This window comes from Lepus europaeus, chromosome 21 (genome assembly GCF_033115175.1).
Source record: "Lepus europaeus isolate LE1 chromosome 21, mLepTim1.pri, whole genome shotgun sequence".
NCBI classification, from domain to species: Eukaryota; Metazoa; Chordata; class Mammalia; order Lagomorpha; family Leporidae; genus Lepus; species Lepus europaeus.
The window spans coordinates 12,311,721-12,372,321 of NC_084847.1; the positions used below are offsets into that span (position 1 = coordinate 12,311,721).

A 60,601-nucleotide genomic window follows, 5' to 3' on the forward strand; every position below is an offset into this window, starting at 1 on the left:
GCTTTGCCCGGGGAGCTTGGCCACCATCTGTTTCCTCCGTATGCTTCCGCTCTTCCTTTGATCTCGGCTCACAGGGACTTGTCACACAGCCTCTTCTCCACTGCCTGTTTCCCCCGTACCCCCCCATCTTTGTTTCCTTCATGGCCTTTATCAGAGGTGTGCATGTATTTCCATTATTCTGGGATGAATAACATCCACCCCGTGTGAGTAAAGTCCACAAGGGCATGGTTTTGGGCTCACCTGTGCTTCCCAAATCCATAGGTCATCCCTGAGGACAGCACAACGTGATGGTGTTTGGAAACAGGGTCTTTAAAGAGTTGGCTGAGTTAAGGCGAGGTCTCACAAGGGTGGGCCCCTGTTCAGTAGCACATAGCCAGTGTTTCTCTAAGAAAAGTAGACAGGCACACATGCAGAGAGCATGTGGAGACCCCGGGAGGAGATGGCACCCACATACCGAGGAGGAGGCCTCAGATTAGACCTAACCTGCTGATCCTGGATCTGAGACCCCCAGCTCCAGAACCATGGGGGTATAAATGCACCCCAGGCTGTGGTGCTTTGTTGCACAGCCCCAGCAAACTCGTGCGGACTGGGTTGGCCTTGCTTATCCTACTGTTCCCAGCTGCCAGCACTGAGTAGGTGTTCAACCAAGACTTGTTCCTGTGTGAATGGAGGTGCAGGGTGTTGAGGGTGGAGCATGAGGATTGCGTCCTGTGTCCATCAGCTTCCCGTCCACAAGCCTGGGCTCCGCCATCCAGAGCCACACCTGCCAGCATCAGGGCTTGGGACATGGCTTCATTCGGGTTCTTGTGTCCTTTCTGGATGGAACCTAACTCACTAGCATCGCAGGGTGGTGTGGCGAATGTGGACGGAGACCCAGACAAGAAGCAGAGTGTGGTTTTGCAAGATCATTTCTCTAGAATGATGTTTTATTAAAATCGTTGTATCTACCTAGTAAGAATGCTTGGAAAATGCAGAGATACAGAGTGCAAAGGAAACAAGTGACCACCCATCACTCTCCCTCCCTTCTCAGTCCCCAGGAAAATACTCTTCACATTTTAGCGTATTCCCTCCTAATCTTTCCAACTATAATTTTCCCTTTGTTCTTTTGAGTTGTGATTCTCCAGGATGCATTTATTATTTTTATTCTGCTTTGTAAAATTAAAACAGCTTACATTTTCCCCAAGACCTGATAGATGGTCCCCTTAAGTATTTTTACTGGCCAGGCCATTGTTTTATCAGGTTAATCTACTACAATTTAGTTAATCATTTCCCTGTTATTTGGACATTGATGTTTTTAGTTTTCATTTACACAGCAAATGTTTTCCGCATGTTGAGTCCTTTCTTTTAAGTGATTCCCAATGATGGAATTTCTGGGTTAAGGGACATGGCATTTTTTATTGCTCTGAGTGCTGTTATCAAATGGTGTCATTCAGAGGGTTAAAGCTAAGCCGTCAGGCTCCCACTGGCAGAGAGGGAGACTGGAGGTGCCCGTGGCTGTGGTGACCTGTCCCTTCCAGGGTCGGCTCAGTGAGACCAGCAGGCAGGTGCTAAGATGCCCCATAGCAGAAGACTTGGAGCCCCTGAGCACTTGCTAGACTGGGCAGCGGCCGTGAACGCTGGGTCAGCGTTGTTCTTCACCTTCCAGGGTCCTGGGTGACCCTGCAGATGGCCATCTGGAAGCTGAGCAGCCCTGGTATCTGTGGAACTAAGGGGTTGATGCTGTATGCCAGGGCTGACCAGTGACTTCACCAGCTCCTCGTGAGAACGTCTGAGAAGTTTCTGGGGTTGCTCCTCATCTCCCCCATTCTTGGTTTCTCAGTTTACTCCTTTGGATCTTTCCAGAAACTGTCTTCGGCAGTTCTGAAACAAAGGCCACCTAGTGACCAAAACAACAAAAATCACTTAGATCATTGCCCTTGAAAGGGTAAGTCTTTTCCCTCCTCCCACTGAGTTGCAAAGTTTCCATGAGTCAGGGTTTTCTGCAGGTGGCAACAATCGAGAGAGTGAAAGACTAGAGCAGCAGATCTTTCAGCATTTTAGTGCCAGGCCCCACCTCCATTTCACAGGTCACTTCTTTTATAGTTAATTAATTAATTAGAAAGGAGGAAGGAGAGAAAGGGGGAGACTCCTGTCTGCTCGTTCACTCCCCCAGTGCCCGCAACAGCCGGGGCTGGGTCTGCCTAGGTCTCCCGCATGGGTGGTATTAGCAGGAACCTGGAGTCTGCCGCCAGAGCTGGGTATCACATGCAGGTACTCTAACGTGGCCCCAAACTGATGGGCCAAATGCCTCCCTCATCCAGGTCACTGCTTAGAGTAACACAGTGAGCTTTGGGAAGGGCTCAGGGAAGAAACCCTGCACTGAAGCAGCACCTGGAGTTTAACGAGTCCTCTCTGCCGCTGTGCCAGGCCCTAAACGTGGGAGCCCAGGGAGCATGTGCCCATCTGATTTCCCAACTGTCACGTTTTAGAACTCCCGGTGTTTACCTTCCTGGGGTATTTGTACGGAGCAGTCACCCTTTTCACGTGGTCCTGGAGCTCCCGGGTCAGGGCCTCTGGGTCGTGAGAGGAGTACTCTGGGGAAAGGACTATGAATGCCTTCACCACCTGGAGGGGAGAAGCAAACGCCAGCCATCAAGCCTTGCACAACAGCTCTTTCCCCTTTGAGCTAGCCTTGGAGACCACGCTCAGTTCTACCAGTTCACTGGCTGCAGCTAGCATCTTTCCTGTTGCTCACCTTTTCAAGCCAATTGCTGGGGGACCCCTCTCTACTTCCCAGACCACTGCCCATACAACATGAACCAACACGGCTTCTCTTAAGATGCAAATACTTTGCAGAAAGGAGCTTCAAGTCCCTGTGGCCCTTTGCTTCCAGGTTTCCCTAACTAGGCAGGAGTTCCTGGCCAGGACTGAGGAAAGCACAGCCATTTCCACGGGCTGTTGAGTCTTCTGGAGACCGAGTGGATGAGCGTTTGCAGCCAGCACACACTGAGTGGCAGCACTTCTATTCTAGGCATCCTGGTGGGACATTCTGCATCTTGGCTCTCTGCCCAGATCTTTCCCACAGGCTGCTCTTGCCAAGGAGGATGGGGGTCCCCAAGCTCAGGCAGAACGGAACAGGAATGGAAGGGCTTACAAGGCCACTTTGTTGCTTATCGAAACCAGCATTAAATTCTGTCAACCAAATTCTGTTAAAGGGAATTCATTGTCCTTGAACACCTTCATCCCATTCACTCATGCAGGTAGATCTGGCTTTTCAGAAGAGCATTCTCTCCCTTTGATAACTATGAAACTGTTATCGATCACTTTCTGTGTGCCAGGCCTGCAGTAACTGAGCACCCAGCCTCAGTGATTCACAACAGGTGAAACGAGACACACTTTTCCAGGTGTACTTTCTCCAGCATGTGGATAAGACTCTCACCTGCCTCATTCTGTATTGGTGGCCACAAACTTTAGTGGGGAGTCACTTGGCAAGGGCCAAAGTGCAGATTCCCTGGGCTGCATCTCTAGTCACTCTGGATCAGCAAGTAGACTTGAGGTCTACACGTCTGTTTTAAACAAGAGCCCCAGATGATACAGCTGCTGACAGTCCAGGGGCCAGACTTTGAGAGTCATTCCTGTAGTGCTGATGGTTCTGAGGACGCGGGCTGAGGTTGCACTAACTTCCCTAAGACATAACACTGGAGGATTTTGTGGGATTTACAGCCCTGCAAGCGGATCATTCCCATTCATCTATCTCTTTAGGGTTCATAGGAAGGAGTTTGCATTTCTCCTGCAAAAGCCCAGGTTATTAAATCTGGCCCTCTTTTCTGGTGTATCAAGTTCATTTTGGACATATATTCTGTCATTCTTCATGTTGGTGCTCCCTCCCAGACTAGAGCCACCAGCAGGCAGGTCTGGTGTGCTTGTGATAGCCTCACCTGCAAACAGAAAAGGGCTTTTGTTGGGTAGGATGGATATCCTGCACCTGCCACCAAGATCTGTCCCCTAGTCAGTCTCCTTGGGATCTAGTTCTCTGTCCCATTAAAACCAGTGCTAATATTTGCCCATTGTGTCCCTCTAGCAGGGGTGGGGAATCTTTTTTTTCTGCCAAAGGCCATTGGATATTGATAACATTATTCACAGGCATTACGGAACTATCAGCTTGAAAACCAGCCTGCTATAGATGTATTAAACTTTGGGTCTCGCCTGCAGTTGCCTTGGCAGGCCCCACCCATGTGATTTCACAGGCCTTATGCGGCTCACGGGTCAAACTACCTCTCCCCCACCCCCGGCTCCAGAGGCAAAGGCAAGGGCACTGCTGGACCAGAGAGAAAGTGTGCCTGGTGCCGCCATCTCAGCTTTGTGGTACCTGGATGGCGGCAAGCTGTGTGGGGGAATCTGGGCCATCCTGCTAGTTTTGTTGGGTGCTATGGGTACAGAAACAGGAGGCCATTTCGTGGCTGGACACTTACCTCACCCCTGATGGGGTCTGGGCTGCTGACCACAGCAGACTCAATGACAGCTGGATGCTCAGCCAGGGCACTCTCCACTTCCACGGGCCCGATTCGGTAGCTGGAAGAGAAAGACAGACGCTCAGCAGTGGGCTCCTCCCCTCCGTGGTACATCCTAGGGAGTGCAGAGAGCAGACAGCGGGACCTTGAGGAGTTGATCACGTCGTCATTCCTCCCCATGAACCAGAAGTAGCCGTCCTCGTCCATGTAGGCTCGGTCCCCTGTGATGTAAAAGTCCCCTTTCTCTGTTGCCGCTGTCTTCTCAGGATTGTCCTGAAAGACAGAGTCTGTCATAGAAGGAAAACATACTGAGTTGACTAAAAGAAACAACAACTTCTGCTCGATAAAAAGACCTTAAAGAAAGTGAAAATACAGGCTACAGTCTAGGAAAGGATGCTTGCTACTCGTACAGCAAAGGATCAAGAATAGGTAAATAAATCACTTAGAAAAGACAGTTCAGTACCTGTTGGCAGCAAGCATGTACAAGCATTTCCAAAATTCAACTTCACTAGTAATTAAGGAAATGCAAATTAAGAATACTGGCACATACCACTGTACACCCACCAGACTGTCGATCTACTACAATTCACTGAACCACTTCTTGAGTTTCAAATCCCAAATCTTTCCTGCTTTTTTAGTTATAAACAGTGCTTGCAGTGAACATCTTTGAGAGTCAAGTGTTTTACTTATTGATTGATTGCATGTTGAGTTCTTTTCTGTGTAGTGATTTCCAAACCTGGAATCCTTGAACCAAATGGTATGACCATTATCATAGCCCTGGCTACCTATTCTCAAACTAATTTCTCAGAAGGTCCAAGCCATTATACTCAGACTGGCAGGGAGTGGGACTACAAGCATCTGGAAACATGGTGTTTTACCTTCAGGATTCTTGTGCAAGTATAAATTGATACAGCCACTGTTGGGGAATGGCCAAGAATTTGAACTGTGAGTGCTTTTGTTGGGGAGGGTGGATCTAACTTGTCAGCCCAGCTGCCCACCCATCACTCACAGAGCAACTCTAGTCTGGCATCTCTGTTACTTTTCTTAGGTGTCACGATTTTCTTAAAGAGATTTAATATTCTTCTTTATGAGTTCTTTTTATTTATTTGAGAGGCAGAGAGAGAGCTTTTCCATCCACTAGTTCACTCCCCCAAATGCCTGCAAAAGCTGGTTCTAGGCCAGGCTGAATCCAGGAGCCTGGAACTCAATCTGGGTCTCCTACGTAAGTGGCAAGGAACAAAGCACTTGGGCCATCACCTGCTGTGATGTGGAGTCGGAAGCAGAGCCGGGCCTTGAACTGGGCACATTAATATAGGATATGGGCATCTGAAACAGGGTCTTAAAACTCTGCCCACAACCCCCTCTTTCTCTTAGTCAAAAGTGAGCTGGAAAGAAAACTACTTGCTGGTTCTGGCAGTGGAAAGAAAAAGTTGAAGAAAGGAAAGTTTCTTTTCTAGTAGACAACCTTACAGTTTACACTGGTACTCTGTGAAGTGACGTGGCGCAGTGAGGCTGTGTATGTGAGCCCCACGAGTGGCGCTGCCATCCCAGAGGCATGGAGCAGGCCGTCAAGAAACCATGATTGCATCAGTTTCCTAGGAAGGTCAAGGATTCGCTATTGTTTACAAAAATGATTTGAAGGAAACACACAGGAATTTTAACATGATCTCTGCTTGGCATGATTACAAAGCTGTCGGGGTATCTTGGAGATAAGTTTCTATGATTTTTCAGTGAAACACAGGTAAAGATGATTTCTCTTGTAGTCACAGAAAAAACACTAAACCACAACATCCCAAAACAAAAAAAAATTTTTTTTTTTTTTGACAGGCAGAGTGGACAGTGAGAGAGAGAGAAAAAGGTCTTCCTTTTTGCCATTGGTTCACCCTCCAATGGCCGCTGTATCATGTTGATCCGAAGCCAGGAGCCAGGTGCTTCTCCCCGTGCGGGTGCAGGGCCCAAGGACTTGGGCCATCCTCCACTGCCTTCCCGGGCCATAGCAGAGAGCTGGCCTGGAAGAGGGGCAACCGGGATAGAATCTGGCGCCCCAACCGGGACTAGAACCCAGTGTGCCGGCGCCGCAAGGCAGAGGATTAGCCTGTTAAGCCACAGCGCCGGCCAACAAATGGTTTTCTATCTGCTTCTTCCAGTTCTGTGCTTGACCGAGAGGCTAGTGTCTGGAATGTCTGTAGTGAGCAGCTCTCAGTCTTGGCTGCACGTATGAGTCACCTGGGAGCCGATCCCCACCACTGGCCGAGATGGGGCTCTCTAGGTGCTGCTTATGCACAGCCTGGTTTCAGAGTTTATAGAGGAGAGTTGGGAGGAGGAAAGCCCATGGTGAATATTGTCTGAGGTGCATACAAAGGAGAAGTGATTACAGCCATTAACGACAGGCATCTGCTCCGCTCCACTCCGGGGAGGTGTGCTGTGGAGCAACTTCATCATACAAACATCAGAGGCTGAACTTAAACAAACCTCGACAGAACAGGCCAATCACCTAGCATGGCCTCCCCCAGCCAAGAGATCCAGTAAACACAGATAAGACGTTGCATTATGATGTCACTGAGCCATAGGAATTTGGGGTGCAGGGTGCACTGTCATACATGTAGTCCTTGACTGAAGTGTTGGCAACACATGACCATACTGATCATCTCAGAAACTTGGACTGAAATCCTAGGGCACAGGCCCTGCCGGGAAACCACAGGAAAGAATCTTGAAAACTCAGCTCAGACACGAGATTGAAGTGTGGCCTTTGCTAAATCCCTTCCCTTCCCTGAACCTCCATTTTCTCATTATTATAATGAAGGGGCTTGGCCTTGTCCCATGTTTGCACTCTCAGACACACCTCATTTCAATTCCACCATCTGCAAGCCCATTGGGTGAGTTGCTCCACCCTCTTAGTTTTCTTATCAATGACTGGTGTGCTTATCATTTATAGTACCTCGTTAATTACAGTACTCCTTTCAAGGGTGAAGTAAATAGCCAGGTCTAAAGATCAGTGCTTCGTCCTTGGTACGCAGCAGTTGCTAGGAGAATGGTCACTCCCTGCCTCTTACCAGATAGTGATTGAAGAAGCAGAAGGGTCTGATGGGTCTGACGCGGACGCCAATGTTCCCCTCCTCTCCTCGAGGCAGGATGTTGCCCTCATCATCCACAATCTGGCAGAGAGATCACAGGAGGGGGTCTGAACACCCGAACAAAGCCTGGGCTAACCCGGCACGTGCATCTTACTCATCTTCCAGGCACTAGGGTGGGTTGGGAGAGCGTCCTACCTGCACATCGTAAGGTGGGACTGCTTTCCCCATGGATCCAGACTTGATGGGTGTGCCTATTAGATTGGCACAGATTAACACCTGCAGAGAAGACAGTACCAATGAGAAGCCCTAGCGCCTTAGCTTTAGTGTCTTAGCTTCTCTTCTGGTCCACACCTTTCTCCCATTCTGCCTTCTAACTCTTTCTCCCTCCCTCCTCCTCCTCCTTCACTTTCTTCTCTTTCCTCTCTTCCCTTCTCTCTTTTTTTGCCTCCTTTCCCCTTCCTTCTCTTCCCTCCCTTGCCTCTTTCTTTCCTTCCTCTCTTCTTTTCCTCATCACCTTTCTTCTCTCTCCTCTGTTTTTTGTAGTCAACAAACGTTCCTGGAGCCCTCCAATGGGCACTCACACATAAAGGCCTTAACAAGTCACTAAGCCAAAACAGAGTTGATGGGCAAATCTTTACCCTGTTGGCTGTAGGGACACTGCTTAAGATCCTGGGCTCTGAACAGGCAGATGTAGGCTGTCCTGGTGGAGACTCACACCACCCTTGACCATGAGAGTTGCTTTGTTGGTCATGGTATAATTGTGAAGTTCACTTTAAATTGCCTTTAACCCCAAAGGGAAGGAAAAGTGATAGGAGTTATGTCACCAGCTTCTCCCGCGGGAGACCAGGCAGTCCCTGACAGAGAGAGAACAGCTGGAAGGGCAGAAGACTGCCGGGCTGAGAGTTCAGGTGGAGGTGGCCCAGGGCAGGGGGCTGGCCCCACAGCACTCACCGTTTCTGACTGTCCATAGCCTTCCAGCAGTTCCAGGCCAGTCTGGAGCTTCCACTTCTCCCTCACATCAGGGTTGAGGGCCTCGCCTCCGGATGAACAGTGCCTCAGGCTCTGAAACTTGTACCTTTCTCAGGTGAAGACAAGGCCACAGGTGTCAGCACGTCATTCCCACACACCGTCCAGACCCCAAAAGGAACTAGAGGCTGAACTCCCCTCATTTCTGATCTATTCCAAGTGCTCCCATCCTCTGGCTTTGCAGGCACCTGGCGTAGGTGTTTGGTGCAGCAGTTAAGCTGCCACTTGGGATGCCCATATCTAATATATCCCGTATCAGAGTATCTGGATCCAGAGACCTGGTTCTGCTATCTACTGCAGCTTCCTACTGATGTGTACCCTGGAAGGCAGCAGGAGATGACTCAAGTACTTGGGTCTCTGCTACCTGTGTGGGGAACCTGAGTTCTAGGCTCCTGAATTGGCTTAGCCTAGCCTTGGCTATTGTAGGCATTTGGGCAGTGAACCATTGGTAGGAGATATTTCTCCTGTGTCTGTCTCTCTGACTTTCAAATAATAAGTCATCAATCCTATCCTAGTTTGAGATAAAATCAGAACTTCATAGAGCAGGCTTGGCAGAACTTGCTAAGTTTCACGTAATAAATTGTGACAACCATATGATTCAAAACAATGAATCAATCAAAAATTGAGAAGATAAAAAGTCACACTCTAAGAACCACAACATTCTGACTGATTGGCCAAAAATTCCCAAAGACATTAAATGCGTTGTAAAACTACCTCTCAGTTCAACAAATTATTTAAAGTATTTAAAAAAAAACCCAGTGATTTCAAATATATTTCCAATCAACTTTTCCTTTGGGTCTCATTGGTTTCATTCAACCAAACTTTGTGAACAGATGAGTGCTTTCAGCCAAAACCTAAATGGAGTAGATTCTGACATTATGGAAGACACCTTGAGAGGTGAGGAAGAACACCCTCTTTCAGACACTTCATGGCCAGATATATGTGATTAGAATCGATGGAGAGAAGGCAAGGACAACATCTCAGGACTTGAGAGAGGATGTCAAAGGAGCAAGAGATCATATCTCCACTAAGCTCAGCCCCTGGCCCTGTCCTGCCAGCAGATGTCGCTGTGCATTCACCGGAGAGGAGCTATCCACAGAGAATGTTGGAATGAGAGGGTGGCTGTGCACATGGGTTCCTGTGCTGTCAATTCACATATTTTGGCCCTCAAAGCACAAAGTGGGTGGGCTGTACCTGGTCAGATCCTCCTGTACAAGCAGCCGGTAGACGGTGGCAACACAGCAGAGGTTGGTGATCGGGAACGTGGAGAGAGTCTAGACAAGAACAGAAGGTGGAAGAAGCTCTCAGTTGTAGGGCAGGACTTTGTGCAAGTGGCATGGATAAACTGGGTCTTTCTATTTTTGTTACCAAAACAGAGAAGTTGGAAACCGTGTGTGATATGCAGCCTGCAGAATGGTTCCAGTGACTGTAACATCATGTTTATGTCCTCAGGGGATCCCCTCCCACATTGTACCATGGTTGGTTTGAATGGTCAGTAGCACACCACGAGGGAGCAGGTATCACTTTGGGGATTAGGATATACAAAGACTATGGCTTCTGTCTTGGATGCTTTCCCACTCTCTCCCTTTCTTGGCTAGCTCACTCCGGTGGGGGGTGGGGGTGAGGCACTACGTTGTGAGCTCACCCAAGTCATTCAGTGTGTACAGTGAGAGACGGAGCTTCTGACCAATAGCCTATGAGAAACTGAGTCTGCAGAAAGCCACCAGTGACTTGCATCAGACTCCCCAACCTCACACCCCCAAAAGTGCCTCCAGTCCTAGCTGATATTTATTATTATGATTACTGGGGCAGGAGGCATGCAATACAGAATTGACCCACTTTGACCATTTGAAAGTATGCACAGTCTAGGGTCACCGAGTCTGTTCACACTGAAATCACAAGTCTACAGAATTATTTTTATTTTTCTGAGCTGAATCATGCATTAAAGCTCCCAAACATGTCATTACCATCTCCCTAACCCTGGTAACCACAATTCTACTTCCTGTCTCTATGGATTTGACTATTCTAGCTATCTCGTGTAAATGGCATTGACAGCATTTGTCCTTTTGTGTCTGGCTTATTTAACCTAGCATAATGTTGTCAAGGCATACCCATATTAAAGCCTTTGTCAGCTTTTGCAGGCCGAATAATATTCCTTACATGGATATTCCACATTTTTTTCATCCATTCATGAATACTTGTGTTATTCCTACCTTTCAGCTATTATGAATAATGCTACTAGGGACATGGGTGTACCTAACTGACATCATGACCTTGATCTCGTGAGAGACAGTGCTATTTAAGTTGATTCCAGATTCTTCACAGTAAAAAACTATGAGATAATAACTAAGTTTAAAGCTGCTAAGTTTGGGGGATAATTCAGCACACTGCAGTAAATAATGAAAACACTATGCCAGAGCTGGAAGCAGTGGAGGAAAAGGCACATGTGTGGGCCAATCAATCCCTACGTGAATAATGATGATGAGTTTGACCATAATGATCAGTATGTGTTAAGAGCCTCCTATGTGCCAGCCCCTATGCCTCGTACCATTCATTCTCACATCTGCTCCATGGAACTATGTTATCCCTTTGTCACAGATGAGGAAACAGGCTCTGGGAGGTTAAGCGACCTTCTCACAACACTTCTTGCACAAGGAAGATGTAGGAGCAGAGGGCAGGTCTAACTGGTGATAGGGCCTTGCTGTTAGCCACATGTGACACAGCTTGCCCCAGAGCAAAGAGCAGCTGGCCCGGATGTGGGGGCATAGGACGAGTGGCTCATATCTTCTCTGGCAGTGCCTGTTCTCCTATGAACTCCTCCGAGAGAGTAGCAGGAGTCAGTAGGATTCTGTAGTTGGGCAAAATACTCAAGTGAAGCACACTTGATGTTGAAGATTTTATCCAAGATTTTGACAAACAAATGTATTTATGGTGGTGGAGAGAGACAGGCACCTAGTACAGAAGAAATAGGATTTGCAGTGGTGTGGAGATAGGACAGGGTCTTATGTCTAGGGCACTGATTAGAACGTAGGCAGTGATGGAAGGTGGCGAAGTGGGCAGAAACCAGATGGCAGAGGGTCATAGGAGTGTTTTTGGTCAACATCAGCATCAAAGAAGCCTTGTAGTCACTGGTTCATGCCTTTTCTCCCACAGCCTCCATACCTATATCCCACCCATTTCATTTACTTTCAACATATAAGAAGTGTTTTTGTTTCTCACATTCAAAATAACTTTGGCATCTACTCGGGGCAGTTCATGCACAAAAATGCAAGCTCCATTGGACCAGGCAGAGAAAAGAGCCCAGGCTGCTTTCACCCATCCAGTGTCGGTCGTATTCCAGAAGATGTCTGATTCAGTCAAGGCCACCCATTGCCTGCCAAAAAATTAGAGAAAGTCAGCATCTTCCATAATGCCTCTACCTTTAAAAAGGACTACTTAATGCACATCAACTTATTTGGAGTCCTGTCCAGAATGGATCCACAGTTGCACTTGTCTAAACTACTCAAGAGCAATCAAGTCAACCACTATTTGAGTATTTACTGAGCATCTTCTGTGTAGCTAGGCCCTAAGCTAGGGGTATAGAATTTAAAAGACCTCACATTTTCAAGGAGTTAACAGTATAGTAGAAATGATATATAAGGAGTAAATAATCTCAATAAAATTTGATAAGGGAACTTTATTCAGCCAAATTTATTCAGTGTTTAGTCTGGATTTAGCCTTAGAGAAACAGAAATGAATGATTACTTTTGCTTGGAGGAGCTTATAGTTTAGTAAATATAAATATCTGGGACGCCTCTGGAGAGAACGGTTGAATAGAGTTAAACAGAAACTGTCCTGAGGACTGGCACTATGGCTCACTTGGCTAATCCTCCGCCTGCAGTGCCGGCATCCCATATGGGCACTGGGTTCTAGTCCCAGCTGCTCCTCTTCCAGTCCAGCTCTCTGCTGTGGCCCGGGAAGGCAGTGGAGGATGGCCCAAGTGCTTGGGCACCTGCACCTACATGGGAGACCAGGAGGAAGCTCCTGGCTCCTGGCTTCAGATCAGTGTAGCTCCAGCTGTAGCGGCCATTTGGGGGGTGAACCAATGGAAGGAAGACCTTTCTCTCTGTCTCTCTCTCTCACTGTCTGTGACTCTACCTGTCAAATAAAAAAAAAAAACCTTGTGAAATGACAGCGAATAGAGACTGAGTCTAGAGCAAGGGTGGAGACGGGGTTTGGGGCATGTTTCTGCAGAGGAGTTGACACTTGAATTAGAAATGATGGGTTGGTGTTGGAGAGATGAGGCAGAAAAGGAGGTGCATCCTAGGAAGAGCAAACAGTGCTTGCAAACACGGAAGATAGAAAAGCAGTTGTGCTCTGCACTAGGACTCCAGGACACATGCACTCCTGGTTCTCTCCTCCTCTCCACTGGTTGCTACTCCTTTCTCACCTCTGCTGAGTCCTCCTGGCCTCCCCTTCCATGCAGAAAAGATTCAGACACTCTGTCCTGAGACCTCTTCTCTTGTCTTTGTCTTACTCTTCTTATTAAACCATCTTTCTCATAACTCTTAACACCACACATATCCAAGTGGCTTCTCAACATTTCCACTTCTAACTGGTGGTGTGATGTCTAATAAGCCTTTTGAATTTGCCGTGCACAGAATGAACTCTTTATATCCCCACCCACAGACAGCTCATTGCACAGTCTTCCCCTGTCATTTAATTCTCTGGCCATCCTTGACTTATCATTGAGTCCACTCTCTCTCATTCCACATTGAAACTTAGGAAATCTTACTAGGTTTATGTTCAAAATACATTCAGAATTCCCATGCCTACCCTTTCCTTAGCACTCCTTCCCATGAACTTGTTGAAGCCAAGTTGTGTACGTGGATTTCAAGCATTTTGCACAAAATCAACTTATTTTTTAACTCTGTCTTTCCACAGATTTTTTTTTTGAAGTGCTCTCCTATCCAATGTTTCTCAAAATATTAAGCATAGAATCACCATAGGATCCTACAATTTCATTTCTGAGTATATCCCCAAAGAATTAAAAGCAGGGACTTGAACGGCCATATGTGCATTAGTGTTCATAGCAGCCTCATTGATCATAGCCAAAATGTGGAAGCAGCCTAAATGTCCATCAACAGATCAATGATTTTTTTTTCTTTCTTTTTTTTTTTGACAGGCAGAGTGGATAGTGAGAGAGAGAGACAGAGAGAAAGGTCTTCATTTTTGCCACTGGTTCACCCTCCAATGGCTGCTGCGGCCAGCGCATCTCGCTGATCCGAAGCCAGGAGCCAGGTGCTTCTCCTGGTCTCCCATGCAGGTGCAGGGCCCAAGGACTTGGGCCATCCTCCACTGCCTTCCCGGGCCACAGCAGAGAGCTGGCCTGGAAGAGGGGCAACCGGGATAGAATCCGGCGCCCCGACCGGGACTAGAACCCGGTGTGCCGGCGCCGCAAGGCAGAGGATTAGCCTGTTAAGCCACGGCGCCGGCCCCAGATCCATGATTTAACAAAAGTAATATGCACACACAATAGTATTAAGTGTTCCCTTAAAAAAGAAGGAAATTCTGACACACATTACAGGATGGAGGAGCCCTGGGGACATGATGCTAAGTAAAAGAAAACAGATAGACAAATATTGTATAAGACTATATTCAGGGCACCCAGAGCCATCAGATTCAGAGATAGGCAGTAAAAGAGAGGTTCCCCAGAGCCAGAGGAGAGGGAGACGAGGAGCTGTTGTGTGTGGGGGGTGTGGTTCCTGCTAGGAAAGAACAAAAGCAAGTTCTGGAGATGATGGTCACACAGCAGTGAGGATGCATCTAATGACTTTGGACTGACTGCTTTATAAATGGTTAAAATGGTACATTTTGTGTTATCCTTTTCCCAGACATGATTTAAAAAACCCTTCATTGGTTTTCACCCCCACTCATAGCAAAGCCTAAAGCCTTCAAAGTCCTCCTGATTTGCTTCTTTTTTTTCTTTTCTTCTTTTTTTTTTTTTTGACAGGCAGAGTGGACAGTGAGAGAGAGAGACAGAGAGAAAGGTCTTCCTTTTGCCGTTGGTTCACCCTCCAATGGCCGCCGCGGCTGGTGCGCTGCGGCCAGCACACCGCGCTGATCCGAAGCCAGGAGCCAGGTGCTTCTCCTGGTCTCCCATGGGGTACAGGGCCCAAGCACTTGGGCCGTCCTCCACTGCATTCCCAGGCCACAGCAGAGAGCTGGCCTGGAAGAGGGGCAACCGGGACAGAATCTGGTGCCTCGACCGGGACTAGAACCTGGTGTGCCGGCTCCATAGGCGGAGGATTAGCCTGTTGAGCTGCGGCGCTGGCCCTGATTTGCTTCTTGTTGATCTCTGACCTCTGCTTCTATCACTCCCCCAGCACTCACCTTGGCCCACAAACCCTCCCAGACAAGCTGTCCCCGTACCTTCCACAGGTCACAAAACCCAATCCATAGCTGCACTGAGAGTGCTCGACCATCTTGGGGGCTCCTGTAGTGCCGCTGGTGAAGTAGATGGCCAGTGAGTCTCGGCTCTGGGTCCTCAGGCAGGAATGCTCTGCCGATGCCTCTCTGGATAAGATAAAGGCACCAGGTGGTACCAAGAGCAGTAGGAAGGAATAATGGTAGAACAATATCCCTAGCCAACATTTCAATAAGTGCCATGTATGAGAGGCTGTGCTGAGAGCTTCAGCTTGCACTGCCTACAGCCACCTCACAGGGTGGGGTCTGTCATTATAACTATTTGGGAAGCAAGGAAACCAAGGCTTAAAATGGCTAAGTGACAAAGGAGCCCATGCTTTCCTACCAGAACATGATGACTCTGTGGTGAGCACACACACATCCATGTTTCTGTGCTTTTAAGAACTACACACACACACACACACACACACAATTCCTAAGGAGAACTGTTTTCTAAAGGGTTCCCTAATTCAGGGCTTTGAGATGATCTGGGTAACAGTTCTGAGAACTCACTGGCACCTTGGGATCCCCTGGTAGGTTTCTAAAAGAAATATCATCGTTAGACCCTACCCCGGGCAAAATCAAATCAGAAAATTAAGTATTTTGAGCTTGGGTAATTCTAGTGACAGCCAAAAAATGGAAAACTGCTGATCCAGGACAACCTTGCAGCTTATCAAAATCACTGGGCTGAGTTTGTGAAAAACAAATTCGTAGAGCCCTCACTCAGAGCTGCTGGTTAAGTCGGTCAGGTGTAGAGTTTTGGGACCTGAATTTGAAGCAGCAGCCAGATGAACCTGTGGAATGGGCACTTCTGACTCAGTGGGGAAGGTCTCCAAGGGGAGCGCCTTCTAGTTTCTGGCTTCAGAGCAGGACATGTCTCAAATTCCTAAATAGGCTTCCAGCAGGTTCTTGTTCCAAGGCAAATGTGGCTTTGGCTCCCTCCGACCCTTATTTGACTCCTTTTTAGCTTCTTGAGCAAGCCTCAGTTTCCATACCAGGAAAATGGAGTTAAGGTGTCCTTTATAAAGGAGATGGTGTCTCATTCACTACAGTGTTCTGAACAGCAAACATGATGCTTGTCACAAAACAGGTGTTCATTATTCATTGCATGAATAAATGCAGGTGAATGGCTACCCAGTGCAGTGTAAGGCATACAAAGCACTCAATACATGGCAGCTGTTTTATCATCAATTGACTACTATGTACCAAATGTATTTTATAGGTCATTTCATATTTTCTGGCTAGTTGCTCTTTAAACTACTTGTATCAGTATACAGGCAAATTAAAAGCTAGTGACAAACCCAGTACTGATTGAGTGCATGACCTTGAATATTAAGGGGGTCAGTCTGGCTTCCAAAGTGAGCATTCCTCTCCAATTCCTTCTCTTCGTGTGCAATCAGCAATGCATTTCATCTCTTGTGGCTTAAAGCAGAAACACATTGACTTCATTATTTAGTGATGTCCTCATGGAGGGCCCCAACTCACTGGAGGAGTGCCCTGAAGTTCATCCAGCCTGGCCGGCTACTGTCTGACACCAGCAGCTTGGTCTGGAGGGAGGGGCAGTCAGTGCTGATGGCATCCACCCGTGGAGCTAGAGAATCGTCGGTGATAATGCACTTGGCCCTGGATGCCTGCAGCCGGTACTTGAGGTCCTTCTCCGTCAGCTGAGAGACACCCGGAATCACGACGACCCCTGACATCACACAGAGAGCACATGGTGACACAATAACGGGCAAGGACCTTTGGGTAAGAGTCAGAGATGGGGGCAGAAAGAGCTGGAGAGGGTTGGAAAGATGATGATAATGAAATCCAGAAGGAGTTTGTTTTGTTATGGCAGCAGTGCTGTGTGTGTCTTTCCTTTGGCTAGAGTTGGTGTGGCGGTGCTGCTCTTAAGTGCTCCAACATGGGAAAGATACCCCCCTCTCAGAAGACCACACAGATTACTAAACATAATGAATCTGTGAGTGATAAGAGCTTGTCACTCCAGGCCTCTGCCTCACAAGTAACAGTTGATGACTTAGCAAGAGAGATCTGACAATGAAAATGACATGACAGCAGACAATGCAGCAATGCTGAGTCAGCTACCCCTCAAATATCCGTGGGATGAACTTAGACAACCCATGCAAGGTAATCCCATCCATACCCAGTGAAGATCTCCACATTTGTGGCAGTCCCTGGGCACCCCAGACTCTCAGGGCAGCCGCTAGACTCTATCCCACCCACAGGTTTGCCGTTAATGTAGGAGTGGACGAAAAATTTAGGCCCTGGATTCCAATGCCTGTAAAAAGGCTTCTGCTAACCAAGGGCCAAGGATATGCTTGTGTCTTTCCAGAGAATGCAGGACAGCCCATTTGGGTACCAGCCAGAAACATCAAGCCTGCAACTGACAGTCAACCAGAATCAACTGAACAAGACAGAGTCCTCATTGTTAGCAAACGCACCTGCCCTATCAGCCTACCCTGAGGAACTGCCCATAGCCACATCCGCTACTGTTTTGTACCCCACTAGCTCTGGTCAGCCACTCAAACAGCCCACAGCCTGTGTGCGGTCACGCCATTCCTGATTACCACTGTTCCTTATACCTACCCCCATCTGAGCAAGCACTCCTGTGGTCTCCCGTTTTGAGCGCTGGTTAGTCAATGACGGGTAAGATCCCCTGGGGGACAACCTAAGACAGGCACAGCCACGTACGGAGACCACATGGAAATGGGGTCAACAATGGTATGGCCAGGAATCATGCCTTCCGTTGCTCAAAAATAAACAAAAAGGGGGGAATGTGGTGGAATGAGAAGGCCATGCCAAGATGGCTGCTGACAACAGAGCCTGCCTGGCAACAGGCTGTGACTGGTTAGGGCATAAAGCTCCCCTGGACCAGATTGGCTGCCTCAGCTATATAAGTTGCTGTACCAGCTGAAATAAATTGAGTCTGCGGGCTGCTCATCTTTGGCCTACTTTCACCCAACTCCTGGGGTCTGTGTAGTGACTCTGCACCTCTTGCCCCCACCGTGCTTCTCTTCTCAGAACGAATCCACAGCAACAATTGCCAAGAGAAGTTTTGATCATGTGAATTGCTTAACACAGTACCCAGCACATAGTAGGTGCTCCAAAAAAAAGTATAGGAGCTCCTTACATGTTGACCTTCATTAAGTGGGCCTGCTTTGATCAATGGCATTGCTGTCTGGTGCCTGTGCACAATCAAGTTTGCGATCACTGGGTGAAGAGGAAGTAAACAAAACCACACACGGTTCATTTTGCTCCATCTCCTAGACCTGTGGGTGCTGCAAAGCTCTGGTGTGTCGTGCACCCCAGTTGGGAGCCCCAGCCCTGCTACTGACCTGTCCGCATAGAAGCCACACTGATCAGCCACCACTCCGGGAGCCGTGGGAGCACCAGCATCATCCTGTCCCCAGGCTGCAGCCCACAAGCGTCACCTAGAACGTTGGCTGCCTTCCTGGACTGCTTGCCCAGTTCCTCGAAGCTCCACTTGACTTCTGCTCCTGTAGCACCTACCCACCAGAAGGCAGGATTTGGGGGCCGATGCCCAGCCTAGACAGAGATGCAGGCAGAAAAGAAAGTAGAAGCCAGGACTTCTGTTTGCATTTAAAAATATTTATCCTATTTCTTACAATAGTTGATACATGGAGCATATTCAGAGTTCAAAAATCACAACAGTGTGGAGAGATACCCTTCAGAAGGCTATCTACTCTATGCCTATCTAGTCTATGCCCACCTCACCTGCCTCAATGAGCAACCAATTTTATTGTATCTTTGGTAGTATTTCAGCATTTCTTTAGGTAAATATATTTTTCTCAGGCTACCTTTTAAAAACTAATAGAATTTTATTGTTCAACATTTTATTATTTATTTATTTGAGAGAGAAAGAGAGAGAGATCTCCTATCCACTATTTCATTCCCCCAAATACCCATAGTAGCCGGGGCATGGCCAGGCCACAGCCAGGAGCTGGGAGTTGAATTCAGATCTCCCAGGTGGGTAGCAGGGACCCAACAACTTGAGCCATTGCCTACTGTCTCCTAGGGTACCCAATTCCGGGAAGCTGGAATTGAGAGCAGAGCCAGGAATTGAACTCAGATACTCTAGTATGGGATACTAGCGTCCCAAGAGACATCTTTTTTTTTTTTTTTTTTGAGTTCCAGTGGGCTTTTATTGAGATAAAGGAACAAAAATCCAGATTTTACCACTCATCTTTTCTGAACCTTGTAACCTCAGTAGACTCTGGTCCATAAATATGTACATACAACATAACACATCCCAACAGAAACAGAGACCCACTGTAACATTTGCCAATTAACAGCCAATTTTCCCTTTCCCCAAATATTTTCAAAGTTTTGAGTTCCCACTGCTCATTTCTCAGTGGAAGTGGTCCCTTGTGGCTAGGGACGTTAGAATTTTCTCCCATTTTACCAAACAAAAATAATAATTTCAAGTTTCAAAACAGGGAAGTCACTTAGTTTTCTCCAGGCACCCCTCCCCAAACCATTGGTTAAAATACAGCAGCCTGCATCTTAATAACCCAGCCCTCCCCCCGCCCTTGCCTTACCCAGTGCTATCTACTGGAGAATTTAAATACACTTCTGTTGGAATCTGTCAGTGGAGGGGCAGAGTCCAGGTGCCAGGCTAGCTCCCTCTGACCTCATGAACTGTTGTAACCTTTGGACACTTAACTCTTCACCCCAAAGATGAGTTATTAGATCAGAGGAGAGATTTTTCTTTGGGAGTTTTAAAAAACTATCTTTAGGGATATAAAGAACTATAAGCTCACCAAAGTCCACTTAAGTTTACCAAAAAGCTGACTCACTTCAGCTCCCACCAGGCCAGTAATTTTGTTTGACAAAAGTATTTGGCAAGAAAATGATTCCACAATAACAATTTTAAAGATACATAGAACGTTGAAAAAAAATAGCAAATTAAAATAACATGGCTTAATTCCCAAGAACTTATTTCATCTTTTTGTTACTCATCTAGCAGGTCAGGAGTGTGGCTAAAGGCAGTTTCTGATGAGACTATGAGCTCCCAAAGTGTTTCTAAATCCTTAGTGCAGACACCCTCCCTGTAGGGGCACAGAACCCTCCCTCCCACCCCTATAAAAAAAAAAAAAAGGAAAAGAAAAAAACTGAGGTGATCAGAATGAGATGTTTTGAATCCAACAATTTATACTAAAGGCTTTGTGCTAAGTTGTCTTGTTCTAACCACGCCTGATGGTATCAAACACAAAGCAAGAGTCCAAGGAAAGATGCTCCCATCTCATTCTGAAAACATAAACTGGTGACCACCCCACCCCCCACCCCCAACTTTTTGGGCCGACCCATGTTATGATGCTGGGACCAGACTGAAAATAAGCTATATTTAGGTTTTCCTTTCCCTTACTTCCAAGAGACATCTTAACTGCTATGCCCAATGTCCACCCTCCATACTACCTATTAAACTCAAAAGATAGCATATAATTTACACTATCCTCTGTATTCTTCCCTTTTTTATTGAAATAGTATTTGCACACTATAAAATCATTTTAAAGTACACAGTTCACTGTTTTAGCTTATAGTCAATAAGTTGGAACCATCGCTACTATCTAGTTTAAGAATATTTTTGTCACCCTAAAAAAATACTTCAGAAATTAGCAGTCAATTTCCTGATCCCTCTGCCTGGCAGCCCCTTATCTACTTTCTGCCTCCATGGATTTGCTCATTCCAGACATTTAGTAGGAATGGAATCTCATAATGTGTTACCTTTTAGGTCTAATTTCTTTTACCTAGTATAGTATTTCCAAGGTTTATCTATACTGTGACATGTGTTGATACTACATTCCTCTTAATGGCTGAATAATCTGTTGTTTATATAGACCACATTAAAATACTTATGCGTTTATTACCCTTTTCTTGAAAGGCAGACGATGTGGAGGGTGGGGAGAGTGAGCGAGGGAGCTAGCTTCCATCTACTGGTTCCCTTCCCAAATGCCTGCAATGGCCAGGGCTGGGCCAACGTGGAGCCAGGGGCTAGGAACTCCATCTGGGTCTCACATGAGTGGCAAGGACCCAATTACTTGATCCATCATCTGCTGCCTCCCCGGGTATGCATTAGCTGGGAGCTGGGTCAGAAGCAGAGGCAGGATGCAACAGTAGGCACTTTAACAGGGAGTGTGTACATGGAGTATCACAGTGCCCACCCCAACATTCTGTGTATCAGCTGATTGACATTAGGACCGGCTCCATTTTTTGGTTATTACAAATGAGGTTGCTATGGGTATTTGTGTACAAGATTTTGGAAGCACATGTTTTCTATCCTCTTGTACATACAACTAGGAGTGAAATTGCCAGGTCATATTATATCTCTGCCTTTTTGGGGGACTCCAAAGTGCTGCACCATTTTACACTTCTACCCTTCAAAGTCAAGGGTTCTAATTCTTCTACATCTTCATCCACTCTGGTTATTGTATCTTTTTTGTTTTCTCCCCTTCTGCAGGCTGTCTTCTTACTTTGATATACAAACTTCATGAAATGCAACTAATTCTTTGTTTTGATTCTTGTGCTTTTGAAACCACTGCCTTATCCAAGGTCTCAGAGGTGTATCTATGTTTCTTCTATAAATTATGTAATTTCTGATCCTTCATTTAAGTCTTTGACCCATTTAGGGTTAACTTTGATATGGAATATGACTTAGGGGATCAGATGCTTTCTTTTGTCTGTGAGTACCCATTCGTCCCAGCAACATTAGTTGGGAAGACAATTCTCTCCCCATCAGATTGTCTTGGCATCTTTGTTGAAAACTAACTCACCATAGATGTACACATTTATTTCTAGACTTCCTACATCCCATTCCTCCTCTTCTGTCTTCATACCTCTGCCACACTGGCTTGATTACTGTGAATTTGTACTGGGCTTTGAAATAGGGAAATGGGGCTCCTCCAACTTTATTTTGCTTTTTACAGATTATTTTGGGCACTGTTGGGTCCTATGCATTTCCAGATGAGTTTTTGGATAAGATCGTCAGTTTCTATAAGGAAGTCTCCAGGGATTTCATAAAGATTGCATTGAATAGGTAGGACAATTTTGGGGTATATTGTTGTTGTAGAGATCCTGGCTCTATCTCTTACATATACCTCTTATTGAATTCTAACAACTTCAAGGCACTTATGATAGGACTCCCATTATGTGGATGAGAAAACTGAGACCCAGAAAGCTTAGGGCACTTGTCTGATTTCACATTTCAAGTATGTGGGTGAACTGCATCTGTCAGTAAGGCCTGCTTTTAAATCTTGGGTACTTTCCTAAGTTTTGCCATATCTGCTAACTGCCAGGGATATAATATGACTATCTTTAAGAACAGTATTATTTACTTCATTCAAAAAATATTTGAGAGAGAGCAAGCGAGAGCCAGTTCCCATCTGCTGGTTCACCCCCAAAATGCCTGCAGCAGCTGGGCCAGGCCAAAGCCTGGGAACTCAACCCAGTCTCTCATGTGACTGGCGGGGACCCACTTTACTTGAGCCATCACCTGCTGCTTCCCAGAGTTCAGTTCAGCCAGAAGCTGGAATCAGGAGCTGGAACAGAAGCTTGAATGCTAGCACTATGATATGGGATGTGGGCATCTTAACAACCATTAGGCCAAACACTTGCCCTGTATTTACCTGATTTTTTTCTTTAAACAAGGTTCTTAAAAATCAGGGTGGCTGGGCATTTGGTTCAGCAGTTATGTCAGCCCTTGGGATGCCCCCATCCCTTATCAGAGAGTCTGGTTCATGTCGTGGGTCCTCTACTTCCAGTTCAACTTCCTGTAATGTGCATCTTGGGAGGCAGCAGGTGGGCCCCTGCTACTCATGTAGGAGACCCACATGGAGTTCCAGGGTCAGGGGTTCAGCCTGGCCCAGCCTTGGCTATTGCAGACATTTGGGAAAGGGAACCAGTGGATGGAGAATCTCTTTCTCTGCCTTTCAAATAAAAATGAAAAAATGAATAAATTTAGAATTTTTAAAAATTAAGATAAATAAATGTCTTTGGAAGAAAATTTTATATTCCCCTACTACAAAAGAAAATCAGGATCATTGACATAAATAAAATGTAATTATAAAATTCAGAGAGAGATGCAACAGACACGTATAGAAGGGAAAATAAGAAAGAAAGCTTATGCTGAGACATACAGAGAATTCAGCCTGTTCCACCATGTGTTCCTCCTGTGACCTTGAGCTTGGCATGGGCAAGGCCATGTACGGCTCCCATCACTTGGTCACAATTTCCCCCTAGGACTTAAATGCTAACAGATAACGGTTTAAGTCTTACAAACTCCCAAACCAACAGGTCTTCTAGCTGTAAGTCTCACTGGGGAAGCTGAGGGCAGCCTGGGGTATCCGAGATGGACATGGGACAGGGCGGGCCTCACCTTTTCTATCTGACTCCACGTGTCCAACACATCATGGGCAAAGTTGAAGTACTCAGGCACCGGCTGCGTCCCCTGGTTAATGGCTTCCCAGGTGGACACCACTTTCTGAGGGACAAGTGGAGGTGGCAGCCGCCCGTGAGACGCGCAGAATCCCCGGGAGCTCCTGAGTGCCCGCAGGACCACGCCTCTTAGCCACAGCCCCATGTTGTCTTGTCCCGTCTGTCACCTAAGAGAGAAGAGAGGGCATTGTGCTGAATTCTGGCTGTGGGAAGAGCTGGAGGTCGGTCTCAGGGGTAATCGTTGCCCACAACCGACGTGAAGGGCACACTTTGGACTTCAGTCTCAGTTCGGCTGTGTCACTGTTCTTGGAATCTGAGATCCACCATTTCTGCCTCTCCTTGCCTGTGGCTCTCCAGCAGCCTGCAGTCAGGAGCTCAGAGCCCACTCTCCACCGCTCAGCCCTTCCCAGGGATCCCTCCTACAACCTTTGCCAGTCCTGACCTGGCCAGACAGCCAGAGAAAGCTGGGGCCCTGCCCTGTCCAGCAGCAGCATGAATGAAGTAACAATTGTCATAGTGAAAATCTTATTTTGGTACAAATAGAAAATCGAAATCATGCCCTTTTTTTCCATAAATACATTTTTCATGAACTTTTGGAAGTGCCCTTGGAGAATATGAGCCACACATAAAATTTGTAATTTTCTAGCATTTTTATGAAGAAAAGCAAAAAGCAACAGGTGAAATGAATTAGTCATATACACCTGAGTTAACGATACAGGAAAAGTATCATTTCAACATGGACTCAAGATGGAAAGGAATTACTGGATATTTTTCATGGTTGTTTTCTACTAAGTCCTCAAGATCCAGAGTGTATTTTATACCCATGAGTGAGCACCTCTGAGCTGCAATTCAGGTGCCCCACAGTCCTAGCATCCCATGGTCCTCTATTGCGTGGTGCAGCTTCAGGGTCTTGCTGCTCCAAGTGTGGTCTTTGGACCAACAGCAGAAGCAACAGCAGCCATACCTGGATGCTAGTTATGACTGCAAAATCTCAGCCCCCTCCCACTCACCTGTGGACTAGAATCTGCTTGTTAGCAGCATCCCCAGGTGCGTCCCGTGCACGTGAAAGTTTGCGATTCAGTGGGCTGAGGTCGATATCTCCAGCATCTATTCTTCCTGCTGCCTTCCTGTTGGTGCTGATAACCACAGAAGATGGGAGCCTCAACGCGCAGCCGTGATGCATCCCAACAGCAAGGAGCCCAGTCACAGCTCCGGGTCCAGAAGGCCCGCTGGGGACCCAGCTTTCGCCACCGGATTTCCTTGAATCCTTACCCAGCTCCATGTCACCCGTGTTATTTTCTCCATTTTTTACAGAGAAAGAATCTGAGGCTTGGAGGGGAAAAGTAGTCCCAGATTTCACCTCTCAGAAAACCTAGGCCTCAGCTGCTGCCTTGGCCACCAGTCCTGGAGCTCCGTCCTCCTGCCTCTCCTGAACTCTGTCCCTGCCCTTTTCCTTCGCCTTCTGACACTGGGTTCCTCTGGCTTCTCTGCAGTGGCTAATCAGAGCCCTCAGGCCTCCTCCCCGAGTTCCCCAGGCCATTTCCTCCTTGGCTTCATCAGCGTGCCTCAGGGGCAGCAGATACTTGCTGAACTTACCTCACTGAGGTCCTGGACAAGGTGAAAGAACCTGTGGCGTGCTACAGCCCTGGGACAGGCCAGAAGGCCTCAGGAAGCTGCGGAAGAGCAGCTGACTCAGCCTGCCGCAGGGAACTTTGGGCCAAGGCGCTGCCGCTGCCAGAGGGTGGAGCCAGAGCCTGTGCCAGCTGCCTGTGGTTTCAGAACACTTCAAACCATGGCAGGGAGCCATGGCCAAGTTTTTCTCAACAATGGCTGGTGGCTGGAAGATGAAATCCCAGCTCTAGTGCCTGGTGGCTGCCTCCCGCCACGTCCCCAGGGTGGAGGTGTCCTGTGGAACCTCAGGTCACCATTTAACCCAAAAAGAGCACAGGACTTTGTTTTAACAGAAAGGATAGGATTGTGAGAATGACATGTACTCTCCTGTGTATACAGACTGAAGGTGAAGAGTGGCTTCCTGGGGACAGGCTCAGGGACAGGAAGTGACTTCTAGGAGCATGGGTCTCTTCCTATGGCCATGGCTGCACAGCTCTCTGAATTCACTAGAAATAATGCCAGTAATTGTACCCTACCTAAATTCACATGCTCATCCAAGCACCTTCATCAGCCCCAGAATGGGACTGAAGTCCCCTGATGGAGGAGGGCGCACGGATATCTTCCAGAGCGTGTGCTTGAACATCAGCTGGCCCTCTCTGTAGTAATTCAACACACACCAGGTGTTTATTGCCAGTGGTTGGGACATATCCCCCATGTGTCACATCTTGGACTCGTGGTCCCCTTTGCAGAAGCGTTGAGAGACAGGGCCATTGGCGAGTGGAGAGATCTGTGAGTGTACCGGTGGGTTATCCCAGGAGTGGCTGCATTGTGAAAGTGAGCTTCCTCCAGCACGCTTACCCTGCCTCACAATATGGTGCTGTGTGTGTGTCGTGACATTGTAAGTAGGCCCTCGCCAGAGGGTGAGCAGGTACCGGCACTGGGTGCCTGGGCTTGTCAGTTTCTAGAGTCATGAGCCAGATAAAATTTCTGCTCCTTAGAAATTGTCCAGCCTCAGGTATTTTGTTACAGCAGCAGAAAAAGGACCAAGACATTACCCTCAATGTGTGCTATCCCTCTGTGGTTCTGTCTTATTTCCTGGCCTGTGTAGCTCATTGCTTTATCTTTAGAAAGTTTTTAAAATTCATTATTTATTTGAAAGGAGGGAGGGGAGAAGAGAGAATCTTCCAACTGGTCCACTCCCAAATGCCTGTAATATTGAAGGCTGACAGCAAGAACCTGGAACTCTAGCCAGGACTCCCATGTAAGTGACAGGGACCCAAGTTCTTGAGCTGTCACCTGCTGAGTGTGGTATTAACAGAGTGCGCATTAACAGGAAGTTAGATCACAAGCAGAGACAGGACTCGAACCCAGGCACTTGGATATGGGGTGCAGATGTCCTAAGTGGTGTCTTAGCTGCTGTGCAAAACCCCCACCCTATTGTGGCCCATTTCGATGGGTGGCTCCTCTCCCTCTCCATCAAACCTGACCTCAGGGCCCAGTCCTCTCCTGGGTCCCAGGCAGTGAACCTGGGTGGTGACCTTCCCCAGAGGAAGGCAGACCCCAAGGCAGCAGTTGTATTTGAGGACCAGTGTGACTGGGGCAGAACGAGTGGAGAACGAGCAGTGGGGGCCGAGGCTGGGGTAGTGATGGGTGAGGGGCTTCCTGCCCTCCAGGGGAACGCAGTGGTTCCTGTTGGGTGTACCGCCTTGTCTAATGCCCTACACCCCTGTGAACTGTATGCCATTTTACAGGAGGGGACGCTGAACCTCAGAGAGAGGGAGTGACACGCTCAAGGCCACATAGCTGCCAGGGAACACAGGGCCCTTCCAGCACCCCCGCCAGCACCCCACTTTCCACTTTGCCCCTGGCCCTCCACACAGTCTCTAGCCCCTGTGGTCCGTGGGTGGGGCCGCCTCTTACTTAACAATGCCCATTCTTCTCCAGGGTCACCCTATCCCTCCAGAACCTCAGAATTCAGAACACTGCTGCAGAGGCTGCCCCAGCCTCACGGTGCCCAGTGCCCAGGGAGGGACTTGACTTCCACCTCTGCGTTTCTTTAGAAAACCAGGTCCTGCTCTGGTCACAAAGGGAAGCCAGGAGCCTGCTCTGCAGGCCACCACTGTCCTCCTGACGTGCTGCCCAACCCCAGCCAGCTTAGGAGTGAGCCGGCTTCCCACAGGTATAAAAATGGCTACATCGTAAAATCAGCTTGGAGGGGGAGATTAAAACATGGTGCCCTGATTCACCCCAATCCCAGACCGGTGAAATTGCAGCCTGTTGGCTTTGGCCCTGAGACCCTTCCAAAGAAGCTCTTTGTAATTTGTTAAAAGTTTATTTCTTGTGCTTTTGGTTGAAAAGCAGAGAGGGAGGGAGGAAGGAGAGAGAGAGAGATCGATCTTCCATCCACTGGTTGGCTCACTCTCCTAATACTGTGCCAGGATGAAGTCAGCTACAACTCCATCTGGATCTCCCACATGGGTGGCAGGGACCCAAGTGCTTGAGGCATCACCTGCTGCCTGCCAGGGTGTGCAGGAAGCTGGATCGAACCAGTGCAAGCTCTGCGTTGTGTGTGGCAGCAGAGCCACTGGCGCCTTTAAGAGGAGCAGTGTGATCCGATTTGTGTTGAAAGAACAAGCCTCTAATTGCTGTGTGAGGAAAGGGTTGGGGGAAAGCAGAGAGCAGACGCAGAAGGAAGAGCAAGGAGGTAACAGCACCATCTGGACAAGAGATGTTGGCTCCCAGGACCCGAATGGTGGGGGAGTGTAGGTGGACAGAACGCTGGCTGGTACGCACCCCCGGTGTTAACTATTCCTGGTCATAAAACTTTCCCATCATAGACACTCTCATTTGAGCTGGGGCATCATCAGAGCTGCACGTGGAGTTTGTGGGGCTGGATGGAGGGTACATAGAGGGGTCACAGGGATGACAGAGCAGAGGAGCAGGTGCAGGCAGCCCAGAGAACAAGGGGCAGATGAGGGGCTGGCTGGCTGAGGGTGCAATGCCAGTACTGAGCCAGAAAAGGGTCCAGTTTTGCGGGAAGCCCTCTGAGGATGCAGAGCCGGGGGGAGGGTCTCTAGAGGAAGAGCCAAGGGGTTAGGGAGCTTACTTCTCATCTGCCCCCAGAAATGCACTCCTCTCCTGGAGATGAACCTCCCCAGGGCCACCCTATTTATAATGCCAACACTCGGGTGGGCACTGGGGTATAGGGGTGAAGATGCCACTTGGAATGCCCGCATTCCCTATGGGAGTGCCTGAGTGTGGGTCCCCACTCCACTTCCAATCCAGCTTCCTGCTAGTGCTCACCCTGGGAGGCAGTGAGTGGTGCCTCCAGCTCTTGGGTCCTTGCCACCTACGTGGGAGTTTTGGGCTCTTGGCTTTGGCCTAGCCCAGCCCTGGCTCTTGGTGGCATTTGGGGAGTAAACCAGGGGATGGAAAAATCTTTCTCTCCATCTCTCTTTCTCTGCTTTCAAATGAATAAATAAAAATGTAAAATGGTAACACTACCCCCCCCCCCATCTACATTCTCTTCTCAATACTCATCTCCATCTGGGAGCCCTGTGTCATTGACTGGATTTCCCATTCCTGGAAGGCAGGGGATGTCACGTTTGATGTGCCTTTGTACCCCTAGCATCCAGAACTGTACTTAGCATGTGCCAAGATGTCAAAAGCACGCAACGAGTGGGCAGATGAGAGTGGGCAGGAGCTGTGGCTGCTTCTGTGAGGCCAGTGAAGGCTGACCGGGCAAGGCTTTGCTCACCAACCCTTAGGGCCCCATCCCATTCTCTATCCCTTCTAGCCTCATGATCAGCCTGCCCCAGTGGATCAGGACTCCCTGGCATTTGATGAGATAAGGTTGGTCTCGGCAGTAACTGAAGCTGAGGAATGGATACCTTGGCCATCCATGGCATCATTCTCTTTTTTTTTTTGTATGTTTCAAATTTCCCAAATAAAAAGTTCAAACAAACAAGAAACCATCAGAGGAACATTTGAAACATGCTGATATGTCCACACCATGCTGAGTGTTTCTGAATTAACTGGTCATGGGTGAGATAGAGCAGCAACATTTTTCCTAAAATCTCCCCAAGGGTTTTTCATGTGTATCCAGGGTTAAGAAGAAAAATCAAGCACCAAACAAGATGCATGTATGATGGTGTGATGTCATGTATGCTTTAAAACATGCATCTGAGGGTATGTTTACACAGGCATTTTCAAAATGTGCAAGTTTCATTCCAAACAGTTCCTCCACAGTGGGTTAATGTGGGAGGTTTTAATTTTCTAATTGGTACTGTTTTTATTGTGTTGTCTGCAACTTTTTGAAGTGTGTGTTTCAGTCACGAATTTTAAAAAGCAAATATTTACACCTGAGAAAATCTGTTCAAAAATCAAACGGGGTACACAGCAAGGTAGTGAGCTTCCCGTCCCAGGGGGCATTCTAGCTGGAGGAACACAGTACAGAGGCACTGTTGGCAGAGGGACTCCTGTGAGACTGTGATGGGGGAGGTAACCAGTCATCTCGAAACTCAAGGCTCACCCTAAGGCTCTGGAATGGGACTGCCTCTCTGCAGACATCTCCGGGAAACCAAGGGCCCATGTGGCCTGTGGGATTCTGCGTCCTGTGGCTCCAAGGGGGCCCTGCTGCTCTGAACTCTCACCCCACACGGTCAGGCCTGGGTCTGAGGTCTAGCCAAAGCCACGTGTCTGTTCCTGCTCTGCTGCCCAGCTCGGGCACTGCTGGGAGGCAGTGGGAGGGGACAGCGTGGGGCCCCTGCCAGCTGTGTCCACCAGGACTCTCTTCCTTCTCCTGCCCCTGCAGGACAGCCATGGAGCAACTCTGGATGCCCGTTCTGTTGGTGGCCTCTTGTGTCTCTGCTGTCCACAGCTCATTGGAGGAGGAGTCCGATTTCTCCAGCATCAACATAACTAAGCCCTTGCACATCCTGGAGGAAGGCAACCTGATGGTGTTAACGCCTGCAGGCTTGGCTCAGATGTTGAACCAGACTCGCTTCCTCATGGTGCTCTTCCGTGAGTGTCTCTCTCGGGTGGGGAGTGATGAGTGGGCTGAGGCCCGCCGCCTTGTCCCTGTGAATGTGTAACGTCACCCCCAAATTCCAGATGAGACTATGGAGGCTCAGAGAGGTTAAGCAAATTGCAAGCTATACCATGATGTCGCTTTAGCCTTGGGTTTGTGTGTAGCTTCTCTGTCCCATTGAAGGAAAGGAGCCAGGATCCTTTAAGTGTGGCTGAAATCCACAAGGACGCTGGGCCAGAGCAGCCAACAGTAGGCCGGAGCCTGCTGGTGATGCTAGATGGGGGGTGATGAAGGCAGGGCGATAAAGCACGGGGTGGAGAAGCATTGAACTGTGAGGGAGGTGTCTGCTGATGGGGAGTTTAATGAATACGATCGCTTGCATTTGGGTTCCATCATGGGAGCACGTGTGACCACTGGCAGGTGCAGGCTGTGCCCAGGTGTCCCAGGGCCTGGCCTTCTGGGTTGTGATGGACAAAGCACAGCAGGTGTTCCTGCACGAGAGGGAATAAATGGTCCCTGCCTTGGCTTGGTCCACCTGCTGCAGGCGTGGGCCTGCCATCTCACAAGGTTCCCCGAGGGGAGAAAGACAAACCAGGGTGCCTTTTAGTGCCCCGCTGTTTAGGCTGGAATGGCCTCTCCCATTGCCAAGATTGTATGCCTGTTCTCAAAGACTGTTTCTAGAAAAGGGGATGCCTCCTGCTCCTCCCTTCCCACTTGCACCCCACCGTGAAAAGCAAGGAGACCAGAGCATCAGATCTCTTTCCTGAGAGTGTCATGTCCTTGGAGTGGGCTCAGAAAGGGTCAGGGAGCGTCGTAACCCACCCCCCCAACACAAACACACCTGGCTTTCCTTCTGTGCCAGAGTCCCCTGCAACTGCAGGGCCCCACTTTGGCCTGTTAGCTCCAGAACATTCCACCAGATGGCACTCATGAAGCCTCTCTCATTCTCCATCTTTCCCTCTCTCCCCCAGTTTCTATTCACAGAAATTTTGTAATAGTAATGGGTTTTGTACTGACCACATGCTAAGTGTTCTGTGTGTACAGCGGAGGTCAGGGAGCAGGAACTCTGCGTCCAGAATGAATGGGTTCAGATTCTAGCATAGCTCCCACTGTCATACGGCCTTGGGCATGTAGTTAATTTTGTTGTGCCTCATTTTCCCCACCTATAAAATTGAAGAGATAATAATAATACCTATCCCGTGGGGTCACTGGGAGATGTAAATGACTTGAAACATACGAAGCTCTTAAAAATTAATAAGCATTATATAACTGAGGCTCAATAAATTTCATTTTTTGAAAGATTTTATTTATTTATTTGAGAGACAGAGTTACAAGCAGTGAGAGGGGGAGACAGAGAGAGAAGTCTTCCATTTGTTGTTTCACTCCTCAAATGGCCAAAATGGCCAGAGCTGTGCTGATCCGAAGCCAGGAGCTTCTTCTGCTCTCCCACATGGGTACAGGGGCCCAAGTGCTTGGGCCATCTTCCACTAGCAGTGGAAGGTCATAGCCAGGAGCTGGATCAGAAGAGGAGTAGCTGGGACTAGAACCGGTGCCCATATGGGATGCAGGTGCCTCAGGTAGAGGACTAATGTACTGCACCACAGCACCAGCCCCAGTACATTTGATTTTGTGGGTAGGTGTTTGGTATAGTAGTTGAGGTGCTGGTTGCAACACCCGCATCCCATGTTGGTGGGCCCAGGTTCAAGTTCTGGCTCTGCTCTTGATTCCAGCTTCCGCTAGTACACTCCCTGGGAAGCAGCCGGTGATGGCTCAAGTACTTGAGTTCCTCCACCCACCTGAGTTCCCAGCTCCTGGCTTTGGCCTGGCCTAGTCCTGGCTGTTGCAGGCATTTGCAGATTGAACCAGCAGATGGAAGCTTGCTCTTTCGCTCTGACCTTCTGCTTTTCAAACAAATAAACTAAAATCTTTGAAATCTCTCATTTCACTTTGGCAGCTCCATGAAGTAGCTGCTATTATTTTTCCCATGAGAAAAATGGAGATTAGAGTGATTAAGTTGAATTGTTTCCAGTGTCAGTGACCCAAAATCCCCTGATGTTGTCTCCCAAACGGTCTGCTTTCATGATGTTTTGTTACATCCCCACATCTCATTTATTCATTGGCAACTGAGCACACGGCCCAGGAGCTATCAGGTCAGATAAAGAAGTAACCTAAGGAGATGGGGGTAGCGTGGGGCTGGGCAGAGGCTCTCCCAAGTTGTGTCTCCACACTGCCTCTTTCAGATAACCCATCCTCAAAGCAGTCCAGGAACTTGGCTGAGGAGCTGGGCAAAGCTGTGGACATCATGGGCAAAGGCAAGAACGGGGTTGGCTTTGGCAAAGTGGACATCACCGTAGAAAAGGAGCTTCAGCAGGAGTTTGGTGTTAAGAAGGGGCCGTCCCTGAAGCTGTTTTTTGAGGGCAACAGGTCGGAGCCCATCCGCTGTAAAGGTAAGGGTGTCTGTGCGCCACGTTTATCGCAAGTTCATGTCAAACCAGCATGGCAGCCAGAAGGTGAAGGGGGGGAGGCTCTGCTCCACTTGGCCTCATGGGGACCCAGGCTCCTTCCTGCCGTGGCCGCACTCATCTCTAGGGTCATTTCATGCGCTACTTGTCCTTTTCTTGGTCTCTGGCCAGTAGCTGGCATGAGAAGGCAGAAGTTTGCCATGAGTGACATTCATGGATTTGACCTGACCTAAAGTGGTAACCATCACTTCTACCCAAGTGCAAGAAGGGCCAAGAAAGATGGTTTTACTTTGTGTCCATAGGAGAATTTTGGTGAACACGTAGCTGCTTCTACCACAGCTTGCATCTCAGCTAATGGGGCCCAGAGAAACCAAGAGGTGGGAGGCTGGGGTCCATGGCTTCTACATCCACCGGCTCTTCTCCCAGTCTTCTACTTTAAAATGAAGTTGACAGAGTCCCAGGACAGAGAAGTAGCAGTTAGCCAGAAGGAAGACTGGGTTGGCATGAGGTGTCTACCAGACGCTTTAACTTCTATCATTCATTTATTCAACACCCAATTATTGCAAACCTATGACCTGTCAAGCTTTGTCTTAATATCGAGATTTGGAGAATTATATGTCTCAGTGTAGCATATAGCAGGTCCTAATTTTGGATGGATGCATGGGTGTAATAAAACTGATAGACACGGAAGGGAACAGCACGGCCTCTACAGTGCTAGTAGAATGTTCCCATCATATATGTGTTGAATGATTTTCAGGACACTGAGGCTGTGGATCATGGGGTCTGGCATATAGCTGGCTTCCAACAAGCCAGGTTGAAGATTGTTGCAGGGACAATTGGGCTTGGGGGTGTCACCACAAGCAGGACCGACAGGCTATGCCTTGCGGTTTTCAGAATGTACACAAGGGGGCATAGGAGATGCAGGCTTGTCTTGGCTAGGACATGCTGGGGAAGAAATGTACAGCACTTACGTAAGAGACAGAGTGAGTTGTGGCTCCCAGCAGGCTGAGGGCTGGCTGAGAGGAGGGAGGGCAGCAGAGCGAGGGAAGTGCCAGAGACTGCTGCTTCCCATGGGCCCTTTGAATCCTCTGTGATGTGCCAGCACGGGGGAGGGCTGCAAACGGGAGAAGCCCAAAGCCACTTCACCCACATGCAGTCTGCTCGGGAAGCAGCTCTGGTGCTGGCTTGCTTCCCTCCTGCAGGGCGGATCCCAGCTGACTCAATCAGGGCCAGGGGCTGACCTCACTTCCATTCCTGGGCCCTCTAAGGGGACTACTGGAATTGGCAACCAACCCTTCTGGATCTAAATCCTCAGTCTCTGCGGGAGGAACAACTGCTCCCTCTTGCTGACCCTCAGTTTCTTCATCTGTAAAATGGGGATGGTGGACACAACCACCTCCTAGGGTTGCTGGGACGATGCAAGAGTGTTTGCGAGGTGCAGGGCCTGACCTGCACCTGCAGCACTGACTATGTCCCAGGCATGGTACTGGGCCTTTGTAAAAATGTTCAGCACTCAGTTCAGTGCATACTTCTTCAAGTAGAGAAACTGAGGGACAAAAAAGTGGAGCAGCTTCCTCTGAGTTCCCCAGCTAATAGGTGGTAGAGTCAGCAACATTTTCTGTAGAGGGCCACATGATGAACATATTTTGGCCTAATGGGAAAGACGATAATTGTCATAACTGCTCAATACTATTGATTCATTGTGAAAGAAGCCATATGCCAACACATGGGCATGGCAGTGTTTAATAAAACTTTATTCATAACATCAAACAGAGGGCCAGATATGGCCTACCAATTACAGTTTGTTGAACCCTGCTCTACATTATGGTATAATCTCAGTAAATGGCAGATGTGTATATTGTGAGTACCAAACTCTAATCTAAGGCCTGGAACAATTAGGTTCTTAGCTTTTACATTTGAATGGGATGGAATTTCAAGGGTCTGCCACAGAAGGCATGGAGCAAGGAGCTGACTCCCATTTCCACCGGGCTTGCCCATCCCCCCTTGTCCTCAGTGAGGCAGTGGGGTGCTGGGATGGAGTCTGGGTTGGGACACAGGATGTCTGGATTTTAGGAGAAGCTCTGGCTATGGGAATTTGAGCAAGCCTTTCAGACCCCAGCTGCCAATTTCCTATTTTCAAAACAGGAGTCTGAGCTAAGACAGGAGACAGTGCTTTAATATCTGCAATATGACTTTTATGGAAAGGCAGGTGAGATTTACCCTTGCTGGGTCAAAGCTCCAAGTCCGCATTCACCTCTAATCTCCAAGGATTGGTGGTGGGAGACTTGGCCTTGACCATTTCCCTGGAGGGAGGAGACTCACGTTGCCTCCAGGGCCTCTATTAATGATGCATTCACAGCTTGTGCTTGGAAATATTCAGCAGAGTGCTGGCCCCAGTCAATGATTGACCGAGCATTCATACCTCAATTGTCACCGTGTCCTCTGGCTCAGAGCCAGTGCCAGAGGAGGCACAGTGCCCAAGGAGGGCAGTGCCCAAGCTGCAAGTTCCTATATTAAAGTGTTTGACAAGTTCATAGCTACCTCAGTCCAATAGGGTGCAGAGGGGCCCAGGCAAGTCACATATCCCATAGAAGATGGCCCAAGATCAAGTTCCTTAGTGATTCATGTACTGCATTCATTCATCCTACAGCGATTTCTTGAGTACTAAGTATGTGACAGGAATTATAGGAGCTATGGGGCACACATGGAATGCATTAGAAAAAATAATCAATAATTTCAGAAAGTGCTAGACTCAGCAAAGGAAGCAGAAAGTGTCTGTCATAAGACCAAGAATGACTGGACAGTTGGGGGGTTGTGGAGAAGACCAAACTGAGACAAGGATAAGCAGCCACACTTAGAGATTGGAGGCAAGAGACGGGCGGGTGGAGGGGCCCGGCTGGGACCAGAGCCTGGTGTGCGAGGAGACGACTCAAGGGAGGACGAGGCTAAAGGGTGAGGGTGACACAAAGTGAGGTTGGCACAATGACTCTGATGACCTGAAATTTCAACTCCTCTGGAGGGCTTTTGGTCACCTTTTAAATTTATTTTTAGTATATTTTCAGAGTTTTTAAAGCAATTCTTTCTAGGGTACTTACAGCAAAATTTTGCCAAAAAACTTCCTATTTTTTTTTTTTTATGTGTGCCTATTTTTTCCTGAAAGATGAGTAGGACCACTGTGGAAACAAAATCTAGCAAACTTGAGGGCTGAAACCTCAGAAGGAGGGGTAATGGCAGGGAATGGGGGCAAAGTTCTGAGGATGGCTCAGCCCCACTCCCCCACCCCCCATCTCTTGAAGCCACCACATCATCCTCATGGGAACTTCTGTTGACCTGACGCAGTCGTGGCTCTTAAAATGGCCTTTTCTGTTGAACATGGCACCTGTTGAACATGTCATATTCCGTTCAGCTGCACATACAGCATGCCCCTAGGGACCCACCCCAGTGTTTATTCCCAGTATCCCCAAACTGGAAACAAAGCAATGCCCATGAGCAGGGAACAGATCAATGGACTGTGGGATGGCACACAGTGGGACACTACGCAGCCATGGGCATAGACCACTGAGTGTGTGGCAGCAAGGATGAATCCATTGAACAAAGCAAAGCCAGCCCCGAAGGCACACACTGTGTGAAGTCCAGGCACAGGCAGGCTCACGCCCGCCCTTTGGAGCTAGAACAGTGATTACCCTTGAGGGAGGAGGGAGGGGACTGCGAAGGGGGCACACAGGGACTCCTGCAGGGCTGCTGGTGCTCTAAATCTTGATCTCAGTGGCAGTCACACACGAGTGTTCATTTGTGAAAAATCATCAAACTATGCATTGTAATGCGTGTACCTTTCTGTGTAGAAATGCACTTACTTGGAAATGTAATCAAAGATGCTGAAAGTCAAGTCCTCTGCAGTTGATTTAGCAATCCAGAGTGCATCCATCAAGTGCATGAAGCAGTTTGTCCTGCTTAGGGCCTTTGTCCAGGCTGCTTGCTGTTGTGAAGCCTTTTCTTTGCCCCTCTGGCCCTGGTTAAGTCCTATGCATCCTTAAGTTTTCGGATCATACATGGTTTGCTCCAGGGAGACCTCCTTGACTTCACAGGCTCTTAGAGCTTTCCTTCTGAACACTTCCTCTGGGCGTGATCTTATACCGGTTTGTGTAGTTATTCACTGACTATCCTCTAACAGAATGAGAGCTGCACAACAGTGGCAGTGGTAAGGCATTTGATTCCCCTCACCATCATAACCTCAAGACCACATATGGCACTGGATAACATAACAGGCACACAGTCCTCAGTGTTTGTCAAATGACTGAATGAGAGAAGGAATAAAGAGTGAGTGAGTGAAAAGCTCTGTGGATAAAGACCAAAGTTCCTTGCAACAAACACTGCTTTATCTCAATAACTCACTTAAAATGTTCCATTCTATCCTATAGCAGACATTAATAAAAATCATATTTTGAATTACTCTCTGTCATGTGAAACTGATGATCCTAGGATAGCACATGCCCATCTGTATATAGCCTTGTGTGCATTGCAGTGCACTGTTCTATTTTCCCAGACATGGTGTACGTGTCCTAATTTGGGAGATGAAGACTTCTGAGTACTTGGAACCTCCTATAGGATAGCTGAGAAGTGGAAGTCAGGATTCTATGACCTTAGAGGGCATTCGAGTCTCAGCTGAGGAACTGGAGGCACAGAGGGAGCATGAAATTTTTCCCAAGGTTGCATAGCTAGCTGGTATTATTTATTTTTATTTATGTATTTTAAATAATGCATCTTTCCATCACCTTGGAGGGTGCATGAGAAAAAGAGCCTGGAATATTTCCTCCTGGATCCGACCTTAGGTTCATTTGTTGGCTGACTACAAGTTGAATTTTGGTTTCTTCACCTGCAAAATGCGGAGAGTAAGGCTATCTGTCCTATAGGATTGTTGTGAAGACTTAACACTTGTAAAACACTCAGCAGAGGGTCTGGCCTTTGTTTAGTAGCCAAGGCCAGTTAGCTGCTGTTAATGTTCACACCTTGGAACTTGAGGGGGAAGGGAATGGAGGAACTGAACTTGATCCTCAAGAACAGGAGCTCAAGACAAGGTGCTTCTGTGCTTCTATTCGTGAAACTTGGCGAAGACAGACCTTGCTCCAGTTCAGCAGGAAGCTTCTTTGGGATCCATTTCACTGTATCTCTCTCCAGGAGTGGCTGAATCGACTGCCTTGGTCGTTTGGTTGAGAAGACAGATTAGCCAGAAAGCATTTTTGTTCAACAACAGCCAGCAGGTGGCAGATTTTGTGAGCTCCAGACCCTTGGTTATCATCGGCTTCTTTGAGGTACTGGGGTCAGGAGGCGGGAGGAAGCTTTTGGACTGCTGAGAAGTACTGGGCTTGGGAGGAGGTGTAGGGAAAAAGACTTCCCCTCTGGGGCGCTCTCATACCCAGTAATTTGGTTTTCTTGGAGAGCCCCACAGTTGAAATGGAAACTGAAGTGATCGGAGAAGCTATCTAGAAAGATGGACAGAAATGAAGAGAGAGGAGGGAGGGCGTTTGGTGCAGCAGTTAAGATGTTGCTTGGAACGCCTGTATGCCATCTCAGGCTACCTAGGGTTGAGTTCTGGCTGTGTTTCTGATTCTAGATCTGTGCTAATGCATACCCTGGGGACAGAAGGTGATGGCTCAAGTACTTAGGGGCCCTGACTTTCACACAAGAGACTCACATTGAGTTCCACACTCCTAGTTGTCTAATGATAACTTTTTATTGATTTCATTTTGTGTATTTGCAAATTACTTTTAGAAAAAATTCTCATGTATCTTAATTCACTTACTGTAAACTGATGACACTCCTTTCCCCAGTGAAAACCAGAATTTTTACATCATATTTCCACATGGGGGGAGTATGTGGCCCCCGTTTCTTTATTATTTATTATATTTATTTATTTGAGAGGCTGAGAGACAGAGAGAGACAGCTCCCGTCTGCTTGTTCACTACCCAAATGCCCACAGTAGCTGAGACTGGGCTGGGGGGCTAACAGCAGGATGTGGGAACTCAATGCAGGTCTTCCACATGGGTGGCAGGAACTCAATTACAGGAGCCATCCCCACCTTATCCCAGGATCTGCATCAGCAGGAACCAAGAGTCAGGAGCCTGATCTAGGAATCAAACCCAGGGACTTGGTGTGAGACAAAACCATCTTAAGTGGTGTCTTAACTGATAGGCCAAACTCCTGCCTGCTCTGCCCCATTGTCCCCCTTTTTTGAGAGTATTTTTAGTCCCAATTTTCTTTCAAGCTAAAGGATGAAGGCTGAAACTATAGCCACATCTTAATATAATGTTCACATTTAGTTACCTGTGGTCAAATCAGCCCCCTCTTCTGAAGGCAGTTAAGGAATAAATGCTAAAAACGCTCAATCCCCAAATTAGAACAACCTATACTCTGATCATTGGGAAAAGCCAAGCTTATCAATTTTCTCCATTAATTTCAGAGGATTTGCCTTTATGGCTTTAGTCACAGTCAGAGAAGAGTTTTGGGTATGAAATATCCATGTGTGAAAATTTAGGTTACTTAGCAAAACCTCAGAACTTGGAAAGTGAAGAGAGCAATTGGCCCCCATTTCCATCTTTCCATTTTTTTTTTTTTCTTCTTGGTTTTTGGTTTTCTACACAACTCTACCAAACATCTTGTCCCAAACAGGATTTGGAAGAAGAGGTAGCAGAGCTGTTCTACGATGTGATCAAAGACTTCCCAGAGCTGACTTTCGGGGTGATAAAAATCAAGAATGCCCTTGGGCGCTTCCACGTCATCCTGGACAGTGTCCTTGTGTTCAAAAAGGTAGCATTTGGTGTCTGTTGTAGGGAGGGCGCATCTGGTTCAATGTAGGGGAAAATGCAGGAGCTTTAGGTGCAAAGTTCCCTCACCTGTGAGCTAAGCGGCTTTGGGCTGTAGTGCTGGCATCTGAAATCACAGTGTCCTGGTGCTTCTCTGGCTCTTTAAGCCACTGCCATTCTTCTTTCCTTAACCAGTGATTGTCATTCGTCAAGGCTCCCAGCCCCATGCTTCCCCATTCTGCCCTGCACCAGCAATCACCATCTAGACACTGAGACTTGTGGATACCCATCTCCAGAGACATCACTCCTTGGGGCCCAGCACCTAGACACTGACTTATAGATACCCATGTCCAGAGACCTCTCCACTCTCCACTTCTTGGGGCCCAGCACCAGATGTCTTAGTGTGGCTGAGGCCAAAGTCATGATCTCCTCTCCAAGGCCCCTTATGTGTTTTCTCTGTCTCAGTAAATTGTGCCACCATCTATCCCATCCAGTTAAGCAAACAGAAAGCTCAGGCATCAGTATAATTCTTACCTCTTCCCTATTGATACTAGCCAATCAGTCACACCAGTCCTATTGATTTCATACCCAAAGTATCCCTTGGATCTATCCACTTCTCCTTATGTCTACTAATACATTCTGAATCAAGTGACTTTCATCTCCCATAGGTGATCCTACTGATCCGCTCTTGTCCTCTACAAAACCAGCTTTCTGGAACTCACTTACCATAGCTGACCATCACCTCTCCCCTGCTCTCTGAATCTCACTAAGGGCCTCCTCAACACTCAAACCTTAATGAGGCCCCTGGGACCTTTCAGGTCTCAGTTCATGGAATACCACCTTTCCTTCCCTCTTTGGGATCTAGACCTGAGCTGTCCAATATGGCAGCATTAGTCACATGTGACTGTAGACTAGAAACTATACTATTTGACATCACAGATTTGTAGAGTATTTCCTTCATCACAGAAAATTCTATTGCGTAGTACCACCCTGAATCTGGTGATCTGGTCTTGGAACATGCCTTCCTTCTCTTCCACACAAAGCCAAACATTTACAATAGCCATACTACTTACAGAGAATGCTGATAGAGGTTAGGTTCCTCACACAAGGCCACACGTGAGGCAGGTGCAATGACGCCCAGGTGTGCCTGACTTTCAGAGAAGGTTCTGAGTCACTTTTTGTTTTTCTTGGACCCATGGAAATCATTGAAAGGTCTTAAGCAATAAAACAATCTGATTTGTATTTTCAAATGGGCCTGCATAGAGTCCAGAAATAGAGCCAAATACAAGTGGAAATTTAGTATATGAGAAAGGTGGTAGTTTAGATGAGTGGAGAAAATATGTGTTACTGAGTGAGTAGTGTTGAGACAATTGTGTAGCCACATGGAAGAAAACCTGAAGCCGGATCCATACACCAAATTAAGTTCTTTTACACCAAATTAAATTCCTTTACACCAAATTAAATTCCAAGTAAAAATTTAGAATTTCTGCTGAATAAACCCCATGGCAAAATCAAAATCTCAATAGCAGACTTGAAAAACATATCTGAGAGAGGTTTTGTGCTTTCCAGTGGGTAGGACTGTGAGCACTAGAGTCATTGCCTGGGTTGCAATCCTGGCTAACCTTGGGCAAGTTACTTCACTTCTCTAAGATAAGTTTATTTGAAAAATGAAGAAAATAATAATATAAAGCTCAGTGAGACGTGCTGAGGCATAAACCAGTGCATAGAACATGCCTAGAACCATGGCGTAACAAAGCTCTTCAGTTAAAACTATTACTAGATCATTGTTGGGTATTTATCCAGAGAACAACTAGGGCTAAGAAGTGTTGAAGCAAGAAAATGCAAAAAGACATGATCATATTTCGGCTCCAACGCTGTCACTCTGACTGACGTGAGGAGGGTGGACTGGAAGGGGGCAAGGGCAGAGGTTGGAAGGCCATAGAAGACCCCTGAAGGAGTGCAGGTTTGTGCCAGGGTGGGCTTAGTGGAAATGAAGTGCAGGAGAAGGAAGAGGAAATAGGTGATGGTCACTTGTTTCTCTTTCCCCACCGACTTTGATCCTGTGCACAGAGAACGACATCATTCCTTGTACTAGCTCAGTTCCTCCTGAGAGGCCATTGGCAAGCAAGACTAGAAATGCAAAATATGTCTTAGGAAAAATGCCTCAGCAGGAAAACAGGAATCCAGGGGAGAACTTGAGAGCCACCAGGGCCTGATGAAGGTCAGACTCTTTGGAAGGAAGGCAGGTTGGTGGAGGTGGCTTTGACTGCAATGGAGTTCTAAGAAACTTATCCAAGTCCCTACCTCCCAAGCATGGACTCCCCTGAATACCACCCTGAGCCATTGACTGACAGCTCGGGCCCAGCACACATATTTTTGAGGGAGTTCAGAACACAACAGCTTAGGCTGTCAGTTGTACTCCTTGTCATTGTAGATCTAGATTTTCATAGCCACATTCTACCCATAGGTTAATCTGTCCGGCTGTTTGTATTTATTAAGTACCTGGGTTATGGATTACACCTGCCACCATTCCTCAGTGTTATTCTTTTATCCAGTGGGAAAACTGTGCTATGCATATTTGTTAAGTGCCTGTGTAATGGAAGCTACCTCCCTCCAGTTTTTCTCTTCTTATGTCCAAGGGGAAAGTCGTGAACCGCCAAGAGCTTATTAATGATAGTACCAACAAATATGACCTCAATCAAGTCATCAAACAGCACCTTACAGATTTGGTGATTGAATACAACACGGAGGTCAGTGAGCCAGGGATCCCCTTGGAGAGGGGAGCTGGGACAGCTGTGTGTATCTAAAATGACGAGTCTTCCTTGCCATTTCAGAATAAGGACTTGATTTATGAATTGCACATCCTGAATCACATGCTGCTCTTTGCCTCCAAAAGTGCTGAGTCATTTGGTCTCATCATCCAGCACTATAAACTGGCATCAAAGGAGTTCCAAAACAAGGTTTGTAGAACACGCCGTTGTTCTTTGGGGCTCCTGGGTGGGAAACCAAGTCTTGCAGACTCTGAGGCCATTTGCCTGTCCTGCTTATTATAAATGAAGTTAGGAAATATTTGCATACCAAGTTCCTAATTTGCATACCATGGCCATATTATTTACTACTTAATTTTAAATCAGATTCCTCTATTCTTTCTGCACAATCTCTCTCTCTCTCTCTCTCTCTCTCTCTCTCTCTCTCTCTCTCTCTCTCTCTCTCTCTGCCAAACCTGTGATCCTTCTTTCTTTTTTAATACGCCTGCTGTGGGAACGAGATGGTTTTGCTGCTTCTCTGATGGCTCTTGCTCCACTCCCCGTGGGTGAGTGCAGTGTGGTTGCCTTTGGCTTGGAAGTTAGGGCAGGAAAGGTCACGCCTGCTTGAGGTCATGGAGGAGCCCAAAAATGTGCTCCAGCGTGGATTGTCTGGCAAGTAATTGATGAGACTGTGGTCTTTTAAAGAAAGTTATTTAAAAAAAAATTGTATGAGGAACAGGGAGTGTGGAGGAGAGAGAAAGGGAGAGCACTTCCACCTGTTGATTGACTCAAATGCCTGCAGCAGCTGAGGGTGGGCTGGGGTCAAACCTGGAAACCAGGAACTTAATCCACGCCCCCCTCACGCAGAACAGGAACTCAGTCATTTGAGCCATCACCTGCTGCCTCTCAGGAGTCAGAGCCCAGATGGGGCCCCACGCACTCTGATATGGAGTGCAGGCATCTCAACCACTGGGCCAAACACCTGCCCCAGTTTCTGGGCTTCGCCATGGCAGAGACCTGACTTTGAATTCTCTGCCTCTTACAAGCTGTGTTATCTTGGTGAACTTCTTAATCTAATCCTATCTCTTCGTGTGCAAAACAGAGAGTTATAGTAAGAATTAGAAAACCTCTAATGTGGCCATGAGCAAAAGTACAGTAAACTTTGCCTCTTCTTATTGAAGTTGCCATTGCTGTCATTAGAAATAAAATGGTTTTTCCTAAGTTCTACCAATCTTTAATGCAGTTACCACCAACTGGGCCATAGAGACTATATACCCATTTTCCTTTATTTTTATGAGAAATATAATAATGACAGGTTTTTGTCTTTTGAAGAAAATTATTCTGAAATTAAACAAAAACAATTAGAAACTTTGAACCCTAAAAGAAACATAGGGTAAAGCCACTCAAAAATGAACATATTTCGTGTCTATGTGGCATTCCAAACACATTACTTTCCAAGAAGATGCTTCCAAACCACAGAAATACCTCTTGTAAATATATTGTCTGGTTTTTTTTTCAACTTTACACTTTAATATTTTGGATATAATTAAATCAATTTCAATCTGGCTGCTTTCTCTCCATTTCTCCTATGGTATAGTAGTCAATATGTAACCATATTTCCTTCCAGGTTTTTTTTTAATGCTTTGATTTAGCTGGAATTTATTCTGGCATTGACTGAGAGATGAGGTTAAAATCCTGTTTCCTCTAATGTGTGAGCTTCTCAATGCTTCCCTTTATTGATTATGATCCATTTTAGCGCCAAAGATAAAAACAGCTGGACTGATACTGTTCCAGTAGGATACACCCCATAGCTTTTCTTGTTCACTTCTGTGCTCCAGGGCACAGCAGGTCAGAGAGAGCCAGATATTTCTCGAAAGCCTACAAAGATGGTTTAATGGGACCACCTCATTTTTCAGTCTCCCTGGCACCTGCAGGAGCACTTTGTGGGGCCTTTATCTGTTGATGAAAGAATGACCTGCAAGAACGTGACACCAGGTGTCTCCAGTGGCCTCCGCCTCCTCTGCCTTCTTCCGCTCTTGCTGCCATCAGATTGACATTTCTAAATCAGCATCGCGTCCTTCTCTGGCTTGCTTTCCTCCAGTGACCTTCCATTGTGTTCACACTGAACCCAAGCCCCTTGCTGGACTTGGACCTCACTGTCGTAGTCTCCAACCTCCCAGTACGCACACTGGCCTTTATTCGTAGAACATTCTAAGCTCTTTCTGTTTGGCCTCCCACCCCCACCCCCACCACGCCTTTGCATGGACAGCTTCTACTGCCTGGATCATGGCTCCTTGACTTGTGACCTCATCACCCAGGTCCCAGCAAAACGTCACCTCCTCAGATTCTCCTCCTGACCCCTCAATGTAATTTTGAGCCCCTCCCCTCTCCTTCTCTGTGCATTACTCTCTGTTACATCACCTTGTCTTATTGTCCAACTGGCACTCACTGCCATATGAATTTATTAGCTTATTTACTTGTTTGTTGTCTGCTTTTTCTACTAGAATAATAAACTCAGTGTGGCATGGAATTTGTGTGCTTTGGGCAGTGTTGTATCCCCAGTGCTTAGTAAAATGGCTAACACGTGGCAGGCACTCCATGAGTACTTGTTGACTGAAGGAGTGAGCAGAGTCATGAATTTCCTTGATGGAATCATTTTGAAGGGTAGGAAGCATTGGCACGTGTTGAATGTTTCCTACCAGTCAGAAACTGAGCTAAGCTTTTACATGCCCTGTCTTATCTAATTCTCACAGCAACCCCACAAGGTTGCTTTTACAGTCACCCTTTTACAGATCTGAGGCACAGGTGAACGTTCAGGACCCTCTGAGGTCCTCGAGTTGTACTGATGGTTCATGTCACAAGGATGAGGAATCCTGGCTGGTGGCTGCAGCCTGACTTTGTATTTGGGGACAGGTGTGCACCTGCCCAAAGGAAAGCAGTTTTTATTCGATCTTTGTTTCAGAAGTGCTCCATAGACCTGCCCTTTGCATTCTGTCAGCCCTCAGCTTCCCAGCAGTTTCTCCCCCTTGGTAAAGAATCCGGAGAGATAAAGATTTTGTTTGATCTGGCAGATCCTTTTCATCTTTGTGGATGCTGATGAACGTAGAAACAGACGTGTGTTAGAGTACTTCCAGCTCTCAGAAGTCAATATCCCGTGTGTTCACATCCTCAACTTAAGCTCGGATGCCAGATACAAAATGCCTTCGGATGACATAACCTACCAAAACCTCAAGAAATTTGGCCGCAACTTCCTGAACAAAAATGCCAAGGTGAGTTTGTTCTTGGACAAGTTTGATTCCGAACCTCAGTAGCATCACTTTCTTAGAATTTTTGGCTTTGGCCACCTGAATGGAGAGGCAGAACAAAGTTTAGCTTCGTGTTTTAGCATGAGGGATTCCCTCCATTTCCTCATCTCAAATCAATCCAATTTTTTACCCATTCTGGGCCTCTAATTCTGCCATTAATTCTTTAGTTGCAAAATACAGGTATTTGCAAGAATTTCCAACTGAAATGCAGGCTCTCAGGAGAGCTAATTTATCCTTTGAAAGAAGGCTCTTTTAAGCCTCTGATGTGAAAGATCTGCTTGTCCAAGGGTAGATAGGTACCTGCATTAGGGAGGAGGAAGGAGTAGAACACAAGACAGGATTTAGCCTCAAAGGCTTTAGGGACATTTGGGTGAGTGGGGTGAGTAAGGAGAGGCTCAAGAAAGATAACCACACAACACATCATCACACACTGGTCAGCTCCTGCTGTAGCCTCAGCTACCCTGATGAGTAAGTGGAACACGTTTTTCATTTTCCAAACTAGAATGATTTGGGAAGGAAAAGGGGACATTCTTGGGGCCGGCGCCGTGGCTCACTTGGTTAATCCTCCACCTGTGGCGCTGGTATTCTGTATGGGCGCCAGGTTCTAGTCCCGGCTGCTCCTCTTCCAGTCCAGCTCTCTGCTGTGGCCTGGGAGGGCAGTGGAGGATGGCCCAAGTGCTTGGGCCCCTGCACCTGCATGGGAGACCAGGAAGAAGCACCTGGCTCCTGGCTTCGGATCAGCGCAGCGCGGGCCATAGCAGCCATTTGGGGAGTGAACCAACAGAAGGAAGACCTTTCTCTCTGTCTCTCAACTGTCTGTAACTCTACCTGTCAAATAAATAAAAGAAGAAAAAAATGGGACATTCTTTAAAAGTATCCTGGGACAACAGGAGTAGGTAGAGACTCTCCAGGCAAGCCACAATCTGAGATCCCCTTACCTCCAAGTGCTTCTATTGCCTTCTGTCCATTCCCAGAAACACAGTATTTTTTTTTAAGATTTATTTTATTTATTTGGAAGAGTTATGGAGAGAGGTAGAGACAGAGAAAGAGGTCTTCCATCCACTGGTTCACTCCCCAGATGGCCACAACGGCCGGAGCTGAGCTGATTCGAAGTCAGGAGCCAGGAGCTTCTGCCAGGTCTCCCAAGTGGGTGCAGGGGCCCAAGGACTTGAGCCATCTTCTGCCACTTTCCCAGCCATAGCAGAGAGCTGGATCAGAAGAGGAGCAGCCGGGACTAGGACCAGCACCCATATGGGATGCCAGTGCTTCAGGTCAGGGCTTTAACCTGCTGTGCCACAGCATCAGACCCATGCAACACAGTATTCCCTGCAGCCTTCTCAAACACAGGCTGTTGTTTTCTTAGGCACAAGATGAGTGTCCTTCACCAGAGAAAGAAGGGAGAATAAGAATCAGGAGTGGGGGAGACCTTCTAGGCAGAGAGGTCTGCATAAACAAAGGCCCCAGCAGGGAGGGATTTTAGCTCTTTGGGTAAACTGAAGACTGGTGTGTGGCTGAAGGAAGGAAGTGGTAGGATGGGAATGGGTATGGGAAGACTGAAAGGAACTAGAGTGTATTAAAGATTTTATAGGTCATAGAAGTGACCTTGGTCTTGATTCCCAGATTAATTGGAGGCAGCATTAAAAAAAAATAATTAAGATGCTAATGACATGAATCCCACTCTCATCTGAGAATCCCAGGAACCATGGTCTCCACCTTAGCCCTCTGATCCCACCCTGCCCTAGCCCATCCAAAGTTGCCATAGAGCCCATGTTTCTCAGCATTTCAAACTCTGCCCCAAGGCTCTTGTGGATGAACAAGAGGAAACCTGTCATTTCTTCCCGTCAGAATGGAACATCCCAAATTTGAACCCATTTCTGCCAGCTATTAGAACTCTCGAATTTTCTTCCTAGAAACATCTATCCAGTGAAGAGATTCCAAAATACTGGGACCAAGGGCCAGTTAAGCAGCTCGTGGGGAAGAACTTCAACTTGGTCGTCTTTGACAAGGAAAGGGACGTGTTTGTGATGTTCTGTAAGTACCTCATGGAGGTAACAGGAGGCTGTGGGCTCCAACACTACTTTGCAAGAGTTGCTTGTGAATTCCTGGTCACTGTAATCTCCAAAACCCATCAATGCACCATGCAAAACTGGTCTTCACACACCTGAAGAGATCAGACCAAGATGCCTTATAACTCTGTCCCCGGAAATCTAACTCTTGGAATATACAGAATGTCTTTCATACAATCAGGGCCTATCTCTATTTCTAACAATAATCTGGTTATTGATTAATAATGTTTGATCAGATGCTGCATCATGTTAGGCTTCATCTGAGCCACTACTACCTTATCTCATGTAATTCTCACAACATTCTTATTGCTCCCACTTGAGAGATGACTAAATAGAGTATCAAGGAGCTGAAGAAAACCTTCCCAGGAATACACAGCCCAAAGGTGCCAAACTGGGGTTTGAACCTGGCAGTATGACTATTGCACCTTCATTTGTAGCTGCTTCCGAGTGTTGTGACTTAGCAACAGCCCATATGAGGTGGGGACTCAAATCCTTCATGTCAGGGACCTAGCACAGTGTCTGGTATATTATAAGCACTTGATAAATGACAACGCTTATTGCTGCTATTATTACTAACATTGTAATTATTGTCAGAGCTCACCTAAGTATTATTGCCCCTTTCCCACTGTTTCTGATTTATGTGTGAGAGCCAAGGCCAGAGGCATTCTCGCTCACCCTGAGACAGAGGAAGGAGACAGAACAGTACTTCAGATCACTCTGATTTTATCAGGCAGAGCTGCCTTTTCATGAGTACTTTTGATGAGCCAGGCATGAGTTTGCTGTTTATGCACCTGCTGTCTTGAGTTGTGTAACAAGCCCAGGAGGAAGTTATAAGCGGCTCTCGCCATGATACAGATTAGGGAAACCAGCCTCAGAGAGGTCATTTACCTTACCTGGGGTCACACAGTTACTGCAAGGCAAAAGTTCAAAGCGAGCTCTGTGCTATCACTGGATTGCATCATGTGGGTCTTTGAAAATCTTACAGAAATGGACTTTTGTCCACAGAACGAGGTGTTGGCTGAATCACTGCAATCTGCTGGCCCTGAATGAGAGACCTGGAGTGGCCTTTCTGTACTCCCCTGACACCAGAGTTCTGAGAATGCCTCTGTGGTCCTGAGAAAGGCAAATGCAACCTCATTTTCTTGGAAGCAGGGCTGTCAGATGGGCCCCCTGGGGCTGCTGCCATTATGTCCCCCTATGCACCCGCCCCTGCTCATACCAAGGGCCTGCTGGGCTCCAGGAGGGCTGCCGAGGGTGCTGGCAGCAGGTTTGGCCAAGAAGCCCTCGGTCTTTAAGTGCGACATGATCATCCAAAGGCAGAGTGTTGCGGGCCTCGGAGGCCATTCCTCTCTGAGAAAGAAACATGGGGCTCTGAGCTTAATGGAAGGGTGAGCCAACAAGGTGTGATTTGGAGCTCATCTCTGGTTTCTCTCCAGAAGGCCAAGTGCCTGGGACAGACTCAGATCTCAAAGAACTTTCTGCAAGGAAGTCAGGCATCCCCTATCTAGGGGTACTTGAACTTGTCACATTTCTTGAGCTCACCTTTTCACTTCTGGGTGTGTTCTCCTCCACAGGTTAAAAGATGTTTATTTTGGTAAGAAAAGGCTGAGATCTATTTACAGTTTTTCATGGTATGCATTTTTCAAGAACTTTGGAAGACCCCTCATATGCATGGATTTCAAACTTGTACCAAAATAAACTCCTTTGATTGATTTGTTTGTTTAAGAGAGGCAAAGGCAGAGAGAGAGGTCTTCCATTCACTGGTTCACTCCCCAGATAGCTGCAACAGCCCAAGCTGGGTTGATCCAAAGTCAGGAGCTTTTTCTGGGTCTCCCACACAGGTACAGGGGCTGAAGGACCTGGGCCATCTTCTACTGCTTTCTCAGGCCATAGCAGAGAGTTAGATTGGAAGTGGAGCAGCCAGGACTGGAACCAATGCCCAAATGGGACGCAGGCACTGCAAGTGGCAGCTTTACTTGCTACACCACAGTGCCAGCCCGCAAAGTAAACTTCTCTTTAACATTTTAAAAATATGTATTTATTTGAGAGACAGAGGAGGAGAGAGAGAGACAGACAGAGCGCTCCTGCCTGCTGGCCCACATCCAGAATGCTCACAACAGCCTTGGGGTCTGAAGCTGGGAGCTGGGAACTCAGTGCAAGTATCCCGTGTGGGTGGCAGGTGCAAACTCCTTGGGTCCACACCAGCAAGAAGCTGAAGTCAGGAATCTGAGGTGAGCATGGAACTCAGGCACTCTGTAATGAATGGGAGTAGGTATCCTGATCAATGGCCTACCCACCAGGCCAAACACCCAACCCCACACCAAAGCAAATCTGCCTTTTGGTTCTTTTGATTCTGTTTTTTTGTGATCTTTCTGAAGTTACATTTATTGTATTGTATTGGTAGTACAGTGGTCACAAGTCAAAGCAAATCACCCTTCCTCTGACCTTGAGTGAGTAGCTTTAACCTTTGGTGGAACACCCCTGTGAGTAACACACATGCATACACACGCACGGTTTTTGGCAGAACATGAAGAATCCATTTATCATACTTTTTTTATGGTTTTCTTCAACTAAAGTGGAACACTATGTTCAAAGAAGGGAATGACTAATAGAAGAAAATGTTAACATCCTAAAAGTGTTAGTGGCTGAGTGTCAGGGGACCCAGGCCAAGTTAAAAAAGTGTATTTAATAATGATAAGGTACTATGGCTGAAATGTCAAAATAACGTATGATTAAAAGAAAGATGGGGTGCAGCCTGCCAAGCAACAGTGCCGTGAGTAGCCCGTGGTATTAGCATGGGCCTGAGCAATGGTCTTTTTCCTGCAGACGCCCCCTGGTCGGAGAAGTGTAGGGCGCTGTTTCCCCTGCTGGAGGAGCTCGGCATCAAATATCAAAACCACTCCACAATCACCATTGCCAAGCTCGACATCACAGCCAACGACATTCAGCTGACGCCCATGGACCGGTACCCATTCTTCCGGCTTTTCCCTACTGACTCTGAACAGGTGAGCAGCTCCTGGGGGGTACATAGCTGAACCTGCTGTTGTGTTATCATCAGGGACTCAATTTCTCCCTACCTTCAGTCAAACCAGTTTCATTCTCAATCCCAACCCTGTTATCCTCTCGTATTCAAGTCCAAAGGTATTTTTCAACCAGCTTCCACCAAAGTTCTAAGATTTCTATAATTGGGTACCCTTGCTCATCATTCACCCAATCACTGTGGCCAAGTGGATGTGGGTGTTTTGAAAGGTCAGAAATGGGTTCAATGGTTTCCTCTAGGACTGGCATTAAGCTCCATACTCATGGAATAAGGGTAGGGATGCTATGGAACAAGGTTGGGGAAATTTCCACATGTATGTTGTGGGTAGGGCATTTTAGAAGGCAGATGGATGTGTAAGAGAGACAAAGGGTGTTGTCACACACTGGGATGGTAGTCATCAACCACCAGCAGCAATGATGGAATACTTTGCCATATGAAGAGTGTCAGTCAAGGAAGTGTGATCCGGGTCCCTGCACCGAGTGTGGGGAGCCGTCATCCTGGGTAAGTCCCCCTCTGAATGCAGCTGTCATTGGGAAAAGGCAGGTTCCAGAGGACAGATATAGATGGGGGTCTTCCTGCAGACAGGGGACTCTGTGGTGCTGGGACTTCAGTCAGATGGCAGAAGGGTGGGTAGAGGGATGACCCAAGCACTGCAAGGGAGACGCCATTCTCCTGGTGCATCGGAAAATGAGGCTGGACTGGGAGGATGAAGCTGAGTCATTGTCCTTAAGTTACCTGAAAAGGAGTTTAGATAACCCCTGGGCAGGAAGCAGCCTCGTATCCTTCCAAAAGACTAAAGTAGGAAAGGGAACGAGTGGTGATGGAAACGCTGAGCCTGTGCAAGATGCTGGGCGAGATTACAGCTATTCTTCTAGTCATTATATGAAAATAATCGCAAATGCATATAGTACTTGCTGTGAGCCACGTTTTAAATGCTCTGCGGATAATAAGTCAGTCCTGGAAACACGATGAGATACTGTTGTCTCCATGTCAGAAGTGGGGAAACAGTATCAGAAAAGTAAAGCAGCTGCACCCCACTGCTAAGTAATGCAACTGGGGACAAGGGCTTGGTAGTGTGACTCCATCATGCATGCTACATTCCAGCCATACAATGAAGGAATTTTTATTATCCTTCTCCTAGAGCCATGGCAGTGGAGGCTCAGAGAGGTGAAGGAATCTTCTCAATAGACCCAGGTTGCTGGGAATTTGATGCTCAGTTTCCCAATGCAGCCATTCACAAGTGTCTGGCAGGAGAAGGCTCTTGTCCTGACCCCGTTCCACTTTCTTCCTAGGCTGTTAAGTATGATGGAGAACACACCATGAAAGGCTTTTCTGCCTTCCTGGAAAGCCAAGTGAAGACCAGGGCTGAAGAGGAAGTGGAGGAGGTAAGAGCCAGCAGCCCCGGGATTATTCTGTCTCAGACAGAATGACCAGGAACTCAGTGGACTAGAACAGAGAGAGCCAAGAGTTCCAGCATCTCATGCTTTCTAGAGCTTGCCGGTCCAGTTTGGGTGCTCTTACTGGCCATTGCTGTCTCAAGTGCACTCACCACAAGGAGGCAGAAATGGTAGACACGTTGGGAAGGGCACAGCCTCTGAAGGGGCACAGCTGCGAAGGCTGCTTCCCTGATGTAGAAACCAGAGGTCTCGGCGAGATTCCACTGTCCTACTGATTCCATTGTCCTACTGATGGGTGAAGCCAGTCTCCATTTTCCCCTAGCCACGCCTCGGTGCTGCCATCTGCTGGAAGGTGCATTTGTATTGCTTAGGACCCTGTATTGCAACTATTAGATACTACTCTTCAGTGGGCATAAGTAATGGGAACTGATCCCTCTTAATTGGTAGAATAGCAGAGCACTAGTGGATCCAGGAGCTCTGGCCAACTTTGTATCTACCCATCTAAGTTTCCTTCCCTGTTGGCATCATTCCCTAGGAGTTACAGTAGTTACTTACCCCCATACAGATAAAGTTTACCCCCATAGCTCCGAAGTAACATCTTCCCAACTGAGAAAAAAGCACCTACTTCTTAGTAGTCTAAGCACATGTCCTGCACACAGGTCTCAGTAGCTAAGCCTGGGTTCCCTGCCCAGTTGTGCGGCTGGGAGGGAGACAGCCATGTCTGTGGATTTAGAGTAGGAAAAGGGTGATTTCTTCCTCTTAGAAGGGCCAATCCACACTTTGGCACTTCACCACCCAAGCCAAATGGATTTTTAGAAATTTTAACTTATTTGCTCAACAGGCTAATCCTCCACCTTGTGGCGCCGGCACACCAGGTTCTAGTCCCGGTCGGGGCACCGATCCTGTCCCGGTTGCCCCTCTTCCAGGCCAGCTCTCTGCTGTGGCCAGGGAGTGCAGTGGAGGATGGCCCAAGTGCTTGGGCTCTGCACCCCATGGGAGACCAGGATAAGCACCTGGCTCCTGCCATCGGAACAGCGCGGTGTGCCGGCCGCAGCGCGCTACCGCGGCGGCCATTGGAGGGTGAACCAACGGCAAAAGGAAGACCTTTCTCTCTGTCTCTCTCTCACTGTCCACTCTGCCTGTCAAAAATAATTAAAAAAAAAAAAAAGAAATTTTAACTTATTTGAAAAACAGACTGGTTGGTTCTCTCTGGGCACCAGAGAGAAAAAGTAGAAAAAGGCCTTGACAATGACAATCACAGTTATCACATATTTTGTCTCCTTTATTTATTATTCATGTATTAGACTCCTTATCTCTTCCTTCCTTCTCTTCTTCCCACGTTTACTTTTCTAGCTGTTGCCTGTTGATCAGAATGAAGTGATAGAAGAGGAGGCATTGGCTAAGGAGGTGGGGGTGCCTTTGGTGGAGGCAGAGTTGCCGGAGCAGCAATTGCGTGAGCTGCAGAACATGACTACGCTGGAAGAGCCAGCTGGGCAGAAGGAAACAACTGAGGTAGAGGAGGAAGTCGCCGTGCCAGAGGGACCTCCAAGCCAAGAGAAGAAACCGGCAGTCAAGGAAGAACTTTAGCTTCTCCGAAGCTAGGGAGGAAGGTACCCAGAGTATATCTTCTCCAATAAACTATATACCGTTGTGCTGGGGTGGGAGGGGGTTGGATAATAAAAACCCTGAAAGTCCTTGAGCCTGGTTGAGTCGTTCCCTCTGTTTCCCAATTGGTGATGCCTTAGGAGGGTTGTGTGTCCTTAGTGGCATTTATCCCACAGCATGGCTGGAGGCCATAGTTTAGATCCCAGGCACTCTCACTGCAGGGGCTGTGCACTGAACCACTGTGCTGCCACCTCCTAACCAAGTTGGGAATGCTAGAGTTTGGCTAAAACTTTCCAACGAGGCGGATTGACTTGTTTAAGGTGCATTTTGGCACAGCAAGAAAAGAGATCTGCCCCATACCTACCGCCAGACTACTTTTACATCTCAGCAAGTAACTCTCTTCTTTCCTTCCTCTATCATAAAAATGATTTACGGATCTGTGACTCTACCCACTTCCATCCCAGTGACTCCACCCACTGCAGCCCCTCTCCACCAAATGGCCCACCACTCCTCAGCTGCACAAGTCTTATAATTGATCTCTTTGCAGCCTCTCTAGACTCTCGCCACCCCGGTACTCTATTCACAGAACATCTGGGATGATCTTTTAAAAACCCATAGCCATGAGTACTTGCAACTCTACCTCATTTTAATCCTGTGTTGGTGTTTTTTCTGCTCTTGGAATAAAATCCAGTCAGCGTCCCATGCCTCCAAGGTCCTGAAAGGTCCAGGCCTGGGGGTCTCTTCTCCTCCCTCCCTCCCTCCCTCCCTTTTGCTGTCTAGACTCCAGTATCACTTCCGGTCTATTCTCGGAACAACCAGCTTACTTTCTCCCCACACCTGTGGTTATTCCTCTAAATGCCTTCCCCAGATCTTTGTGCAGCCGTGTCCTTTTCATTGTTCAAATCTCAACTATTCTCGGAGAGACCTTCTGGATTTTAGTATTTCGAAGGATCTTACTATTTCATCATTCTGTGCATGTTGCGTGAAATCCCCATGAGAGTGGCCATTTCTGTTTTCTTCCTTGCTGTATTCTCAATGTCTAGAACTCTTCTTTGCACGTGTGTGATGCTTAGTAAATGTCTGTGGATCAAGTGGAAAATTCCACATCTGACAGCACCCTACCCTTCAGAGATTTATGATGTCACAGTCATTCCCACATGGAGAAGCGCTGTCAATGGCCCCTGACACACATGGGACTTTCTGTTCATTTCCCGTTGATGCTCTGACAAATGAACACAAACTTAATGGCTCAAAATAACACACATTTATTCTCTTAGAGTTTTGGAGGCCAGCAATCAGAAGTCAGTTTTGCTGAGCTAAAGTCAAGGTGTTGTCAGGTTTGGTCCCTTCTGGAAGAATCCCTTTCCTCCTCTTTGCTAGTTTCTGGGGGCTGCCTATACTCCTTGGCCTGTGGTTCTGTCATGGAATCACTTCGGCTTTTTGTTTGATCCTCACATTTCCCACTTCCTGTGACTGCTTACTCCCAGAAGCACCCTGGTGATTGCATCCAGCCAGCACAGGTAGCACATCAAGCCCTTAGCTTGATGACACCTACATAGCCCCCTTTGCCATGTGAGGCAACATTCACAGGTTCCAGGTGGACATAGTTGTGGGTCTTTATTCAGCCTACCTCACACTCACACCCCTGATTTGTACCTTGCACCTCAGCCGGGCAGCAAGGCTACTTCTCTGGAGAGAAGGAGAGGGGTCTTATTGCAGGGACTGAGGGCCACACACCACCCAGGTCTTTCCGCTTCCCACCTGTCATGTTCAACAAATCCCTGGAGCCAGTTCCCACACACCATGCCTCCCCCTCTCCCCCGCCCCGCCCCAACCTGGACTGTCCACAGCCAGATGAAGCAGGGAACAGCCTGGGGCCCTGGAACTTGCCAGAGCCAGACGCCCCAACAGGAGCAGGTGTTAGTATTCAGGACACGGCGCGAGCCTCCCCCGAAGGCCATGTGGTCCGGTTGAAGGAGAGGTCCACAGGGCCTGCTGAGACTAAATCACGTGGAACAGAGCCCCTGACAGGCTGAGTATGAGTCAGAGGACGCGTGTGCCTCCTGCAGGTCCCCCTCTTGGAACCGGAGCCTCGGGAGGTGGAGGTTCACACCGGGGAAGGCAGTCGGGTGGGTGGGCCAGGCCATACCTCTTTACTGGGAGTCTTCTCTCTGGGTTCATTTTTTTTGCCCCTTCTCACACAGACAGAGAGAGCTCTCATTTTAACCGTTGGTATACAGTTTGATGAATTTTCCAAAATTCTGTACCCCTTAGATTCCTTCATTCAAAAAAGACCTAAAACCGCCCGTCACTCCAAGTGCTTCTCATGGTTGAACATGGGACATTCTCTACCCTTCCCAAAGGAAGGCAGTATTTCAGAGGGGTAAATGGGAATTAGATCTGGGCTTTAGTCTGCAGTTGCTGGCTGGCTGTGTATTCTTAGAGAAGTTACTCAACCTCTCTGAACTTCTTCCCTGCACCATGGGTTTCATTGCTGGAGACAATAAATATAAAAGCACAGAGAAATGTCTGATACAACAGGGATACTCAGTAAGTGATAGCTGTCAAGATTATTAGGGCCACGTCTCCTATTCACAGTTCAAGAAGGCTGAAAGGTTGGAGAGGTTGAGTAGGGTTTGTTTAAAAGCACATATTTGCTGCCCTGGAAGTAAGAGGGAGAACTGTTGATTAAACTTGGCAGTGGAGACCTTCCTTGGTGATCTTGATAAGCCATGTCCATGGAGTTGGCCATCCAAGGAGCACACCAGTGTGGGTTGCAAAGTGTAAACATCTGTTGAAACATGAAGCTATGAAAAGACAAAATGAAATGGTGGGGTGCAAGAGCCAAGAAAGGTCTTTGTAGGAGGGATTGATGGGAGAGATTGGCCCAGGGCTAAGAAAAGAGTGAAGGCGGGAACGAAAGGTCACCAGGGCACAGGGGGAAAGGACGCTGCCTCCATCACAACGGGAGTAGACATGTGGGAGATACTTCCAGATCCCGGTCAACCAAGAGTATGAGAGGCGTTGCTGATGGCTCCAGGTAGTGACCACGAGGATTCAGTGTGTGGGGCTGGCGAAGAGGGCAGGATAAAAGGCCAACTAGGGAGGCCACAGGGCGATCCAGTTGTGTCGAAGAAACAGTGATTATTTATTTGGATTTATTTTATTTTGGAAGGCAGAGTGACTAAGGCAAGAGGAGGAGGAGAAGGGGGAGGAAGAAGAGGAGTAAAGAGGAACGGGGGTGGGGGGAGGTATCTTTCTTATGGCCGGTTCACTCCCCACGTGTCCACAACAGCCCAGGATGGGTCATACTGAAGCCAGGAGTCAGGAACTTCATCCTGGTCTCCCACACTGGTGGCAGGGACCCAAGGACTTGGGCCATCTTCCACTGCTTTCCCAGGAGCATTAGCAGGAAGCTGGATTGGAAGCAGAGCAGCTGGGGTCCATACTGCTGCTCAGATATGGACACTGGTGTGGCAAGTAGCAGCCTAATCCATTGCACCACAATTCTGCCCTAGGGCCTATTGTTTTAAAAGGTAGGTTTTTTTATTATTCAGGTTTGAGGACAGAGCAAGAGACAATTGCCACAGAAAAGATAGCTTGTTATATTCACAGATCCCGAGGGAATAGGGCAGGTCATTGCACAGTGGAGGGCGAAGAGGCACTCAGGAAGCAGAGAGGACAAGAGGGAAAGGTGAGAGAAGGCCTGGTTTTTTGTGGGGAGGTCTGGGAGAGGCAGGGTGGTAGGTTTGGGATGAGCGAGTTTCAGTTTCTGTGTCCATAGGTTCTGGCTCCAGGCTGGCCCCTGGGGTGATTAGAACAGGGCAGTAGTGGCCTGGAGTGAGAAGGCCACACACCTTTGGTCACAGAGCCAGGACTCACAAGTTCAGGATCCAAGGGGTGCAAACAAAAGTAACTCCAATACTATCACCACTAGTGACCTCTTAGCAAATTGTCTTATTTGGTAGGGTGGGTTCCCTTTGGTTGCTTTGCACAGGAAAAGGCACATTCACAGGTAAATTGTTTGCTGTCTCCAGTAATTAGCTGGCTCCAAGAGGGGCATCCCCCCGAGATCAACAAGGCCCAAGAAAGCATCAAATACAGAAATTAGAAAGCAGACTCCAAGCCAGAGTCCTCTTTTCCTTGCAGGGTCTTGGGCCCAGACAACTCCAGAAGGGGTCCAGAGGCGTCACCTTGCAATCCTTCAGGGACGACCAGACCAGGGCTTAGATGGCCTCGTGAAACGCACATGGCATTTAAACAACTGGTTCATAAAGAAACGAATGATAAGTCAGCAAGCGAGGAGATGACAACGTCCCTTTTCATCAAAGAACTGCGAAAGCGAGCAAGATGTTTCCAACATGTTTTTGGAAAAGAACAAAGTTTGGGAAGATGAAAATGGAGCAAAGAGAAGAGAAAGTTCAGCAAAGATAAGCAACCCTCAGGGTTGGTGAGTGCTATAGTTGGGATTGTAAAGTGATTAAAAAAAATCCCTGTAGGGTGAAATCATCTTCAGGAGATACGTGCACCAGTGCCAGTGGTTACGCTACCACTGGATGAGACAGATTGAAAAGTCCTGAAAACATCACAGCCATGGTCATAGCTCTATTTCCTGCTCAGCCCAAGTTCACACACATTCAATTTTTCTCCACAGGACAACATCCACTCTTTTATCGATTTTTCTATGGCCACCCACATGGGCCTGGGTCAGGCTCTGTTGTTTTCTGCCTAAGTGACTGTCCAGTGGCAAGGTAGCATGTGCAAGACTTGTGTGCATCGAATCTTTACTGTGTGTCTTTACTTGCATTGGCTGCTTTAACCATTAAAACTCCAGAAAGTGGGCATTCTCCATTTACAGATGAGGAAAACGATGTCAGGAAGTTAAGAAAGAAACCTGGCACACAGCCAGTGACCGATCCAGGATTCAGACGAACTCACAACTTCCTACACTCAGAGGAACCCAGATAGCTTGTTTCACAAAGTGCATCAGGCCCAGGGATGTCTGGATTATCTTTTGGCTTTGACCTTCAGCCATTCTCAGCTGATGGATCCCTTGAGGACTGGGAGCACACCCCAGCAGATGCAATGAGTCCCTCTTCCATTGCTGGGCTTCAGATCCTAGGTCTCCTTACACCTACTCTGTCCTTGCCAGTGACCAAGAAAAAGCCCAGCACCTTGGCACTGCTTTGCCAGTTAATGTCTAACTATGGAATCTCTTGCTGCTAAAATGGACAAAACAAAGGTCCTGAAATTCCAGGCACAGGTGTGACCCCCCCCCACCAATGTCAATCATTTGGGGTCTCCAGCCATTAGGAGAAAAAACAACAACCTCCTAGCCTGAAAAGGCAATATTATGCCAAAGGCAAACAAATATCCCACCCCCAAGGAAATAGTCTCAAGAAACGGAACCAGAGAATAATTGGAGGGGGGCACACCTGCCAAGGGCAGATGTGCGTATATATAACAGGCCTGTGCTTGTGAATCGGCCACTTCGATCCTGCTGGCTCCAGGTAAGCATCTCCAGCTGTCTTCTCCTCCATCTAACCTTCCGTTGGTTTTCACTCTGAGAGAGGGGAAAGGGGACGGTAAGTGTTTGCCCCTAGGGTGCAGCCTGGATTGAGTGTTACTCTGCTGATCACCTTGGTGCTCTCTGGTAAGTCAGTCTCCCTCCCTGCCACCCAGCCTAAGCCTTCCTCATCACGATGACTACTCTTTTCCATGTAATCAATGAATATTATTAGTCAAGTAGCTATTCCATAGCAGGCGTTGGGCCTACTACAACTGGCAGAAGCATCTGGTATGTGCTGGGTCCTTCTTTTTTTTTTTTTTTTTTTTTTTTTTTTTTTTTTTTTTGACAGGCAGAGTGGACAGTGAGAGAGAGAGACAGAGAGAAAGGTCCTCCTTTACTGTTGGGTCACCCTCCAATGGCTGCTGCGGCTGGCGCACCGCGCTGATCAGAAGCCAGGAGCCAGGTGCTTCTGGTCTCCCATGCGGGTGCAGGGCCCAAGGACTTGGGCCATCCTCCACTGCACTCCCGGGCCACAGCAGAGAGCTGGACAGGAAGAGGAGCGACCAGGACAGAATCCGGTGCCCCGACTGGGACTAGAACCTGGGGTGCCGGTGCCGCAGGCAGAGGATTAGCCTAGTGAGCCACGGTGCCGGCCCAATGCTGGGTCCTTCTTTACCGGTGTTGTTTTAGTGAGTCTCAGCGACAGTAATCTGCATTCAGTTACTACCTAACGGCTTTTCAAACTACAGGTTGTATCTCATTAGTGGTTCTTGCACTCTTTCCATTTGTGGGTTATATCCAGAATTTTGCTTTTAATGAAATAGAATAGAATAGGGCAGCAAGCAAGATACACACTAAGGACAAGCATCGTTTTGTAAAACTTGTATTTCACAGGCATATGTGTCTATGTGAGTGTGTGCACACACATGTCTAAGAATGACTGCACTGGATTGTGATGCAAAATATTCTTTTAGTACATGATGGCCACAAAGATCTTGGAAACGGTGCTCTAGAGCATGAGTTCTTTGAGTCCAGGGACCTCTCTGAACTGAGTCTAACGTATTATGGACACAAAACTTGTGGCAGCAATGATCCCCATTTCGTAGATCAGAAAACTGAGTCTTGATGAACTGAAATGTCTTACCAAATGTCATACTGCTAATATTAGTAGAATATAAATTTGAATCCTGGTTACAAGCTCCAGTTCCTACACACTTACCCACCCTACTAACTTATTTTTGCTGCTATAAAAATTAGGCTAAAACTAGCATCCACTTACGATTGCTGATAGGGTGAAATACCATTAGAAATGTTAACACGCACTGTGGAAGTTAATTACTTTCCAGTTGCTCATCTCAAGCGATTGCTTTATAATATCTGAGTTGCATGTGGGCAGGGACTTTGTGGGCCAGCTGTCTGCTTTGCACAAAGTAACTACTCAACAAATCATTGCTGAATAGATCAAAGAATCTGAGCAAGTGGAGTTTCCAGGCAGGGGATTGGGACTTGGCTGTTAAAACCCAAGCTGCCTCCTAACGTTACCAC

General features: G+C 47.6%; 2 protein-coding genes across 3 annotated transcripts; one reads left to right on the forward strand and one right to left on the reverse strand.

Annotated features, from left to right (window-relative positions):
* Positions 1–892: 892 nt before the first annotated feature.
* On the reverse strand, positions 893–25,191 carry ACSM5 (acyl-CoA synthetase medium chain family member 5). 2 transcript variants are annotated; one of them, XM_062180846.1, is made up of 15 exons: positions 25,082–25,191; positions 24,496–24,621; positions 23,427–23,652; positions 18,370–18,580; positions 16,520–16,727; positions 15,002–15,145; positions 11,810–11,963; positions 9,785–9,864; positions 8,516–8,639; positions 7,760–7,840; positions 7,544–7,645; positions 4,636–4,763; positions 4,452–4,551; positions 2,485–2,604; positions 893–1,876 (listed from the first exon to the last, which is right to left on the reverse strand). In XM_062180846.1, exons 3-15 carry the CDS (start codon positions 23,628–23,630, stop codon positions 1,793–1,795), a joined length of 1,740 nt encoding a protein of 579 aa, XP_062036830.1. In that variant the 5' UTR covers positions 23,631–23,652; positions 24,496–24,621; positions 25,082–25,191; the 3' UTR covers positions 893–1,792. The 2 variants fall into 2 exon arrangements, with proteins under 2 accessions (XP_062036830.1, XP_062036831.1); XM_062180847.1 differs by lacking the exon at positions 24,496–24,621 and having other exon boundaries at positions 25,082–25,185.
* A 4,725-nt stretch (positions 25,192–29,916) lies between these two features.
* On the forward strand, positions 29,917–53,560 carry PDILT (protein disulfide isomerase like, testis expressed). The gene is made up of 11 exons (XM_062180465.1): positions 29,917–30,118; positions 32,366–32,572; positions 37,763–37,896; positions 39,254–39,391; positions 42,027–42,137; positions 42,222–42,347; positions 45,206–45,403; positions 47,350–47,470; positions 50,332–50,510; positions 51,838–51,930; positions 53,296–53,560. Exons 1-11 carry the CDS (start codon positions 29,917–29,919, stop codon positions 53,527–53,529), a joined length of 1,743 nt encoding a protein of 580 aa, XP_062036449.1. The 3' UTR covers positions 53,530–53,560.
* Positions 53,561–60,601: the final 7,041 nt, after the last annotated feature.

Coding starts and splice junctions, on each gene's coding strand:
- ACSM5 (XM_062180846.1), bottom strand. CDS start 23,630: ATGGGGCTGTGGCTAAGAGGCGTGGTCCTGCGGGCACTCAGGAGCTCC. Junction 7,646..7,759: donor TCCCACCTTACGATGTGCAG/GTAGGACGCTCT, acceptor TCTCTCTGCCAG/ATTGTGGATGATGAGGGCAA. Junction 4,552..4,635: donor GACGTGATCAACTCCTCAAG/GTCCCGCTGTCT, acceptor TTTCTCTTCCAG/CTACCGAATCGGGCCCGTGG.
- PDILT (XM_062180465.1), top strand. CDS start 29,917: ATGGAGCAACTCTGGATGCCCGTTCTGTTGGTGGCCTCTTGTGTCTCT. Junction 32,573..37,762: donor GGAGCCCATCCGCTGTAAAG/GTAAGGGTGTCT, acceptor ATCTCTCTCCAG/GAGTGGCTGAATCGACTGCC. Junction 42,348..45,205: donor CAAAGGAGTTCCAAAACAAG/GTTTGTAGAACA, acceptor TTGATCTGGCAG/ATCCTTTTCATCTTTGTGGA.